Here is a 72,089-nt window from a genome sequence, read left to right as displayed (position 1 = left end):
AACCATATGACTTCAGACTCAAGGACCTTAAAGGTCTTTTCCAACCCAAACAATTCTATGAGTCTCTGATTCCAGTCCTGTATGGTTTTTTCATAGACATTATAGATGAAAAAGATAATTTTCTTTTTTTTTTTTTTTTTTTTCCCAGTGTGTTATGCTGTGGTAAGCAGCAGCAAGGTGGAATGCCACAATCCCTGCTCAGATGGCCTGGTACTCTGTGTAAAGGTATCTGATGAAGTTTGTTGAACTCATACCCCCTCTTACATGAGGTCATTGTGCAGATTGTCTCATGCTCCTGGTCAGCTTTGATGTGAGCTGCAATATTTCTGCGATCTCAGCCCAGGACAAGCTGGTGGCCCCGGACTCTGCAGTGGTTAAACATGAGTATAAACAAAGTGGAGATTTGCTTTGTGCCAGACAAAATCACTTTCAAGTGTGCCCACAATCTCACAGAAAATTGGTATCTTTGGTTTATTGCAGATATGTAATGGTACCAAGAGAAACAGGAATCCAGGCTAAATGATATGTAATGGTTACCAGCTCATGTACCTTGACTCCGTGATTCCAGTCTGTGAAAATTCAGATGATAACTCTGTAAATACTGGTGGAAAGCTTTGAATGTGTTGTCAGTTTCCTTTCTTACAGATTAAAGGGTTTCTGCACTACTTGTTTTAGCCTTTCACTTTCATTTGTTTTTTCTTGAGTAAGTCACTGAAGTCAGCTTTATGAGATATTAGATCATGTATGAAATGCATGCATATAACTCGATAGACACATTTATCTTTTTTTTTTTTCCCTTTGTCCTTGTGGCTATTTGTTTTGAAGGAAGCTGTGTATAAACTGTCAGCAGTTCTTAAATAACTGAAGCCTTCAACTGCTGTGCATTGGGGAGCAGATGGTTTGCCTGCAACTACTGAAGGATGGTATCCTCTGTTTCATATTTTCAAGCCAAGAGAAAGGGAAAATGCAAGCTTACAAAAAAGATGGTCTCATGAAAGGGATTGCTAGAACATTCCTTAGTACAGTCATCAGTAAATTATATCAAATTGGGCACATCAGAGGCAGCATGAGAAGGTTCTGGGTACAGAGGAAGGAGGAAGGATTTTTTTAAAGGCAGGGAGATGTATAAACTGCATTAGTCGTCAACTTGAATAATCAGCCATACTCCTGGGCCTAGATATAGGCTGAGCATAAAGGTGTAGCTATGGAGAAAGCCTTGGTTTGCTTCTGTGTGTCTCTGTGCGCTCTGGGGAGCAGAGTAACACATTCTAGAACTGCTTTGATGCTTAGCAATTGGTTTATTTTTAAGTATTTTGGTTAAGCTTCACAAACTCATGAAGCTTCCTTTTGAGGAATCTTGTCATAATGCAGATGTTGAAGAATAAACTTGAGAGGTGGGCTCAAGCTGAAACCTGCTGAGGCTGCTTCCCTGTGTATCCACCATAGGAAAAAAAATCTTTTTGGGAGCAATTCCTCCAAATGATAATGAAAAGCTATGAAGCTGTCAGTACAACCCCTAAAAATCAGGATAGTTTTGAAATGCTGGAGTGTTCACTGTAACAGGTAATGGGAACATTACATCTGGTCTTCTTCAGGATGAGTCACACACTTTTCCTCTTTTCTAATTCTGCAGAGACTTGGCACCTCTGTGTGATGAAATCCATATACTGGCTGTGGTAAAAGGGCTGAGCTAAACACAGAGCAGATGAAGAGATACAGGTCAGTATGTGCATCTACAACTGTTTGCCAAGATGACATGGATCCAGAGGAATGTTTGAATATCATCCAGAAATTATCATTCCTAAATATACATCCACTGAGATGACCCAGGAGAATACACACCTGGTTTTTACTTAACCAGTTACAGAAGAGGTACCAACTAGAGGGTCCTGAGATGCTGGAATATAGTCAGACAGGTCAATGCTGTTGCTAAGATATCATGATATTTGGGGTACAATGGGCTGTAGTTTAAATTTTTTTTAAAACTCCACCCAAAACCAGAAGGACTGTGCAGTAAAAAAGGGGACAGAAATTGTATAAAATTACTTCAGCTTTGCCAGTTTGATAAACAGGCCAGTGCTTGGGTTTTTTTCCCACTTGCTTGCTTTCAGTTTTATCTTACATAAGCAACAGACAATATTTTGAAGTGATTTTTTCTATTAATAACATTCCCTGCAGCTAACAGGTCCTTTATCTGGAATATGATGCTTATGGATAGAAACTCCCTCTCTGGTTACTGAGATTAAATGCAAGACTGTGCCCTCCAAAATGAGTGACTTTAAACTGAGGGGGAATAAAACTGGGTGTACTATGCAAAAGTATTTCTATGCAGAACCCTGGGAATATTCCACTTCCTAGGACCTGTTACGGAAAAAGAAAAATTGAGGTTTAGTCTAAATTTTGCCTTTCTTAGGGTTGTCATTATGTCTAACTGTTGCTCTTTTACTCTCCTAACTTGTTATTCCTCTGCTAGCTGTTTATTTCTAACAGATGCCTGTAGCCAGTTAACATATGGCCTCCATCATTGCTCAGCTAAACTGTACACACAACAGCTACTCCTTTCCATTTTTTTTATCCAGCCGAGCCCCCTTTTCAGCTACTTAACATTTTCTTGGGTTTCTCATGGCTTATAATTTGTCTACATTTCTGCAGTACTGACTGAAGTATCCTGGGAGTGGCAATTTGGCTTTTTAAAAAGAATTTTAAAAAATATAAACCAATATTTTTAAAATTTAAGTTATTTGTTTTTTTTAGCAGTGCAGTTTGTGGGGCCTTAATGTTCTGGAAGGCTCCATCAGAAAATGAGAGGCCATGCTCTATGGAGCTGCTGCTTCCATGAGGAACTTCAAATAGGAAAATAGCTCAACAAAACAAAACCAGCACAATACTCTGCAGATGGAATAGCAACCCACAAAATTGTCTCTGTATCTGGTGGAAATCAATCGGTCAATCTCTCTCTCTGCTTTGTTGTTTTTACCATCCCTGCCACAGTCCTTGCTAAATAATTTTTCTATTAATGAATTGATAGCTGCAGATATACATGGGTTTCACTGCACAGTTTGGATGTGCTTTGTTTTGTGCAGGGAGCCTCCAGTTTTTTAGGGATGACAGTAAGCTGACAGCTTCTTGTGAAAGGCCTTTGCTGAAGGGCAGTGCTGCTCCAGCGGTGCTGCGAGTGCCAGGGCAGACAGACGGATTCCAGACTGAGCCTGCACGCAGCCGTGCAAAGCAAGCCCTGCTCTCGTGCCTGGAGAGCTCCTTGGAAAGAACGAGGAGGATGTGGCACACTGAGGCCATGGGAAGAGCAGCCACCCTGTCCCAGTGACACTGGGGCACTGAGAGGAGTCCTCTGCTTGCAAGATGAGGGATGGCAGCTGCCCTCTTGAGACAGCAACGACAGCAGAACGAGCTGCTCTCCCAACCAGCTGATGTCCTCCCTGAGGCACTGAGGGCAGCCAGCTTGGTGGCCTTGGTGGTGTGCTGGGGTGGAGCAGGCAGTGGGACTGCAGTTCTTTGTGGGACCTTAGAAATATAGCAAGAGGCACGGCTGGGGGAGCCTCACTGAGGGTTGTGAGAGACATCAGTGTGAAGGCTGCAGCTGAGCTGAAACCACACAGCATCCACTTCAGTGTCTTCCTTTTGTGGCTCTGTTCACACGTGAAATGAGTGACATGCAGATTTGAGGAAAAACAGACCATAGATAAAAGGAACAATCAGTCTTACAGGGTCTTTAAAAGAAGGTGTGAATAAATTCCCCATCCAGAGGAAAATTACCTACGTAAGACACTTTCCAAGAACAAATGAGGGATTATTTCTTTCATCATTGACATCAGTTACTCATATGTGGATAAGCATCACAGTGAGCAGCAGCATTTCTGCAATCCACTGGAGAAAGTAAACTTGTGGGTGACACTTTCAAGCATTCAGTTATGCAGTTATTCCTAAATGAAGGAACTGTGATCCCTCAAATGTAGGAATTGTTCAGCCTCCATGTATAACAGACTTTCCCAAAGGTTTGAAGGTTGCTTTTGAGCAGGTCCTGTAACCCATATTTATTTCCTCTGATGGGAAGAGCGAGGCAGGCACCCAAGAGGCACTAGCATTAAGTTGGGAAATGCACAGGAGAATATGAGAAGCAAAGCCACAGTTTTCTCCAGCATTATTCTGCCTCCCTTCCTTGCATGTCTGGTAGAAGTAAACAAGATCAGATACATTTATATTGAAAGCAGTTCTGGCAAATTTGGAATCTCTCAACTGCAGATGGAGAGATGATGCTCCATGATGCTTCACATTTCTGGTCTACTGCATATTCAGGGCTCTCTCTGCCTTCAGTCTCAGTGCTGCTTTGGCTTTCAGATCATTAGCTTCATTTTGTTCAGCCTTCAGCAATGTGGCTCCCAGATGTGTTTCCTGGTATTTCGTTTATAACTGTGAGGAATCTACAGCATCCAGTCGCCCCTGTGCCTGCCTTTCTTTTTTCTCTTGGCATTGAAATTCTCTGAACAGGACATTCCTATTAACATCAACAGTCAAAAAATGAAATAAAACTAAAAAACCCTGTAAGGTTTTCATTCTCACCAGGAAGTTCTTTAAGGTAGAACTTCGACATACACACACTTTTGCAGAAATATTTGCTGGTAAAGTTATTGGGGTTTTTCTGCTCACCACTATGCTATAAGAGTTTTCAGCTGACATCTTACATCCACATGAAGTGTGCCTTTTCAGTCTCCAGCTTTGTGAGTATCAGTATCACTGTTGTAGCTGTGATAGTTTTGGAATGTAAATGGTTTATTTTATTACACCAGCTTATAAAGATGAGAGAAAAAATGAGCTGGGGAAAGGCTTGTATGCCTGAAAACTTGTCTGCTTTCTCCAGCTATATGGACTTGAAAGATATTATCTGCCTTGCAAATCTAGCCTTCCTTTGTAAGCATGTGGTTGGATAATTATTTTCAACTATTGCTTGAATAAATAGTTTCTAAAGAATTTGGGCACACAAAGTAGACCTTGCTAAATTGTCTAAAGATGGTTTCTTAAATGAAGTGATTTTCTTCTCAGACACACAGAATGCTCTTCTGCCAAAAGTATTTCTAGATAATTTTAAAGCACAAGGAATGGTTTGATTTGTTCTTATGAATTTTCAAGTGCATAGCAAAAAAGTGCAGGCACTTGTTTTTGTCCACGTCCTTTTAAAAAGGTGTTACTATACTTGGCTTCAAAGTGCCTGATAAATGTAGATCAGAAAGGCAATGAATCTGAAATATTAAATTATGCATCTCAGAGCACTGGGGAAAATTAAAAAGGGAGGCTGACTAAAAGGTCAGAAAAACACATAGCTGAAGCAGAACTGTGGGAGTTTGAGTTACTTTCCTTTATAAATTGATTTTTTTTTCCACAGGACCTTCCTCTACCTCCTGCTGCAATGAGAAAATAGCTTCAGCTTACTTTGCTTTTGCAGGTTTTGCATTTGCAATCTCACCAGCTGGATCCTGAAGGAAGATCATGAACTTTGCAGAAAGCAGCTAGTTTGATCTTGCCTGTGCATAGCTTTAATTGCAGTATCTAACAATTGGTTTGTACTTGAAAGAGTAGGGTGTACCATCTCTTCCAAAAATGTTGCTGATAATGATAACTGTGCATTTTTCATATCACAGGATTTGAATCCTGATTATCTCTCGGCATCTCCATCTTTTGGGACAGTGTGCTCCTCATTTTAAACCAGTGCTCTCTGCAGAAACACTGGATATTTAGCTGCTTTATTGCACTGACTGCAGAGTCCAGGACAAAATGAAGAAAGGCCCCTCCCAGTCTTTTCTATCCGAGCCACATTCTATATTCTTCTATATTCTATATTCTATATTCTATATACTTCAATCTAATCCCAGATTACCCATCATCTTTCTAATGTTACGGATTCCAGGCTTTACAAACTTACTTGACAGGAGAAGGTTCTGCCTCTTAGCTAAACCTGTCTCCATCCTGCAACATCCTTGCTGAGGTGATTAGTCCTCAACATTTCCTTCACTCTAGGATGTCAATGGACAAAAAGCTTTCTCCAAGCAACCCACCATGTCTCACACTCTCTCTCTTTTGACTGAAGTGGTTGTCAAGATACTGTCATGCATAAGACCAGGTTATATTTAATTTTTTCCTTTTCAAAAGGGAGGTTATTTTCTGTTCTACTTTTGGCTTTACCATGGTGTCTCTGATTTTCTTGACCTCTAAGTCATGAAATTACATCCTTGCTTGTATCAGACACAGTGCGGCCAACAGGAATAGGGAAGGGATTGTCACCCTGTACTCGGCACTAGTGAGGCTGCACTTCACATCCTGTGTTCAGTTTTGGGCCCTTCACTACACAAAAGACATTGAGGTGCTGGAGTGTGCCCAGAGAAGAGCAGCAGAGCTGGGGAAGGGTCTGGAGCACATGTGCTGTGAGGAGACGCTGAGGGCACTGGGGGTGTTCAGCCTGGAGAAGAGGCGGCTCAGGGGTGACCTCATTGCCCTCTACGACTGCCTGAAAGGAGGGTGTAGCCAAGTGAGGGTCAGTCTCTTCTCCCAGGTAGTAAGGGACAGAACCAGAGGAAGTGGTTTCAAATTGTTCCAGGGGAGATGTAGATTGAATATTGGGAAAAATTTCTTCATGCAAATGGTGGTCAGGGATAGAAATAGGCTGCCCAGGGAAATGATGGAGTCTGCATGTCTGGAAGTGTTCAAAAGGCATGTGGATATGGCACTTGGAGACAAGGTTTAATGGTGAACATAGCTGGGCTCCATGATCTCAGAGGTCTTTTCCAGCCTTAATGATTCTGTGATGCTATGGTTTGTCTGCTCCAGCCGTAAATAAGCAAATCACCTGTCAGTGCTGGCTTGTCCCTTCCCCACCTTTTTACAGATATTGCAACATATTTACTAAGCATTTCAAGACTCTAGCTGATGACTCCTGCTTAGAAAATTAATTACTTAATCCTATCCTTTGTTTTGTGTACTGTTTCTGATATAGCAATTTTCTGGCTTTCTCCTCATACATAACTTTTGTATGGCTCCCTGAAGAGACTTTTCAGATTTACTCTCCAAAACTTGCCAGGGCAGGACCCCAATCACCTACAGAAGGACAACTTTTTAGCCCCACCAATATGACCACTGACATGATGTGTTGTCTTCAAAAAGGCTGTCAATTCAGCCCTCAAACTCCTGCAGACTTGCCTAGTGGTCAGTGGAAAAATACATACAAAAACTTGCTTAAAAAAAAAGCTGACAAAAATTTAGTCTAAAATTAAGAAACAATGCTGCATGAGGTATTGTGTTACTCTAGGAAATACTGAACCCCAATTCTGAAGTATTTAATGGTTTCAAATCTGGGATATTCCACGGCAGAGCCTCACAAGTGAAGTTATTATTCTGTCATATGAGTGATGTTAACCAGACCGACTTAATCTTCTTTGAGGCAGCTCAACAGCCACGCTGGAACTAAGCATTTTCATTCTCATTTTGTTTATGTTTTGTGCCTGTGAAATGACTGAACTATGGTGAGAAAGGAAAAGAAAAGAGGGATTTGTGTTGGTTTTCTTTGACCAGCTTCTCGTTAAGCTTCCAAGTGTTGTTAATATCTAATGCACTCTCCAAGGCCTTCTGTGTATTATAATCTCTAATCATCAGTGCTACAGTTTTCACAGAAGTGCTAAAACCATTTTACCACCACTTCCCTGGCAAGACTGTTCAGAGACTCCTTCAAAGAATGAAACTTTTCATGAACTACAAATCCAAGACATTTGTGAGGCCTTTAAATTCTTGGCATTTAAATTACTGTGTTAAGTCCAAAAGTAATTTTCGGATCTGCAGTGTATAAAATCAGTCCTTTAGCTCCTCATAAATATCAGGACAGAAAGAGGACTGTGAAAATTCAATTGTCTATATCATAATTAGTAGAAGAAAGTACATTGATATTAGGGTTTATTAAACAGGTTTACAAAGGAGTAAAGGTCTCCATGTTTAAGTTTTTTTCTTCCAGAATTGCACGCTAAATTGAAAATTTGCCTTACTAACCAAAAATTTGAATGTTTGTGGATATTGTTTTTTTTTAATAAAGATATCCACTCTAAAATGAAAAAGACTTTAGTTCAGGACTAATGGAATACCACAGAGAACAAATTATTTTTTACCTATTTTCTATACAAAAATTTTGAAGTTCACAATTTGCAAAGGAGAAAATTGAAGGAAAGGAAGGTATAAACCTTTGCCAAAGTGAAATGGTGTATAATGAAAATCTCACAGATTTTTTTTCCTTTTTTTCTTCATGAGGAAGGCCACTACAATTAGACCTTATAGAAGAAATACAAATCTCTTGGGGTTTTTAAATGTTGTTTTACTTGATTTGTTTTATTTTATTTTAATCTTTTTAGAACTGGCCTAAATTATCAGGTTAGATCTTGATCTGGAGCTTTTGGTGTTTTTCAACAGACTCCCTTTCCCTGCCCTTCTTTTAAATATGAAAAATAGAGATGGAACTCATTACTGCTTTCACTTGACAGTAAGAGAAGTCTTGACTAGCATAACCACCAAATGAAAATGAGTGTACATGAGACCAGGGCTAAGGGCCACCTGTTTTTATTAGGCAGGGATATGGCATGGGAAGAATGCATGCAAGCAAATCCAGCACAAGGCTGTCACTCCAGCTGTGGGTGGTGCAAACATACCTTTACCTTAGTGAATTTAGAAAAATATCAACAAAACCTTTGCTTTTCAAATCCCATGAATATCTCTCAATCTGGGGCATTGTGTAAATGTCAAAGAAATCTCATTCTTGACATTTGATTGATGCCAAATAAGAAGTCTGTGCCCCTTCTTTACCAAGGTTTTTGTGAGAATCAGACAGATTGATCTCAATCATACTCATGCAGGCAGTGAAGTTAATGCTAAAATAACAGCAAGTCACCAGGGGAAGAGGGAAGTTGCTGAATGCTTATGAATTATTCTGGGGGTCTGGACTTGGCAGGTGTGAAGAGTTTGACAGTTAATGGCTTTGGGAATTCATTCTGAGGTGGTTTCTAAATCTTGTGCAGTATTCACATGCTGTGACAATAAATCATGACATATTTATTTAGCACCTGTTGCGTGCACACACAATATATTTCCCCCCCTAACACTGCAGGTAAGGAGTGCACTTGTGTGGTTATGCTTTGCATTTTACTGAGGAGAGGAGAAAAACTCAGGGAATTTGCTCTTGCTCAGGAGCTTATTGCAGTTCCCACATCCCAGTTTGGTGGTGTAGTCACACGTGCAGTGCACTCCTCTGTAGATATTTTCCATGCAGTGCACATACAGCAGGATTAGTCTGAGAGTTGTGAGGCTACATCCATCAAACCAGGTGCAGGCAAAAAAATACTCCTTTCTCAGTGAACTTGCCTTGCATTACTACAACGTTCAGACTCTCACACTGCCATATAGATGTCAGCAGACAGCTTGAAGGGCATCAATTTGGAGACCTGCACACCTGCTCGCTCAGCAACTGCCTCAGAGATCCAGTCAGTCCTGGAAGTTTGTCTTTGCTCTTCTTCCACAGATGAGAGGTGTGAGAGACCTGACAGTAAAGAATGAAGCAGCCTTTTTCCTTGGCAGTGAAATGTGAGCAGTTGTGTTAATTTATAGATACTCTAATCCCTTGCTGTTAATTTTGTTTTGGGAGAAAATTATGAAAGATCCTGTGTTTCCTAGAGGCCAAAAACCAGATTGCCAGTGAAGAAAGTTATCCAAAGCAGACAACGATAATAATAATAATTTAGGTACTCATATCAATTTTTATGTGTCTTGGGCTTGGCAGGCTTATGTCTGAGAAATTTTCTGAAATCAAAGAAGATTTCAGAAGAGCAATAGCAGTTTAAATTGTGAAGTAGTATCATGGCAGCCCTTACTCCTATCAAAAACACGGCAGGTCATTAATTATTCTTTCAAACTAGAGTTGAATACTTCAGAGAAGTGGTATTAACCTCCAAAGGGTGAATGATGACAGGTGTTTTCTCAGTTTCCATTCCTCATCTCCACTACAGCCCTCTCTCCTCTAAAACACCATATTAGAGAGGTCAGCTGTAAACATGTCACAAGCATATCATAACACCACATTACATCATTACATGCAACATTCCAGAGCATGAGCACCTCAATGAGCTTCCTCAGTGTACTGAGCTTCCTCAAGGATCTCATGAGACCCACTAGTGGCTTTACTTTGCTAATGTCTTTTGTTTCCACGGATTTTTTTTCCAGCAAACTGAAATAGTAGATCACTTTTGTGAAATACATGCCTGAATTATTTTGGGTTTTAACTAGCCCCAAATCTTTGTCTGGCTGCAGCATTTTTAGTTTTCTGCTGGGGCACATTTCCATGGGTAGAAACACCTGTTGGATCAGGGTGTTGAACCTGGAATGAGCATAACCCACCAACAGTGAGAGCTTAGCACATCTGCTTGCAGAGGCCTTTCTAACTACTGTGTGTGTCCACAAAACTGAAGTGTTTTGAGCTCCTGTGTTATGTTTTTGTATCTGTCTAAAGCAGAGGCCACACAATTACTCACAAGGAGGTGTGAGCATGCTCTGAGTTGACTGGAAGCCATCTAACAAACCAGCGTGGCACTGGCCCTAAACTAACATGCCCTGCTCTCAGCTGAGCTTTATTAGCTTGGGCTGGTGCCCTGCTAACCACAGCTGTGGGCTTCTTGTCAGCTTGGGACTGCAGGCAGAACAAGCTCAAGTCTCTCTACAGGTATTGCTTAGTGTTTTAGTGCCTATGAACAGTGCCAGTATTAGAAATTTTAATGTTTCTACTTTCTGTCCTCAAAATGAGCCACACGGTGAGTTGCCTGTCTTCCCATTTACAGCCCCTCCATCAGCAAGCCCAGAGTGTTTTTCAGTCTTTGTAATCTTTGTGTTGCTCTAACAAAGTCATCCTTTATGCCATTGAGTATTCTTTTCCTTTACAATTCTTTTGTAGCTGAAGAGAAAAGGGTTTTTCTAGCTCATTAATAAGAAAAGCAAACAAACCACAGAGCTATAGAAGATTAGGAAGGAGTAGATGAGGACAGACTTGGAAACTTATGGGGAAGAAACAGATGTTTCTTGGAAATGTCTTCAAGTTATTTAATCTGGGTTTCTGATCTGGAGGCTGGCTTTCTTTTAAGAGTATACTTTTGGGAATTTTCCCTGTGAAAACATATTGCTGGAAAATGGCTATTTCTTAAAACCAAGCTCTGCATGTAATGAAAGATAAAGCGCCTTGGGCACAATGGTCCTTCCCTGGCTTCTGGTTGAACCCATTCTGCATGAAGCTGAGTAGGAAACTTTAAGAGTGTTGAGCCCTGGCCTAATGTGAGTGGGTTATCACAGCTTTTGGACCACGTGCTCTTTGTTTATCATCTTCATGTTGTTTGGTTTTGTAATTACAGGGCCTGTGGGTGATAGATTTATGGCATTGGAGAGCATGGTGTTATCCTGCCTTCTGAAGAGTTAAGTGGGTTCCCTTCTCCCCTTTTTACTTTTAATTTTTTATTTTCACACTCAGATACCTGCTACAATTGAAATGGGTAAATTTCAAACTTAAAACTGATAAATTTGAGTTTGACAAACTGGGATGTTTTTCCCAGAAAAATCTGAGATGAGAGCTCAACAGTTCTTTCTGTTCAGAATTGCTCAAGTGTTTGACTAAGCTTCCTATCTCAGAACAAGGTGGAGATACTGAAAGAATAAGAAGTTATACTATTTTTTTTTTGATTTAGCTATAAGTAGATATAAGAAGAGCATATGAAAATGGAAATTGGTCAGCAAAAATATTTCCACAGCAGAAACTCTATTTTCATTTGGTTTTCTTTTTTGTTGTTGCTGTTGTTTTTTTGCAGATATTTGACTCATATGCTTTCCGGGTATGCAAATTTTTCATTTTGCATAAACTGCTATCAGTTTACAGAGACTTCTGCAATTGCAAAAAGCATTCTCCAAAATGCATTGACCTTATTGCTAAGGGGATGTTCAGAGAACTTTTCTAGCTCTCAAAAAAAGCAGACTAAAGCTTATATTTTCCATTTCTCTGTAAAGTCATGGAATCACATGGGTTTGCTTGGGGCAGAATCCAGTCCTGAATCTGGAGGTACAGTATGAGCTTTGTGGTACTTGGGCTTCATTGCACACCAGATCACTGGGAGAGGGCAACTGAGAATTTTGGATGCTGTCCAATACCTCCATGTTGGTGCCTTCCATGCTGTTTTGGAGGCAATATTCCTATGACATATTGGAGGGTAGTGGAAAAAACCTACTTCTTCCTAGCTGTAGAGTTGTAGCTATTTCCCACAATGAGACAAGTTTGCCTTTGAGCAAATGCACACTGTTTATTAGTGGGAGTGCCATTTTATTTGGCTTGCTGGTTTTGTGTTGGGTTGCCAGTGTCTCAGGCTACTGGAATAGGATGGCATTTGGAGGCTCATGTTTTCTGCTTGTAAAGATGGGGTAATGATTTTGCAATGAGTATCTCTGAAATTTCTAACACCTGTTTTTGGAATGCTTAATAGAAAATGATGATTGTGTTTTATTGTTCATCCTTCAGGGGAAGAGACATGGGGAATCTCATACCAGTGAGGGAAAAGCTTACCAAGAGATGAGAAAATGGTTCCATTATCTATGAAACAATGAAAATGTGTCTTGTAACAATGTAAGGTTTTCCAGGAAAATCAACAGTTACAAAATAATATATTTACTCTTTCCTGCTACGTCTGGACAGATATCTTGCATTTTGAGTAACTTTCATTAAAATGGATGGAAAAGTGATAATTTTTATATTTTTAATCTAGGGGCAGTTTTCAAAATCCTTTATTTTCTAGATGATTTTGCATTACTTAGCCATGGGAAATATTTCCATGGGGTGGATGGAGAGAAGGAAAGGAGGCAGCTCCTCAGTTTGTTTTCGTGATTTTTGTTGTTGTTGTTGTAGTGGGTCACATGAGCAGGCCTTCCATTTGTTTCAAATTGAAAGAATTTACCAAACCTTTGACATTAATTGAATTTACAACACCCTCTGCTCCACTGTAGTTGCCTCTGTAGCAATGGAAGATGATACAACAAATAATTTATTATTTCAAATGAGTCATGGAATCACAGGCTTGTGTTGGAAGGAACCTTAAAGATCATCTAGTTCCCACTCCCAGCTGAAAGAAGGAAGGAAGCAAATAAGCAGCTAGAATTGGCTTTATTTCTTCATTATTTATTATTTTCTACTGATCCGGAAAACCATGAAGGGGAACATGACCTGGGTATTAAACAGAGGACAGAATCAGCAACGCGTACCAGAGATGAACTGATAACCAAGTTCTTCACAGTCTGCTCAGATGTGATTCGTTCTACACCATTTTTCCTCCCTTTCCTAGTTTGAGCATGCTCCGCGGTTGAGACAGAGCTTGGAAGAAAAAGAGAATGAAATCCCAAGATTGGTTTAGTAATCCGTAAGCCGTAAGGGAAACATTCATTACAGCGTGGTGCCAGCAGCCCTGTCCCTCCTTGCAGTGCTGAGGCAGTGCAGGGCTGGGATCGTGGCCCTTGGCTTCGTCTTGTAATCCTTGCAATCCCATCATGTGTCTGTGCTCTCATCGTCTGAGTGAAGATAATTAGAAGTGACTGGGTGAGAAAAGTTCCATCTCTGTGGAAAAACTGCAGCACTCAAAATCTGGTTTTCTTTGCTCCCCACTGGAACAAAAGAAACACTTAAAACTGCTCCTAGGGGAAAACACTGAATTAGCCTAATCTGGGTTTGAAAACCCTTAATGAGTTTAAGCCAGGTCTTGAATCTGGGTTTTCTTCACTAAAGAAGGTCCTGATACTCTGTTGGTTTGGGTAGCAGAGGGTGGTCTTGTTCCATCTTAAAGAATAATGATTTCTGGATTTTGTCACTGTGAATACGCTCCTTTATACAGAAAGAATTTTTAAATGTTTTTTATCAAGAGATATTTGACCTCTCTCAAGTCATTGCTTGAGACAGTTTCAATTAATAAAGAACAAAATGCATGCCAAACTTGCTCAATAGTTTCTTTGTGCTGGAAGTAACTGTCAAATGTCTAATAATTGACCAAATCTATATGAAGCACTATGTAGCAAGGTCAGGGTAATGGATGTACATGAACTCAGGAGATGTTTTTTTCCATCTACCTTCCCCTTTGATCACAGGTGTGTTCTGTCATTCCACTCCAGTAACCAAACAGATTAGCTCCTAAAATGAAAAATGGCTTGAAATTTGATATGTGACACAGTATCCAGGCCAAAATGAAAGGAGGAGGGAGAGAAGGAGTTATAAATTATGCTGTCTTCATATTGTGACAGTGGCAGCATAATTTTCTACAAAGGGGATAATATTTCTGCATTATTCAGCTGGCCAATGAGGTGCACAATTCTTTCCAGAAGCATGAAAAATTCCTATAAAGAATGTGTCAAGTTATAGCTTGCCAAATAGAGCAGCAGAAATAAAAATATCTGCTATCTCAATATCTGCAATATTGTGGCATCTGGGGCACCTCTGTAGGCAAGGAATATGAATTTGCAAATATTGAATGTGGTAAATGGGTTGGCTAAATGACTTTGAGAAGATGTGTTGTCCTGAAATATCTGTTATAGTGTTGTAATCGATCATAGGTTTGTATTTTATCACATGCATGGAAATAAATATTATGGTATTCTTATCAAATGTGCAGGAGCAATGGGTATGGGTATGGAGAATACTGACTGCAATTCATAATGTGAATGCTGCTACTCTCCACTGGTTGGTTGGTTTTGTTGTTGTGGTTTTTTTCCTTTCCCTGATGCAGAGATGCCTATGGTGAGCCTAGTTCTTTTCAGAGAAGAAAGTCTCTGAAGTTTATGCTTGCTTCTGTTGCTCTTTTAATTGTGAATGTATGCAGTGGTTTATATTAAAGCAAGCAAGCATTGCTGGAAATCTAAAGGAAACTTCTTAAAGTTTTGTTTGTTTCAAGAGCTGAAATATCCTGGTTGAGATGATTGTCAAATTAATTTTGAAAACATTTCTAGGTGTCATTGGCAGTGCTTTTCTGAGTGGAATTTGTTAGATAGAGTGATTTTGAGATAATGGATAAATGAAAAAAGATCCAGCATATGAAAAGATGCCAAAACACTTTCCTAATTGGCTGTATTTTCTGGGTTTGTGCTGGGGGGCTAGATTATAACTTGCACTGTAAATCTCAAGGCAAACACAGGGATCAGTGTGATTTACTTAGCTGCAAACTGTCAAACTCTCCCACCTTTATATACAGTACAGGCTTTGCATATTCAGAGAAACCAGCGAGCTGCAATTCACTGTTTGCAGAAAGCAAAGGTAAATCAACATTTCAGCAAGACTAGTACATAAATCAGTGAACAGTATATTCCTTTGAGACTCTCAAAACTGCACAGGAAAGCCACTCTAAATCCAGATTAACGGGGATCCTGATTTATGGTTGAATCAAACAGCCAAGGTCTATTTTCAGCGATCTGAAATATTAGATTTATGCAACTTATCTAGGTGACAATCTTATGGCTTTCCACTGGCACTGTTTATTCATTTTTCTGCAGATATATAGGAGCTCAAAGTATGCATTGCCCTGTATATGCATATGTATGCTCTGTATTTGTAGAAGGTTACTGACATTTGATTGAAATATGCAATAGGCAGTAGCCTACCTGCTACTGTGGAGATGATGCGTGGGTGCTCTTTTCCCTCCATCCTTTGGCTGTGTTATGTATCTGCTATTTATGGTGGGCCATGCTTGAACACTGAACTTGGAACCCTTACAAGAAAGCAGGTGACCTGGGTCCTTCAACTGGGCTAATGAAGCAGCACCATTGTAGTCAGCAAACTTTGTTTTGCCTCACTGGTGTGGCTTTCAGCAGCAGGTGTATCATTATTGCCACATGGCCTGCCTGCCTGGCTGTCCTGACTGGTCCATAATCCTGTGCTCCCTGCTGATCAGTTATTGGAGAGGTGCATTGGAGCTATATCTGTGCTGAAAACAATGTAAACTGGGTGGAGGCAAATTAAAAATTAAAAATACTTTGTGAACACCCCTCAGAAATGAAAATACTCAGGTCGTGAATGGCTGGCTGGAGTCAAAGATGCGGATGTGGTTGTAGAGTTTCAGTTGGTGTAAAAATATTTTTACATCAATAATATGAATCTGAGTGAAATTTTAAAGAGGAGACAAGTAAGTTATTCTGCCCTTAGCTGGACAGCAGTAGTGAACTCCTTTACTTTTTAGGGATTGAAGCACTGAAAATATAACTTTGGAACGCCACATGCTAGATACTCCTAAGCATCATGTTAAAGTCATGATTTCTTCAGCACTCAGCTTCTCTGAGCTGCAGAAGCAGGGGTTGAGCATGGCTGTGTGATGTTCTGTCACCCTGGAGCTGAGCAGGCATCTGTCTCTGCCCTTGGCTGGGAGCTGTGTGCAGTGGAAGTGCTGTAGCGGGCCAAGGCATCTCCCCTGCAGATAATTGATGCAGCCCCGGCCTTACTATTGATGTTGTTCAGGACAGGATCAAGAGGTGATGCTTATCATGCATTGCCTGACAGGAACTGGCTGTATACAAACAAAAGCGTCTCTGTTAAAGAAAAAAAAATTAAAAATATGATAGCTTTGTGTACCACAAGCAAATATTTACTTTTGACTATCAATAACTATATACAAATACCGAGGACAAAGGACAGTGTAATGGTTTGTCCTTGATACTAGAAATTCAGCTGCTTGTATTGTGCATAAAATGAGCCAACAATCTAAGGAAATATTAGAAGCAGTGTATCTCCAATCTTCGATAGATACCTTTTGCCAAGATTGCAAAGGTAAGGTTAGCCATAAATTTCAGTGCAAGCAGATTGTAGCATATTATATATGAGAAAGTTATTAACTTTTAAATGAAAAGGCTTTTTTCCTTTCACAGAAGACTAATCAAAAGACTGAAACACTTTTGGGAGCAGAAAAAAAATGTGTTTTTCTACCTGCATCTATCTAGACTTGTAGCTAGTTGGTCTTTTAATTCATTCCAGAACATTTTTGTTACTATTTAGCAAAAATACATGTTTATGTTTGACCTGAAACTGTTGTGTGGCTCTGCTTTATTAGCTAGAAATTCTTATTTGGGACTTTGCCACCTTAATATCGGCTGAAGTAGACTTGGGCTGCGGATAGAAGTCCCCTGGCTAAACCCACAGTCTTCATCTCCCAGGGCTGTTTTAATTTTTTTGGTGGTAACCTCTGTACCTGGCATGTGGGTTCCTTTCTTGATCTTCAAAAACCTAAATATATCTCATCTCTCAGTTCTTTTTCAATTTTTCATTTCCCCAGGTTTTGATTTATTTTTAGCTGCCAAGATTTTGTTTTTCCTCAGGAAGGGAAGAGGAAAGCTTTCCGAGCCTGCTTTTTTAATAGATATAATCACTATTTTTTTCCTGAGAAGAAGGGTGCAAGATGGTAAATCCAATTTACTAAGGGATATCATCACAAAGCCTACAGTAAAGCCGGATTTCTTTCATCAGGGCTAAACCTTGCTCTATGGGTTGTTAGTAGGAGCTGCTGCTCCTGGATGAGGCACCTGGAAACAACAGGCTGAATTTTTTGTTGGTATTTTCAATTTCAGTGTTATCCAACTTAGAGCTGCCTATCTCTAGGTGATGTGTTCGCAAGGCAGTTTTAGTGTGTAAGGTTCTTTGCTATTACATCTAAGTTTTAAAGGGATGATTTCTGTCCTGCTGATGTGATGCTGGATGTAGGGTTTAATCCCTTTTCATTTTCTGATAAAATGTTTCCTTGCATTCATTTGGACTGTGCATTAAATTTTGGGCTGTGGGGCGGGCGTAAAGACCCAGAAGCATTTGACTCTTCCTCTTCTTTTCCTACCATCCTTTTGTTTCCTTGCCCTGTTAGAAATTGTCCCTCATTTCTGGCAGAAGGCAGGTGGGAAGAAAGCATTGGGAAAAGCCTGGAACTAGGCAGATGCAAAAAAATTTGGTGCCCCTTTACAGGAATGAGTGAGACTTGAGAGAGTATAAATAGCTTGTGTTTTGAAGATCTCTTTTACCAAAATCTGCTCAGTTGTCACCTGCACAATTTGTTAGAAATACCATTCCTCATGCTGAAATTAATCTTTGAAATTTCTTTCCCATGTACTTGTTTTACTTCTGCCATATTCTGTATTACTTCCCACCCTAGCCAATTTTTTTGTTTGTTTGTTTATTTTGTTTTATTTATTTGGATCACACAGAGGGATGGCCTATCTTTGTTGTGAAGCCAAAATGTAAATGTCTGTCTGTTAATTTGATTTTTTGGCTTGGAGTGCTGGACCAGGGTAGGAGAGCATGTAGCTTATACGCCACATTTATTTTGAACCATCTAAAGAGGTTTTAAAGTATAGGTCACAGATATAAACCAGACATATATGGAGAAATGTGACTACGGAGGGTAATAATTAAGCTCTTGATTTTCTTCTTGCTCTACAACTATATCTAGTACTTACCTAGATTCTAAAATTGCACTTTCCTGCTACCTTGTTCTAATATGTGTAAAATCTTACACCATTTATGAAAGATTCTTGTTTTTTGTAGAAATAAATTGGGCATTGAAGTGGCTGCAATGCAAGTGCCTTATCACTGCTATACATGAATGAGCACCAGGACTGTATGCATGTGTCAGAATCACTGCTCTGACACATTGTGGGAGAAATAAGCATGATTAGGCCAACTTGTGCTTTTCAACCTGTTGAGTTGGAAGGTATCTGACAGGATTAGAAAGCTTGTGGAAGAGCTTGGTATAGCTTTTGAAAATCCGGGCCAGCCTTGGATGCTGGCAAGTGTGGCTAGATTATTTAAGATGCTGGATGTTGAAATTCATCTGACAGAACAAGGAGGGAAACAGTCTATAAATGTGAAGCAGAATAAATGTGATTCTCCCTTAGTACTGCAACCTGGAAATTAATTTATGGTTGCGGTAAAATCTTTCATAGTCCCTGGCTGCTGAATGCCAAAATCTTCAAAGCACAGTCTAGTAGGATCATATGATTTTTTTTTTTAAAGGACCTTTATTATATGATATCCAGTTAAATATCTAGCAGGATTTCCAGTAAGATTAGGTATCAAATTTCCATTGGAATACACTAGAATAAGAGGGATCTGGATTAGTTTTGGAAGAATTTGTTCTTCAGTTATTTGATTCTGTGGTATTAGTAAGCGGAGAGTTTGGTAACCTCATGGTGCTGGACTCTGTGCAAATGCAAGAGAAAGGAATCTTCCTTTGCCACTGCAGTAGTCAGAAGAGGAAGGGAATGGGTGAAGGAGAGCACAGAATAGGAAGCAGACTTCCCAGCTGTTGTCTGATGCTCCAGAAGAGTCTGGCTCACTTTGTCACTATGACATTGGCTACTGGCAAGTCTAGAGTGTTTGCAGGCCTCTGCAACTCAGTCCAGCTGTGAGGAAATTACCCCTTTTGTGATTGTTTGCCATGGGTACTTAAAGAAAAGCTTTGGTTGTAAATTGGTTTTCCCTCTTCAGTGCTTATCAATTCAGTCAGGCTGATTAAAAAGCCATTTTCCTTGGTCTGCACCAGCTGAGCAGACACTGGTGAATCCCATCCACCATGCTTGTTTTCCTGCTCTCTGTGCCCATCACCATGGGAGAAACTGCCTGTTGTGGAGCTGTAATCACAGCAAACCTTGAGCACCCTCTCCAAACAGAGGAGCTGGATTTGGGGCATTGTCTGGGGCACGACATGCTCATGCCACACAACCGACCACAGCTGTTGGATGCTGGCTTCTGATTTCAAAGCCTCCAGCCCTCCTGGGGAAGGGCAGGCACTCTCGAGCTTTGGGAGAGACAAACTCTGCCATTCCCCAGGAGCTCCGGAGGTCAGGCTTTCATCCTGGAGCCTTGATGGATCAGGCTGCCTCCCCCACCTTTCTCTTCTGTCCCTCTTTTCCTGGGGACTGTAGAAGACCATAAAATGCTTTGATAATTAAGCAGGGAAAATTTCCACAACACATAAAAGATAAAAGGAAATACTAAGCCAAATTTAGCTGTCAAATACCTTCCAAATAACTTGTATTTGATGTGTGGTAAAGGTGTTTGGTCAGTACTCTTGAACAAACAAATCTCAGAGGCTGGTTTATAATGCTGTATGTTCAGGCTCGCTGTAGCCATTCTGAGAGTGTTCCTTGGTTCAGGTTTCCATCATAAACTGCAATGTGGGAACCAGCAGAGGTAAAATAAAGAGCTAACCTGAAACTTTGCCCAAGTCAAAGACTGGAGATGAATTGTTCTTTTGAAATTTGAAATAATTTTTGCTTTTTTATATAATCTTTCTCAGTCAAGACTGCAAGAAATTTTGGTAAAGGCTGGCACTTGCAGCAGACAGAGAAAGAAATTTGCAAGTCTGGAAAAATTTGAGGAATAGCCTGAATAGTGTTTGGAAGTGACAGATGGTGTTTGGTAGTAGCTATATTTGAGATGAGTTTGGTTAAAATTACAAGAAATTATTCACAAAAGTCAGTAGCATCTGCTGGGCATTTAAAAGCTTTGAATGCCGGACAAATTAATAGAAACTGAGCATGGACTTCTACAGATTTAAACAATTGTGTTTCACATACCTCTGCTGTGGGTGGAAATGGCTGTCCTGAGAGCTTGTTTTATAGCTGGCCTCTAGCTGAATTGCAAACTGCTCTGAATTTTTCAGGCCCATCACGTGTTATGGGTAAGGTAACATGTTTGGCCTGTTCAGCTTTATGCTAACCCATGCTTGGGTGGTAGTCACACACCTGCAGAGCAAGGAGGTACCACCAGCACCTGGATCAATGGACAAAGGGGCCCAGAAGAAGCCACAGAAGCCCTTGAGAGGCAGAAGCAGTCTCAGATATTTGGCCACCTCCTTTCATACTCTAAGTGGAGGAAAAAACACCAGCATGTTTAGAACTTCATTTTTTCAGCTCCAGCAGACAGTTGTTGCAGTCAGGAGGAAATTTGCTTTGCAATGAGAATACCACTGATGGGCTGGAATATTTGTGGGCACAGAAAACTTAAATTACTTTCTTTTTTTTTTTCCTTTTTTAAAGATCAAGGTTCCATATTTCTGTGAAGAAGTAATTACCTGCCTTGGGTTGAGGAGTGTGGAGCTATGGTAAGAGGATGAGAGAGTAACAATGATGAGGAACAGAGGTCTGAAATAGGGCAGCCACATTAGAAAGATTAAGGAAATAAGGGATAAGGGCCAGGAATTCTGGCTATTGAGATGGGGGAATTTTTCTACTCCTTACTCCTAATGAGAGACTTCCCACAGCAGCCCATGTGATAACTTGTTTCTGTGCTGTCTAGTTAGAGCAAGGCCAAATTAAGGTGCCAATGTTAAACTCTTCAGGTTTATGTTGTTTGAAATCTGTTATTGTTGGAGTCTTTTTATGGTGCTTCCAATAATAACTTGCTTCAGATTTCCTCACTGCGAAGCTGGCAGCAGGCGTTCTCAGTGGAGACCAAAGTTGTTTGCAAGGTAGAGGTTCACTCCCTTAGCTTTAGGCTGACTAATCTGCCTAAAATAATCATCTGTGTTATAACATCCTGGCCTGATAATTCAAAGGCAAAACACAATTCCCTCTGCCTTTAAAATTAATTTTGTTATTTTAGAAAGGTTTATAGCAGTGTCAGGATCAGAATGCACTTAAAGGAAAGCCTAATTAACTCAGTTTTTAGTTAGACTATAATGACTGGACAAGATTAATATGTGAGTCAGCCTTTATTTCCTGGAGCACCCATTTATTTCTGTGTTTTAAGAGGCAGGTACTGTATTTCTGTGAACCAGCAGCTGCCAGCTACAACTCTAGCTGTGCTTCAGTAAACTGCCAGACATTTTTAGCAGTGAATTTCAAGTGAGATGAAGTTCTGGGAAGACCTTGTACTAGGGAACTTTGAATGTGTGAGTGAGACTGATAATGTTTTAGTTTTAAAATGCAACATTAACAGAGATAAATATTGTGCTCCAGTTGTATGTTGAATGACTGCAATCCAGGGACTACAGTTGGAAGCCTGATGCTCCAAAAAATCATCAAAGCCAGGCAGCTGAGTTGGATGATGCTTCTTACATGTATGCTCAAGCACAGCCATTTAGCCAGGGAGACTCTTGTTTTAAAGACTAGTAAGTGCATTTGGGGGAAAAATACATTGCAGATGTCTTTTTTTTAATTAAAAAACCCAGGAGGTTTTTGCTGCAGTATGTTGAAGGACTGGAGGTTAAGACCTTTTACATCCTCTAATATAAGTTATTGCTTCATCTTAAAATGAACTTCATATGCTTCCAATGATCCTAGGTCATTTCCTTTAGACAGAAATCAGCATGGTGTCTAATATTCTAAGTGAGGATAATTAAAAGTAGGGCCAGGCATAACACAGTGAAAATTCCATCCTAGTTAATTTTAAGGAGCAAGATGGTAAAGAATTTAATTGAACTCAGCATATTTCAAAGATTTGGAAATGAGTGTTGGATAAAAGGAAATTGCAGTAAAATTGCATAAATTTTCTTTAAAGTTTTGTTAATAAAGCCCTTACAAGTATAGTAGCTTAAATATACCTGTGCCTCTGAACTTTTTTCTTTTGAGATCTCCAACTAATTGAGGTTTTATTGTCACTCTCTGATGTACCTTCCTCCTTGCATTGAAGATGGCAAGATTTCCATTGGTTAATATAATATTAAAATCAGGCACTCTTCTCTTATGCAGTTGGAAAATGTCAAAGTATTTTAATGCTAAGTTAAATAGAAATGTTGGTCCCAGACTCAGGCTTGGGACCTGATGAGTTCTTACAGAAGACAAAGCTTCAGCCCAGGAAGGATAATTGTGGTTTCTCCTGCTACTGGGGGGAAGTGAGATTGTCTAAAATAAGCCTTGCTGTTGATCTGTTCTTCTGGAGAAGGATGTCTCTATTAGGCTTAAAAGCCAAATTTTCATTCCCCCCCCCCCCAACCTCTGCCCCAAGTCCTGATCTCTGTCCTGGAGCAATGTAGAGAGCAGAAATGGAGCCTCCCAATAAATTAGCAGTAACTTAGCAAAGGCAGGTATAATAATCCGTAAATAGGTTATTCAATGTTATGAATTTTCATCAAGTATCAAAAAATGTGTTTACTTTACTCATTGGTTAGAACCATTATATATCCACTTCACTGTTATGTGGACAAAAAGTACACAGCTCAGATGTCACTTTACACTTTTCATCTGCTGAAAGCATAAACAGAGAGGGTCCTTCAACAGAATTTCAGTATCACTCAGCTTTGATTAAAATCTTAGCTTACATTTTTTTTTAAAACAGTCCTTTTTATCTGTGGAAAATCTCATGGAACTCAACAAATAATACACAACAGTACCATATTACAAGGTATGTTAAAATGTCACTATCTCTCTAATTACCAGGAAATCAGGCATCTTTCCTTAATTCAATAATAGAATAACAAAAGTGAAGGTATTTAACACAATATTTAAATTGGAGGAGTGGTTTGAAAAAAAGACTATGTTAATTAAACTTTCTCGCAATACGAGAGTATTTAAAAGATCATTAATATCTGTGCTGGTACAAAATAATCATTAATATCTGTGTTGGAACAAAATTTTATTTTAATAAGCTCTTGAATTAGAGGTTTACCGGAGTAAAAATGTTGAGTAGTTGGAAATTGGAGTGCACAGAATTGGCTGCTGCTGCGGCTCTGACCTTGGCTCGGCTCTGCTCCATGGTTTGAGAGAGATTCCGTGTTTATGACATTCTTGAGACATGGTAACATTACAAGCTGTGCTCTGCACATGCGAAACATTAGGATATCCTTCTTGTGCCTGGGAAAAAACATGTTTGATTTGTCAAGGAAACCAAAGTAAAGATGTGTCTGATAATGGAGATGAACTGACAAAGGGTATTCCAGTAAGGATAAACACTTACAGGTCTGAAGCTGGGCTGCTATTTCTCCAAGAACACTCTAAAACTGAGATTACTGCATTGCAGAAGCATAATGCTGCAACTGTGGACAAAGAAAACATCTCATTATCAGTTCAAATAAATTCTCTGGGTGAAGGAATAACTTAAGTTGTGTTATCTCCCAGGCTTTCCCATCTCATCTAGGAAAATGGACTGAAGTGTTGAGATATGTAGCCTGGGAGCTGCACATCTCAGACCACAGATTTGAAAGACTGACAGTTGTGCTGTCCATACAGTCAGAGCAGAGGGGCTGCTCTGTGGGCTGAATTTCCAGGTGCCACTTTGTCCCTGTTTGTCCTCTGTTATAAGACAGCATATTTTGAACAAAGAAGAGGAGCAAAAACTTTGGGGCTTGGTCCACTGACATGCAAGTACTTTGAAAATGCTACATGTTTTATAGAGTCCTGAGACACTTCAGAAAAAGACAGTAAAAAGTCATTGAACACTTAGACAGACTATGAAGACAAAAGAGATTCAAGATTTGGAAACATTCAGAGAACAAGTTTAAATTATGTTTGGAAGTGGGTTTTGGAAACCTAAGGGCTCCTATTAGGGAGCCATGACAGCTGGTTTTTGATGTTTTTTTAAATTTATTTTTTAAATTTTTGGGGTTTTTTTGTTACTTCTCGTAGTTTGCAACATCTCAGCTTTGGTGGTGAACAGCAGGAAATTATAGAGGAGATAATGGCAGTATAGTAACATACTCATAACAAACCCACAAACTACTAAAAGTGATACATTTCCTTTTATGAAATGTTCCTTGAGACTCACATCAGCAAGACAGATTCTGTGTGGGTTTCTTTGTTTTCTTTTGAATGCACAGAAATCATAAATGCTGCAAACAGGTTAGGCAGCATGAAACAGTTGGAATGTCTCTCACAAGCAGCTCTGGCCAGTCTACAATTATAGGAGCAAATGCCCAACTCATCAGCTTAATTAAAATATGAACAGATCTTTATTTCATGTCTTGTTATGTTGGTTGAACTGGTGAGACCTTGGAGTGCAGGTGCAATCCTTACCCAAGTCCTTGTTTTGCTTTAGCCAAAATCTCAACCTGCATCAGGATCACCCAGATTACTCATCCTTGTACCCTGATCCCCAGTGGAAGGAAATTTGACTGTATATGAGTCTGGGAACCCTACCTATTTTTTTAAAGATGTGTTGTGAAAATGTTGCTCCTTTTCATTTGTTTTTATGCGTGCTAAAGCACTTCCATGTTGGGACTTCACTGAGTTTTTCACATAGCTTGTTCATTGATGCCAATGCAGACCAGGAAACTATGATTAGCATCCTTCACCAGCTGTTTTCACCTGGTTTGATGTCCCTGCACGGTGGATTACTAGTGATGCTGAGGCATCTTTTCTCCTGATAGAAAATTTACACCAGAAGAGTAGTCAGCAGCAAATGATTAATCCATCTTATGTAGGCAGAACTTCCATGTTTGTAATAACTAGTGGGGGTTCACAACCCAAAAAACTGAGTGGTTGGCTGAAATGTTCTCTCCAACATTTTGAATTTACTCTTTCTGATTGCATAGAAGTGTTATTTTTTGTGTTTATTGTAATTCTTTGATTTCAAAAAGATCATTAATTTCTCTTCATGTTGTGTCATGCAACATCTACTGTAAAATTGTAGTTGCTATTTATTTTTGTTAACTGTTGCTGTATTCCTCTCAATTCTCTTGTAAGTCTTTATGGCTCTGTTTGATGGATATTTGTAAAAGTACAAAGTGCCACACTTTTCCTGCATGATTTTCCTTTTTGCATGATTCCTGCATGATTTTCCTTTTTGTTTATGTATCAGTAATCTCAGCCATTCTGATCTTTCTGTGACCAATTAGTTGGTCATGGACAGAGATCACACAAATAGCAAAAGAGATTTTAACCTTTCATAATATTTTGGAAAAAAATGGATGGAAATGGATGGAGATGTTCAGACCTGTAAGTGTTGGGAATGTACATGTGATTATGGTATGGTATAACTGGGATTCTCACTATGTCTGCGCTGAAAGTATTCCAAGTGACTGCAGGCTTCGAATATATCCAGTTTCATCCCCAAAGAATGAGTCTTGAATTCTGAGGTCTGAGCTGAAAACATAATGGAAAGCTTATGAGAAACTCAGTATGCAAACTAGAAATTCTTCATTGCTCATTTTTCTCTGCTGGAGGGTGGGGAAGAGGAGGAAGAAACAAAAGCCTGCAAAATGGTATTGCAAACACTTGAGAAGACAATTGAAATCCTGGTTTCAATAAAATCCTTCAAAAGAATCACTTGGGCTACAGGGAATCTCTTCCCATATTTTGTTAGGAAACTGGAAACATAATGTAGCCTTTAATTGGTCCTGGTAACGTTCCCCCAAAGAAGCCTGGATAATGCTACACAATTTGTGCAGATTTCAGGTATTTGGCTGCAGGAGTTATCTTTGAAAAGAGCTGAACAATGCTGAATTGGCAGTCTCACTTGGCAAAATCTCCTTCATTAACAAAACAACCCTGAAGGTAGCCTGGTGGAAGTTTTTGCAGATCAGTAAAACTAATGAGAGAAACTGTCTGCAGTTAACCTGAAGGTCACATGATAATTAAGTTGGCCTCAAATCCAGCCTCCTGTTTGAAGCCAGGTCAGCTCTGAGATTAGTTGAGGCTACTCTCAGGGATAAAGTCTAGAAAACTCCAAGGAGTTGAGATTGTTATAACCCTACATGCTATAGTGGAGTTTATTTTGCATGGTAGTATTTTTACTTGTTGAGCACACATATTGCCTGTGAGTGCACATAAGAGAATTGCAGAGTGTGATGCACAAACAGCTTGAAAAAGTCCAGATATCCAGTTTCTGAGGTGAAGGGAAGAGGGAGGGAGCAGACTGTAGCTTTTGGGTCTTGAGGGCCAAAAGCCAGTTGCAGTCTTGGAGCCATCCATCAGTGTGGGCCATTCTCTTGAGTGACGCCACTCCTTTAAATCAGTGTTACTTATTTTCCTCTGGTTAGGCCTGTGTTATGTGCAATGCAGGGCACTGGTGAGTGCAGAACACCTGAGCCACCAGCTGCTGCAGCCACAGGAGGGGTGCTGCAGGTCAGGGGCAGCATGAGAGGAGGGACCAGTCCCAGGGGCTGCAGCATCCCCTCACCACATTTCTGGTCTCCTTTCATTGTAGACTGAGCATATCTTTGTACCATTCCTTTGCTTGGAGCTCTTCGCTGTTTTGCCAAACACAAGGAATGTTAAAAGTGTTTAGTAAGGGATGTATAATGAGCTCTTTGAGTTCTTCTTGGTGATGTGTTTGATTTCTTCTATAATCAAAGCTGAATTCTTATGCTGGCAGTTGCTGCAAAGCCCAGATCCTATGATCCCATCACCTTGGTTTTTGCTTGAAAATAAAAGTATCTTTCTTGACAAACAAGATAACGTACGCCCAGGGTGACTTAATCTATCCCTGCTCTGTTCAGGACTAAAATTTAGTGCTTTCAGATCTAAATGCCAACATGAATGCTTTGTCTCTTTTGCTAAACCACGATTTTCTTCCAGTTTTTTCTTTAAAATATATTAAGCAAAGTTACTTCTAGCTGTCCCGTCTATTTATGCAGTTTGGGGTGTATGTGATTTACTATTTATGCAGTTTGGGGTGTATGTGATCAGTGGAGCTGAGCAAATGCAAAGGTAACAGCTGACTTTTTAGGCTAACATTTAAACTGGGCAATGAATAATCTGAAAAGTAAGATACATTTCTTAGATGTTCTGCTTCTGGTGTAATTTGAATTTCTGTGGTCTCTTATTGCCAGCCTGAACTGACTCATTTGAGATTTGCCTGACATTTTTCTGGCAGATATGCATCTGAATTTTTTTCAGGGTTTTGATTTTTCTCTTGGCATTTTGCTGCTAGTCAGAAGTGAATTTTTACAGAGGAGGAATTTTGCTCCATGAAAAGGTATGGTTCCACTTGGTTTACTAAGTGAGAGCAGTTACTACTCTTGGGTTTATACCTACAGCATCCATAGGGAATGTACTCCACCCTGTACGGTTTTGAGAATGACCTCAAAAGCAGTAAACTCCAGGTCTAAGTGCTGCTGCTTTACATGTGCTCTACAGGAAAGCTGAGGACAGCCCAGCTGGTGTGCTCAGCCATGTGTTGAACTGCCAAAGAGGCTATTAACAACATATTGGCTCTCTAGATGTCCTCCAGTACGTGGTCCTGTCACAGCTCCAGAAAAAAGCCTTCTGAGCAAGCATTTTGGTTTGCTCCCAAATTAGTTGCCTGCTTAGAAATTGTGCCTGTGGCCAGGTATAGCCCTTGCAGAGTACCCAAAACTGCCCCCACAAACAGGTGTCCAGATAGTTACTGAAAAAGTTTGAGGGAATTCTTTAATTCATGGAATAAGTGCCTCAACAATATTGTAGCTTTAGCCCAGTAACAGACACAGCTGTGGCTTTCATTCAGCACTTTCTGGCAGATGCTGGAGTACACAATAAATTGTTATTCAATAGAGCAGGATTTGGCATATGAATTAAGGTGAGCAGTTTTATAGCATTATCCAGAATAAATTTCCTACTGCATGACATACTCCCTTAGGAATGTTTCCAAAAAGGCGGCTGCAAATTTTCCCTTAGCAAAATTTATCTATGGTGGGGTCTGTTCATTTTCAGAGATTTTAATCTTCACAAGCAACTTCAAACCCCTATGAAAAATTCAGTTGTTTACATAGATAATACTCTGGAACAGACCAACTTGTGCTATCAGATTAATTTGCATTTAGATTGTGCCTTTCCAATGGCTCTGAAAGATACTGCAAATACAAATTAGGTTTCACACTAGGACTGTAGAAACCACTATTGCTGTCTTTTGGGGCTGGCAGAATTATAGATGCTCTGACCTGCTAGCCCTTAATTCCGAGTCAAGACGCCCTGCACCTCAACCAGCAGAAATTCTGCCCCTTCAACAAGTTATTGTTGTTGCTGATTAAAATGAATTGGGTTTGTTTTTTACAGTATGCTGCTCTGGTGGCATTTTGTTGAAAAGTTGATATCATTTGTGGTGTCAGTAAACACAAATCTGCTGTAACTGACTGTGAGCCTTTGCTGTGTTCATAATTTAGCCTGAAGAGATGATGGTTAAATGATAACTTATGGCTTGCATTTTCCACATTGGTATTCACTTCACCACTAAACCAGTGTCAAAGCACTGCCTGTAGTATTGCTTCAACCTTTTTTGTAGCAATTCTTTTAAAATTTAGTGTGTGCACAGCAATACATTGCAATGAGAAAGCACTAGAACTGTTGCCTAGTTTTGGAAACTCCATTTGTTAAGCTGTAAAAAGGAGATGCAGAATAAGTCATCTGATAATTAACAGAGAAGCTGCTTTTGGGGGGTGGGAGGTTGATTGTTTGTTTTTAAATCATACTCCTACCTTACCTGAAAGTGGAATTATGTAATAGTTGGAGAATTAACATTTACACAATTCATAAGAGCACCTGGAACTGTATATTTGGCCTAGGACAGTCTTGGTTTTTTCCCAGTGCCTGCTATTTGTGGCCTAAGCAGTGATATATTGTCAAGCAAATGTGAGAATTGGAAAGACAATGGATGAAAAATATGTTTGGAAGGGCATGGTTTCCTTTTGACTTGTTCTCAGTCTTTCTCGTCCCTCTGTTTCAGTACCTTCTTCTTGAGGCTCCTTTCTTGTTGTGTTTAAGTATCTTTAATGGAATTCTCTGCACATTGGTCTGATTGTTTTTGGGACCCCTTTGCTTTTTAGTCCCCATAATACTATCAAGTATACATATTAAGGAGACACACAATTTTGTCATGTCTGCTGTGTTAAAAAGGACTTCAGCAGCTTTTAGTAACTCTGTTGCTTGACTGTTGCTCTGTTGCTTTAACATTTCTCTGTTCACATTCTCCATCCTAATCAGAAATTGCAGATTTTTCATATCTGACACTTACTGTCTCTTTTCCAGGCTTAATTTTTTCCCTTGTGGAGAAATTATTCTGCACTTCCTTCTATTCTTATAGAATAGAAGGGGTTTTTTTGTACCTCTTCTATTTTAATATATCTCCTTTCAGTGACAAGATCTATCCTCATCAATCAAGCCACAGACCCATCACAAATTTATACCACTATAAAGATATTGATGGAGATGTCTTATATTTCTAATTTCTCTGTTATTTTCCTGTAAGTTTGGTAGCCTCTAATAAGTTAATATTCTTAAAAACATACCATTGTTAAATATTCCAAGTTTTTTTTTCTAGATCCTTTTTAAATGATTATTAGCTCATTATTCTGTTTGTGTAGTTACAGTTAATATTACTGTTATATTTTACTTATCATTTATGGTGTGTGCAACTATCTAACATCTTGTTGATCATTCATTCAGAAATCTTTTGGTAATTTTCTGCAGTGAATGTTAATTTATAGGATGCTGAGAAATGTTTTATTATGAATAACCTGTACTAACTCTTTGGCGTCTGCTATAGATGTGTTTTGGGTATGTTGAGAAGTAGAGATCACAGAGCAAATCCTTTTCCTTGAGAGTGGCTTTTTATTTCAGATTTCCTTTCTTTTTTTTTTTTTATTTTTTAAACGTTTCTAATTAGATTATCTCCAGATTTAGTATATTTCTCCTTTTCCATGGCAAACTTAGCTTCTTTACATTTCTCTCAGAATGTTGAAGACTTTTTGGGAATAAAAATATAATAAATTAAATGAATAATTTCATTCACATATTTATTCTTGTCTTCAAAGAACTGCAATGCATCTAGGAATGCATCTAGACAGCTCTCTACAAAAACCAATTTCTTCTCTGTTGTGAGGTATTTATGGATATATGTAGTATTAAAGTTCCAACCAATCTGCCTGACAGAGAAACCTAACTAATGGTCTGTAGTATCTTGTATTTCCTTGCTCCTGAGACCTGTTTATAAGTTTTGTCATCTGTGCAGCCTTCCTTTCCTTCTGGGCTGGGAGCCCTTTGAAGCCATTGTGGTGATAAATCACATACTTAGGATTTTGTATATTAGTTTCTCTAGGGCTGCTGGGTGAATGGCATCTGGTCGTAGAGATTTGCTACTGTTTTATTGACCTGCCCTAATCCCCTGCCACTGCCACTTCACTTAGAGATTTCAGACTTGCTTCGCACATAAAACCTGTCTGAGCTTTTCCCTTATAAACACCAACTCAGATAATTCAATTAGCTTTTCTGATACAGCCTTGAACTTTTCTTTTACACCTCTGTTATTTATTAGTCACACAAACTCTGGCTGTGTTTGCAAGACTTTTGTGATTAATTGGGATGCCTGTAGCAAGTTGTACTTCAAAAGGTTTTTGTGTTTCATTATGTTTTTGCATTTAATATATAAACTTTTGTACTATTTTTGTTTTTTTTCACTTGGACATGACATCCACTTCTGAGCAGTACCTTTCTACTTTTAAGAGCCTCCTCTAGTCTGTAATTTAACAACACTAGATTGTTATGGTCTTGTTCAAAATGGTTTTGAAGAGGTGGTTCATGTTTGTACTGAAACCCTAGTAAAAAAATTTTAGATAGTCTGCTGGCTGACTTCAGAGGAATTATTCTTTTAGCAACTTTCCTCATTTTCCTTTTACTCTCCCACTTCTATACAGTTTCTTAAGTGATAGTGGAGTAGGTTAGGATAGTTTTTCCCTCTTCCCTCCCTTATTCCTACAAGGAACTTGAGTTTGAATATGTTATGATGACTAGCAATCATGGAGATCCTTTACAAGAAATTTTGAGCTGACTCCTGAGGATTGTTTGGAACTAGGTAAAAAAGTATTCCTCGTTCTGAAAGGTCTTTGACTGGTTGTTCCATGAGGCAGTCATTTATGCCACATGAAAAATAAATCCATTAGCTTTTTGCCTCATAACTCACTGTGTCACTTGTCTGGTTTGCATGGGAATAACCAGTCTCCCATGGTTATTAGAATGTCCTGGGCAATTTTTTGTACAGGGGGATCTTGTAGCCGAGGCCTCCTTTTCATCTGCCTATTGACTGATTCCAGATTTACTACAGTTCATTCTTCCATCAGTACAACTTCATCGGTCACATCTGAGTGATTTGTCTTCTCACCTCACTGATTTTTCTTTCTTCTGTCAAAAATTGGAGGTGATTTGGAAGTGATTTAGTCCAGGTCTGGTTGTCTAATTTCATACATGAAATTTAAGAGTCTTTATTTACTTAGACTGCTCTTCATGGTTTCCTCCTTGGATGTCTTTGCCTTTATTCTGTATGTTCTTGTAGTGTGTTTTGGTAAAAGGATGGAATAGAGGTCCTGAACTATTGTGGGAATTGCATACCTTAGGGAGACCTAGTTAACCAGCTGAGGATCTCAGCTAGCATGAAAAGTGAAGGAAAGAGGCATTGGTTAGAAGAAAAGGGGAAAAGTTTAGCAGTTCTCCTCCCACGTTTTCTAGTCATCCAGTGAGGAAGAGGTGAATTCCCAGGACTCTGAGAGCAGAAGTCTGAGAAAGTTACAAGAAAAGAAGAGACTGGGAATGGTCTGTCTTGAAAAGAATTTCTTACTTAGTGGTTTGATGTGGTTTTAATCCCATACCCTAAAAGGATAAGGGGCTCGAGGGACTGGTTTGTCTACATGTTTAGGAAGTGAGAAAATCTGGTTGCCTCAGTGGGGGATTGCAGCCATCAGAGGCCACAGCAACCCGAGAAAACCACTAATAACAACCTATTCTTAAAAACACGTTCATTTGTTTGCTTTTTCTTCTAGGATCAAATGGGGCAATTGTTTCTGACTCAATAAAACATCTTAGAATTTTTTGTTTGATTGCGTGTTTCATCCTTGTGAAGTATTTATTCACTGAAACGAGATGATCCAACTGTCAGGTCCTGGTGGGCTACTGAGTTCCTTCTTGACAACTTGACCTTCTGGCTTCCTGACCTGACTGATGATAGGAAACCAAAGAGGTTTAGAGAAGCCAGAGCTCCTGTTTCCAGGGGTGAGACCCTTCAGTGTTTTAATGAGGAATTTGCTCCCATATACCGGCTTCTTCCTGGCCTGTTGTGGGTGATCTTAAGCTTCCCAAGGTACATTCCTTAACCTACCTCTGGCAGCTCCAGAAAACTTGAGCAGCTTCACAAAACTGGCATGGGGATTCCCCTTCACTGTGGAGCTTCAATGTTTCATTTTCCTGTTCCGTTGTCAAGCCAAGATTCCAGGAGTTTTTTTTAATGTCCCATTAAAGAGAAATTTTGGGGTCTGACACCCCTCATAAGCAGTACCACTTAGAATTCAAGAGTGAAACATGCTGGCTGGTGTATTTGAGGTTTGGGAGGCTCCTGGGATGTATGGAGAAATGTTGGAATGGAAGTCAGAGTAGTGTGGGGCTACAAAACCCATGTGTGTGTGGCTGCTGCTAATGATCCTTGTGACAGGACATTGATACAGCTGGAACTGGGAAAGGGTGAAGGCTAATAAAGTGCTAATGCTGCTTGTTTCCCACTTTTCATCTGCACTGATAAACTGGAGATAAAGATCTGCTGGCTGCAGGGGAATATGTTATACCTCGCTGAAAAGAAAAAGGGAAAGAGAGACTGAGAGTGAGTTTTTTTCTATTATTTTTAATCTACATGAGAAAGTAAAGCCATCTGCCTGGAGCAGCCTCCCTGCTGCCCCAGCACGTACACAAGCTGCAGAATCAGAGCTTTCACAATGAGAATGCTTTATTATGTGGTCCCACAGGGCTATTCCATGGTTGCAAAGCAAATTAATTGGGTTTGAAAAATTGTTATAAGCTGGATTTATAAAGGCATGGGGGTTTCATTAACTTGCCAGAGCAGCCTATAGTGCCCTTAGAAGTCAGTGCTAATATCTGTTCACCACTGTGGATGCAGGAATAATCTTTCTTCTATTGACTACCTCTGAGCTAAAGGTGCTGATACAGGAAAAACATGAATACAAAGGAAAAAAAGCTTCCTTGAGCATGAAAAAAAAATTCTGTTTTATGTGTGTATTCTCTTTTTCCTTTTCTTTGGTAGTGAGGTAAATGACATATGGGATTGCATGTGGAAAAACACCTGTCCTAAACAGGCACAATCAGTTTGGAGAAATGTTTTGGTCAGTGAATGCACAACAATTTGCCTGTTTGAAATAACCCCTAAATTTATGAGTGGAAAGTTAGGGAAAGAAACTGATATTTGTCCTTTTAGGCAGTTTACAGCATTTCTTTGACAACATTTTGTAGTTGCTCTTACTTCAGTTAAATCAGATGCTTTCTCCATCTGTTGTGGATGTGGGCCTTCCATACATGAAGAAAAAGGAATGAGGAACTATGTATGTGAGTGTATACACACATATACACACACATACATACGTACATACATACATACATATTTGATGTAAAAAACCCCAGAGATCTCTACCAACTTCTGTAGTTTTAGAATTGGGCAGAATTCTTGAGACCACACTTCAGCTGAGATTTCTAACTGAGCTTAATTGAACACATCTTGATTTTGTATTTTGTCTCCAAAATCTGTCACTGATAGAAAGTGTGAAAGGACTGAGAAAAAAGGTGTTTTCAAAAAGGACATTTAATGCAGGCAGGTCTTTTTTTTTTTTTTTTTTTTTTTTTTTTTTTTTTTTTTTTTGTACTTTGATTTTTCCTTTTTATCTTTCTCTAATTGTGCAGGTCCATAATTTCCAGTGATAATGATAAGGTCGTAGAAGGGGGTCACACTGTGGGTGGAATAACACCTCCTACTATTTTGGAATTTGAGTTATTTCTGTGAGAAATATTAATATATTAAAATCAAGAGGTCTGTGATGGTTTGCACTGTCTTGTATCTATTTTACCTTTGATATTAGTTGAGCTTTGAGAGGTGTAAGAGGAACTTGAAATTAATGTGTATTTTATTGGTGCAGTTTGTTCTCATGGGGATATTTTGGCTCAGGGTGAGTCAAATGCTTTTACTACTTTTAAAATAAAGCACATACATTTTGAGCAGTGTAGAGTTCATTTTGAAGAACTTAAAACTGATGGACAGACAAGAACAACTGCAGGTGTTAAAGATAGTTTTAATATTATAACCATAAGACCAATGATGTCCTATTTAAAAAAAAGCCATTTATCAAAATACACTTTTAAAGGAATGCTTGAATCTTTTTGGTGAAGATAGCCTCTGATCTCCCTTCATAAAGGACTATGGCTTCTGTTTCAAAAAGTAAGTTTTTCATTCTCATAACACGGGTTACTTCTGAATATAATCTGATATAATCTTTTCTCCCCAGTTCTCTTTGGGATAATTTGTCTTTTAATATAAGCTCTTCAGCTCCCAAAAATGTGAAGCGACATTATTTCTGTAGGCCATGGACAGCCAGGCCCCTAGAGTCAGTAGTTACAAGCACTGGTAGACCCTAAGGTTCACCCTTCTAAACTGGAGATCTTCTAGTGGTCAGCAATGTGTATATAAATATTTAATTTTTTAAAGCTTATTAGGACATTTAATATAGGTGAGCAGTAATCAGAAATTATTTTTATAATGTGTTCCACTTCTTCTGCTCCCCATTTTCCCCCCTTTAAAATGTTTTTGCTGCTATAAGTTAATAACGAAAAATGTAAATGAATAATTCTTAGACAGATATGTAAAATATGAAAACCAAAACATTTTTATTCTGCTATGAATTAAAAGTACACTTTCCTTCAGTGGTCTTTGTTATTTCACTCATGAAATCAACTATTGGTATGAATGACTGCTATTAAAAATCCGAGTTTAATTTTCTGGGTGCACTCCATTTTCCTGTTGTTTCACCCAAAGTGTGTGCTGCAAATCAGCTGAAGAAATATTGAACTGCCACTGAGGAGAAAAAATGGGATTCGTATTTGAATTTGTTATTGACAATGTTAAGTTACTTCAAGTGGTGAGTGATAGTGTGTGGGGTAACATGACTATTGATTTCTTTCCCTGGTAACACTCCCTTCCCACCTTCCATTTGTTTTCTGGTTGGGAAGAAGACTGAGGAGTGTCAGAGGGGAATTAAGAGTGGCAGTGCCAGTCCCAAAGCCCACCTTGTCCAAGGGTGTCTCTGGCAGTGATGATGAGCAGGGACATTAGGATGAGTAGGCATTGGGCAAATATCAGTAATATTACCTGTCCTCTCCCTTTTGAAGCCTTTCCACACCTCTCATAGCCTTTTGTGCCTTCACTGCTGCTTCTCTCTCTCCAAAAGGATTGTGTGCAATTTGAAGGCTCTGAACCAAGGGTTGATACCAGAGCATTGAAGAGATTTTGCTTTGTTCTCTCTTCCTTTTTTGATTGTTCCTGGCATTTTCACTTTGCTTTTACGGAACCATCTATCACAGCACTGAGGTCTTGCTCCAGAATGCTAAATGTTATTTCAGAAACTACTGCTCTCTATGCAGATCCAGGGCTGTCTTTCCCCACTATGCATCAGTTCACAGTTATACACAATGAGTTTCAGCTGCTGTGTTATTGCTCAGCCATTCCGTCTTGTCGGACTCTTTTGTAATTCTCTGCAGTCTGCTCACGTTCCTGTTCCTCTGCATAACTTAGTGTCATCAACAGTCTTTCTTTACCTCAGGCCTTCTTCCCTTTTCTAACATCTGTGTATATTAAACAGCTCATTTCTCAGCACCAGTGCCAGTAAAACTGAACTGGTGACCTCCCTCTGTTGTGAGAAGTGACCACTTATACTCGATGTCCCATCTTTTAGTTGATTTATTCTCACAAGGACTCTCCTTATCCTGCAGTCACTTTTCTTCCCCTGTCATCCCAACCTAAAAAACTGTGGAAATCTTGGGCTGTAGCTTCCTTTCTGTGCATGTACCTATATGTTACTTCCAGAGTGTCCGTCTGTCACCAGAGTCACAGATGCCCAGGCAAATCACCACTGCATGCTCTTTCCCCAGGCTTTCCTGCCCAGTTTCCGCTGAAATCCACCACCTTTCTTCTTGTAAGGCAGGGTTCCCCGTGGTCCCATCCAAGGTCATGCACTCTGTTGTTTATTTGCCTGATGATTGAATCTTCCACTGCTACAACCTGCTTCTTCCTATCTGGTCTTTGATCTTCCCCTTACTTTAACTTCCTTTGAATAAATCTGTCCTTGGACTTATGAATGTAGCTTCCAGGAATTTTCTGTTTGGTGAAGCTTTGTTTTGAGTAGGGAGAGGAAGGCCTCTTCTGTCACTTCCTCTGGAGACCCTTCCCAAGAGCCAGGTGTTGCTCCTGGGCACGCACCAAGCTCTCCCTGTGAGGGCTGGCAGCATGCAAACTGAGATATGCTGTTCTGCAGGCACACGTTGGTGAGAAGAGGGGTTAAGACCTGTGTAGAATATTTTTATGAAACCACAAGATAAAAGGATAAAATAATCTCCAGACTTGGGTATTTCATGCTTCCACATGGTTCTTTTGGACTCACTTTCATTGTCTAGAAGGAGAAGCTTCCCATATTTTGTACAGGAGATGCTTACAGGTTGTGGTATTCCATTTGTACCATGGCCTCTCAGATTTCACCTTGCCTTAGCAGCGCTTCCAGGCTATATATGCCAGTATGTGAGGACTGTGAAAAATCCTATCATTTCTGAAGGAACCTATTGGCTTGCAGGTATAAAAAGAATGAACTAGAGGATTGGATCTTTGCTCAGAATGAGTTGAGAACTCCTGCTAGAGAACTGGATCTTTGCTTTTCTTCTCTATTTGCACTAAATTTTTGAAGAGAACCTGATGGCAGGATCATTTGGTCTGGCAGAAATACATGGTGCAAACAGCTCTTGATGAGAATCAGAAAGCTTATATAGGCCTTTTTAGAGCAGTGAAAAACAATTGAATTATTAAAATAGTACCTAGAAAAGTTTAATTTTTTTTCTAGAGAAAACTCATCGCTTCTATGTTTGTGTGTCAGACTGCTACATATTACTGAGCAAACATATGAAAGCCTTGTCAATGACAGTGAATAACTGGTATCTCTACCTGGTCTGATAGGCAGCAGTGGTGATTTACAGCTTAGTTTAGGTCTCTGGTGACACCTTCCTATGAAATAAAAACTACAAGTCAAGTAAGAAAATTTAAGAAATGTGATGATATGATGATTAAATTATTTAGAAGATGAGTGTTCAATCTGCAGCAAAAAAGCCTTGAAATGTTAAATCTGTGAGTGCTCCTGGATGCCCTTTGGGGGAGCTGGGGAAGAAGGAGGGCGGTCAGGCAGTTTGAAACAAAGCACTCATGCATACTTTGTTGTCAGCAAAGATGCTGTGAGAGTTAAATATCTGAGATGGAGTTCAACCATTGTTGGTAACAGGAAGCAACTGTACTTCTTATGAAGGCTGAAATAAAATCTAAACCATACCCAGATGAGCTCTGAACCCTGAGAGGATGGCCTCCAAGAACTTTTCCCTAGTGTCCTGATGAGTGGCTGTGATTTTCAAAGCCCTTCATGGCTTGGGGAGTGACTATCATTAGCTGCCTGCTCTTTTTGGAGCACACTGTAAGCTTTTGGAGACCTAGGGTCCTGCTGTATGTCTAATTTAGGATTTTCTGTGGTTTTCTTTTTTTTTTTTTTTTTTTTTTTTTTTCTCCTTGTTCCTTTTTCTTTTATTTCTTTCTGTTATTTCTTTTGGGGTTGGCTTTGAAAGACAGCCTCTGTGTGCAGGAGGGTCTGGTTGAAGACCTGAACCTACTCAGCTGTGCTGTAGATTATACAGGTGGGAAGAAGCAGGGAAAGGCTTGAGACGTTTCCCTTCTAATAAAAGAGGAAAAACAAAGCAAAGCAAAACAAAGACCAAAGGGAAGAAGCTGCTGGCTGGGTGCCACCCTGAATGGCTTCGTTGTTCTCCAGCTCTCTGGACCTAATTAAGTGGCTCCCATTTCTACAGGCGATGGCGAAGTCTAATGGCAGCAAGCAGAAGATCACTAACACATGGAGCAGCCTGTGATGTGGCTTTCTAGAATGAGAGATTGCAGTTGCTGGAGGAGGACAGAAGGGATGAGGAGTGCAGGGAGCGGAGGCAAGGAGGTCCCTCTGCAGAGACAAAAGTGGCAGACACAGGGAAGAGTTTTGTTTCTTCTCAGGAATGCTGGGAAGAATCGGGGAGAGTTTAATTTCAAAGTCCAACAATGCAGCCATGGCATTTGTTTCCAATTCAACAGGAATGAGCGTATGGTTTGAACAATTCTTTCGAGGTTCCTGGCAGGGGGAATATAACTCATCTCAGCTGGCTGTTTTAGGAGATCAAATGACACAAAGATTTTCACTCAAAGCCTAGGGTATCCTTCTGGCAGCCAGAGACCAGGCACATCTTCACAGATTCACCATTAGCTCTAATGGGGACCAAGAGCTGCGTGCTGTGTAGAAAACTGCTTGCTTACAAAACAATCTTATTACTGCCAGATGTTGGCTCCCTGCCCACTTTTACATAATTCAGGCTTTTCTTTGCTCAAGATGTTACAATTTAAAGGTGCTTTAGAAGTTTTCTTTTAAAAGGCTTGATAATACCATTTTCCTTGGTTTTTTTCCCCTTGCTCAGATTGGCTCTTCTGCCAGCACATGCTACAATCTGGTGTATGTGGTACACATTAACGTGTAACCAGGAATAGCAAAACTCCCTCTTAGAGCTACCTCTGAGTTGATTCAAACAAGAATAAAAATATCCGTAAGGCTGTGCTGTCTGCATCCTGATGACTCACACATACCAAATACAGTGCATTATTCTGAATGACCAAGTACTGATAACAGAGTCTAAAGTCAGGAGAGTGATATACCCCTCTAAGCAAATTTCTCCATGTGGACACTGGGACTTTATATAGAAATAAATAACTGTCAAAGAAGTGTCATAATAAGCCTGTGACATAATCTCTATTGAATCTGCAGTGGGTTATTACCAAATTACCAATGAGCAAAAATTATTTTTACAAGATTATCCTAGTAGGTTGCCAGCAGAATTGAAAACAGGGAGCTTAAATTCTGCCTCTGAGCTTTTTGCTTTACTTGCTTCAAAGACAGAAGTTGCCTGGCTTGCCTAATTTCAGTCTGATCACCTAAAATATGTGGATCTAAGTGAAGCTGATTATCAAGGCTCCATTTATTGCCAGTGAAGAGAGGAAAACTTTGAAAGCCAATTCATTTCAGTTGACGGGAGGCAGGCCAAGTAGAGAAACCTTCTCCAGAGGTCGCTGTACAGTGTGATGCTTGACACAGTTTCTTGTGCTGATCTAATGACTTCAACTGTCCATTTACCAGGGGAACAGACCATGGTCCATAATTTCTTTTATTAAACAGTATTCTTGTATTTCCTATTCTATAGCCAGGAAATTCAACAGTGCTAGGAGAATTGGAGTGACTTGAAGGAAATCACACAAAAAACAACACTATACTTGTGAGATTCTCCTCTAGTTTATACCAACACCAGGATAATACAAGTTTGGAAAGGGTGACTGTAACCTCTTTATTTAACTCTATTTTTAGAGTTAAATAAAACACAAGTTTTATTTAACTCTAAAAACACAAATAGCAGGATAATCCTATCAGAAATGCACTCATGTGAGCTGATGAAACAATCTCCCATCAGTCTACCATTCATATTTACAGTTTTGAATGAACCATTCTCATCAGGAAATCACTTCCAGTGTGTTTTTACCATGCAAGTTCACAATTTTCTAGTGACATCTAAACCACTTAAAGTCCCTCCCTCAACCTAAAAATATCCCTTCTCATGCTTAGACTTGACACCCTTGTTATGGAGAGAATAAAGAAATTATGGCAATAGTTGTAGGGAAATATAATAAATAATAATTTATTGCCATTCAGGTTCTGAGAGCTATTTTATACTTTATCTCTTTAGTGTGTTTTGTTTTACTTTGATTTTACTCAATGCAGAGGACTTATTTCACAAAACACTTGCCTGAAATCATCATAATAATCAGAACGATATGAGTGATATGAGTGTCTTGAAAAAGTAGAATAAACCTTTCTCCCTTTTATTTGACTAGTAGTTGGATGGATAAAAAATCTTCTGCTGGAGTCTCACCTGTAACATAAGAGTTTAAGATGTTTCTCCTGCTTCTGAGTCTGAATTCCTTGCCCAATATTAATTACGTGCTGTGCTGAGACTTGTATGATCAGATGTTGCCCATTTTTTGCTTGCTGGGGTAAAGAGTCACTGTGTTGTGCTTCCTGGAGGAGCTAGCTGGTAACAAGGTTCAGTTGAAATTAGCAATTTTTATCTTAGATGCATCAGTATTTGGAAATCCATTTTGGTTTGACTTAAAATGAAAAGACATTGCTTTATGATTTCATGTAAAACAAAGTGGATCAGAAAATTAGGTTGTATAAATAATCAATAATTTGTTTTGAAATACAGGTGTTTCAATACAGATTAAACAGTGTGTTTTGAGATTATCTTTTGATATTTTTTCCCATTATAAAAGGAATATTTTTCTGAGATGCCATGACATAGTGTACAAATAACATAAAAAATCCTCCCAAACCAGAACCCCTTTAGAATCAGAAAATTTTCTGAAGTAAAATAGTCATGATATTTCTCTTTTGAAAGTGTTCTCACTGGCATAAATGCATTTTTCAAAGTGTCTAACAAAAGCAAACACTTGGAAAACCTTTGGGTGAGTGCAGTTGGCAAGAGTTTTTCAGGGACAGACACTGCTTAGAAAGAGAAGAAGAAACACAGATGTCAACCAACTACTTCTGCTACTGAAGAACTATTGAATTAAATATTTGTTGAGTTTTTTTTTCTTTCCATAAACCTTGCTGGTTTTCAACAGAGAGGTAAAGACATGTTGCAGCAGGCACAGGTTTGGCTGTTGCACTGAAAACATGAAAACAGCAGGATGAAGTCTGCCAGTCTCTTTTTTTCCTCTGGGCTCCCTGTTTCCCCAAATCCAGCTGCACAGATTGTTTGTGGGGTGTGCATGTGCCCACATGCACATGGAGGGAATGGCAGCTCCATCACGTTATCTGGAGTGTGCAGTTCCCGCCTTGTAGTGCTGAGAGAAGAATCTCAGCCAGGCTGGTAAATCCATTTGTACATATATAACTGAGGGAACGTAAACAGAATATCATTGGAATGTCATTGGCCTGGGCAATATCTAGCCTGGAGCTTTAAGCATGTCACTTTTAGCCCATGATATTAAAATTCAGTCCATGTATTGCTACAGGAGAGCACAGGTACAATGTTCTCACATAAATGATGGGCACTGGTTATTCTCTGATGGAGAAGCTCTGCAGAAAAAACCCCCGGCCATTATTTTATTAATATTTTGTTGGAGTTTTTTTCCCCATTCACTTTCAAGACTGTTTAATAGGTCATGACATTGCTTTCTGAGAGTAGTGCATCGAATAAAGAGAGAAGGGAATGTAATTCTGTATTTTAATATTGAGCATCCATTTGATCCTTTAGTTTTTCACACACTGCCAGTCATAAACTGGATGTAAATAGTGGTCAGCAAGTTCTAGTACTTGCAAGATTGTGCCAAAACTGTTGGGTTAATTTGGCGAAATGATCTTTAGAAAGGCACTGCTATCATACAGGAAAACAATCAGTTAAAACTGCATAAGCTTGCTTTATTTTATCCCTACAATAAAACACTACACAGAAACATAAACCTCTAATCAAAGAATCATTTTAGGTAGCAGTTCTGAAAAATGCTTTAAGACTTCCAAATCATTAGTTTTCCAAGATGATCTGTGCTTTCCTGGTACTGGAGCCTAGGGTGAGTGTCTTGTGAGTTGGGCAAAAGCTGAGTAAATTTTCAACATCCCATACTAACTACCTACTTGATCTCATCCCAAATCACAACTGAGCTGAAAAAAAATCACACAGTTTGTTGAGGAGAAAGACTTAACTGAGTTTCAAATGCTGAAATCTACTAATTGGAGGGGTTACCTGAAGAGGAGAAGACATGAATGACGCCACTGTAGCAATTTTTAGTGTACTTTTGCCCTATGATACAGGGCTAAAACTTTTCAAGCTCTGTCAGCAGCATCTTTTTACAAGAAATATGTGGAATTTTTTCCTTTGAGGTGCCTGAGTAGCCAACTGCTTGTGTGACATGCAAATAGTGAGATGGATGGGAAAGAGTGTGTGATTACACTGGGCTTGGCTGGGCCAACTCCTTTCAAATTAGGAAACTCTGGCTGGGCACTGGATCATTGGATAACACAGGTGCTCTGAGCACTGTTCATAGATATCTGTTTCTTTAAACAAAGGAGTAAAAGCCCTCAGCTGACAGGTAAAATGAGCAATGGTGAATCTTAGTTATGCTAATCCTCCCACGCCTTATCTTTTTCTATGGTTGTTCAAGATGGCAATGTCTTTTACAGTTTTCTCCTCAAAGAGATCTCCTGTGAACCTTGGAAGAAATGATGCGGGCCTTGGTGCAGGGTATAAAGAGGTATCATAGCTTCAGGGATTACAAATGGGAGACTGGTACTGGAATTGGTCTGCCCAAAAGCAAACATTTACCTTTTGTGCACCTACAGCAGACAGCAGTTATCCAGGCACCAGTCACCCATGGAAACAGCCATTTCTAGAGCACAGACCACGTTTTTCTGGATGGCCCTCTCAGTCTGAGATGACTCACAAGCCAGCTACCCACACGGGGACTGACAAATCCCACCCTTTCCACTGCTGACTCCAACACGTATTCCAAACACACACATAGAAGTCGTGCATGTTGACTCTCTCTTGGAAGCGTGCAAACTCTCCTTTTCAGAAATGCTTGCAGAGAGGAACTGGGAACAATGTAACTTTTTGGTTTGTCCTTCAGCCATTCGGTGTTGGATGTCCCTCTCACTCTTCCACACTCTAACACCCTGTGAAGAACACATATCAGTCAATGAAGACAGTTAAATGTGAGAGGGAGGAAAGGTTGTTTGACAGAGACCAGCATGCTTTCCCCACCAAAATATGCCTTAGCTGCTGGTGCTGGTCAGAGCTGATCCTCTTTTGCAAATCTGAGGCACCCTGGCATGGCTGTTTGCCCCATTCACATGATGATCCAGGATAATCAGGCCCTCTGAAGGATTTGTCTCCCCCATTGGAAAGCGTAAGTATATAACCAGAAACTATCAGCACCCATGTGGGGGGTCCCAAAGTAATAAGGAATCATGCTGGTTCAGATTGTGTTACCCTGAATCTGGCGACTGCAGTGGGAACATATTCAGTTTCTTGGGGTAAGATTGAATTATTTTTTTTTTATTGAAAGAGTGATGCAGTTGCTCATTCCTTCTGTTTTCATAGTAAGCAGTAAATTTTGAGTGAACACATATATGTGTGTGAGAGATGTTATTCTTGTTCAACAATTAAGAGGAGACAGCAGGCAGATATACAGACAGCCTCCTCAATTTGCTGTCTTCACTATCAGAACCAGGCTCTGATGCTGGCAATTGATGTAACAAACAGACTGGAGCTGAGACAGAAGAGAACTACAACAAAAAAATCACAGCTCCAAGCTCTTTGAACAACACCTAGACTAGAGACTTGTGCTCTCTTACTCTCTGTAGGCTTTGGATTTAAAGAGTTATTACACTGAACTGAAATGATACGAAAAAGAGAAGTTTTCAAATTTAAGATCTGCAGGAATTTTCTTAATCATATGGCAAGGTGTTCTCCCTCAGAGAAAAAGTAAGTAATAGGTTGCATCAAGGCCAATAATTTTAGTCTGACCTTTCCTTCCCTTTCCCAGGATAATTTCAGTTGTCTGTGACTTTTTGGGTGATGTGCCCAGACCTTATCCAGACAAGGAGTCAGGATTCAGCAAGTGTCTGCCCTAGGATCTGAGAGTGTGAAGTACTCTTGGATCCCACAGTCTAGACATAGCTCCAGGGAAGATTTCCTTTCCACTTGTTTTTGGGTTGGTTTGTTTGATTTTTTTTGTTTGCTCCCCTTCTCCTTTTTTTTTGTATGTTTTGAACTCTGATTTGAATTACTGCAAGTTATGTGAGCACTGCTGCTTGATTTAAGTGGCCAGTTTGGGACAATGTGGATCTCACAGTGATCAGTGAAGGAGAATACTCTTGGAACCCACCCTTGTTTCACACTAATTTTAGGCAAGTGTAATTTTGCCCTTAGATTCAGGTTAAACTGTGAGGTCTGGGGGTGTTTCTCTCATAGCTGTGTCATGTAGGAGTTTGCATGTATTCAGGGTTCCATTCTTTTTGAAACCAACACCTTCTCATTCAGCTTCAGCTGATTGCCCCAGTATTATAATAGGAGCTCCTGTGATTTGTTAATGTGCAAGTTGCTAAAACACTGGCACCTCTTTTTCCCAGTGCATGTTTAGTGTGGGCAGATAAAGCCAAGCCATGGCAAGCAGCAAATCTGAGGAGGATTCTTCATTACCATTTTATTACCTTACTACTATCTGAAGAATAATATAGAACATGCTGCTTTTACATGATGAAGAGAAAACAATGTAAGAAGCTGACAGCTGTAGTTTAGAAACAGCCCTTTAAAAACAAAACAAGAGCAACCCAACAACATGATTTTTGGTAGGTACTATACACAGCCCTCTGATCAGCTTTATGCATTGTGAGTTCTGCATCATACATGGTAAAAATATCTAGATGTGCTTTCCTCGTTTGTGTTCCCAGACAGCTGGAGGCTGGATAAGAGTATGGCTTTAAATACAATAGTAACTCCCAGCAGTGCCAACATTAATTTTTCTTCCTCATAGCACAGGGCTTTGAGTGCCTAAATGTTTAAAAACATTTATCTTTTGGATGGAATAAAAAGTGATCCCTTTTAAGTAGCACTGACTGTTATGTTCTCCAAGCAGAATAAACAGCCAAGATCTTCTGGCACGGGAGGCTGAAAGTAAATTTGATCTTTGGTGTAATAATATTAACAAGTAAAAGCTTATTCTGCTGTTATTTATAACAGATAGTGGCATCTTAATACACAGATGGCAAAGTGTGACTCAATAATTAAAACCTCCCATTGATACAGATGCATAGATAGAGCTGATGACAGAGCTCTTAGATCTAGGGTAGGGTTCCTCCTTAAAATCTCATCTTCCCCCTTTTACTTATTCTTCTTTTTAAATCTTTCACATGTTTACACTGTGTGAGCAAGGGCAAATTTCTCTGTTTTGTGTGCAGTGGCTGAGGAGAATCAGCCAGTATCATTACAGAATGCTTTCCAAAGCATCTCACAGTTACATCAAAGCATATTTAGCAGTCTAAAAAATCAATAGCTTTAAAAAACACATTGGAAAGCCTCCACCTCCCTCAAGGATTTTTATTCTATCAGAAAGGTAGTAAGATAATATTATAACCTCTTAGACTTTTACTAATACCAGGAAAACTGACATGGATATCAATGCTGCGTTCTTTGAGGAGAAAAAGATAACTTGAGCATAACTATTTTTCACTTAGATTTCAAATCCTAGATAAAATCAAAAGCTTTCAGAGCTGTAGGGTGTCTTTGCAACATAAGGTGTTTCTTATGATTAAGATTGGTCTATGCAAGGCAACTTTTCACAGTTTTCTCAGTTTGAAACATGTAAAGCATAAATCAGCATCGAGAAAATAATAACTAAGTATTATTAATTTTATGACAAAATTTTGGGCTTGGATAACAGGATTTTTCTTGTCTGCTACTGCAGAGAAGAGCCAGAACTGGGGGAAGCAACTGGAGGACTGCTTTGCACGAGGGTCTGCTTTCCCAGTCACTTGACCCATGCCCAGCTGGAGGATTGAAGGGATCATGGACCAAAACAGCAAAAGAAAGAGGGATCTTCACAATGGTCACCATTATGGAACAGTTTGTGCTTCCTCAGACCTCAGTCTGGGGTACTGCAGCAGCCCATGGCCAGGTGGATGTAAGGATTTCTTCCCTATGTCCTGTCCTAGATTCCCTCCTGTCCTTGGGCATGGATAGGAGCTGCTTTGCCCCAGCTCATTCCCAGCCAGGTTAGCTGGGGGACCAGTACATTTCTCTATCCAAAAAGAGAAACCATGGTTTGGCCAAAAGACCTTCCAAAAGTGTCCAAAGACACTTGCCTCTTCCAGCCTGGCTTTGTAGGGAGCAGCAATGTGGACTTGGGGTGGATACTGCGGGAAGTGCTCTGATGGTGAGGGCTCAGTGCTAATGTTACCTTGATCACTTCCCAAATCCATGGTTTTGCCACTGCTATGCAGGCTCCTTTGCAGGAAATTTGTCTTTGTGTTTATTGAGAGGCACTTGGGGTTTTTATGGTACGAGGGGAATTACTCCTCTGGCTTCTCAGCCTTTGGATCTACCAGTCTGTCTTGCACTTGGAAGCACGTGCTCTCTTGATGAGTGGGAAAAATATTCTTTGACCTAGCGAGACCTTCAATCCTTGTGCCCACAGCTTTTATGACATCTTCAGCAGCTGGTACAAGAGTCAGAGCTGCAGCATCATGGGGTGCAAGTGACAGGCTTTGTGAGTGGGCATTAGAAATGCTGTGTTTGTTATTTATAAGTTAATGGCACTGTTTTCATAAATAATGTATGGATGACTGGTTGCTTAGCAGAAACATGGCCCAGAAGCCAGACCTATAAATAAGACAAAGTTATAAAGAGTAGTTCTATTTCTGTGGATAAAGCAATGTGTTTTTCAGTGAACTCAGTTGCAAAGTACATCTGCATGGAGTATTTTTCCATATTTTGTTGGAGATTAAAACTCCCTGGTGGTCTGTTTTTTTCAGTATAGAACAAACACACGCATTGTGTGGTCCACACGTAAGCCCAAAATTACCTGAATATAAATCAAAATCTACTTTTTTTTTTTTTTTTTTTTTTTTGGCTTTTACATGCAAGTAGTATTCTCCTGTCAGTTACCTGAGTCAACATTTTTCAGTTTAATTTTGTATGTTAGAATTTTATATTGTGCAATGTAGTCTTCATTTCCAAGAAGCCTAGGTCAAAAGTCTGAGTAAAGCAAAGGAATAGACAAGAAAAAACTCGATGGAAACAAATTATTTCACTATTTCATTCCTTCTGCTTTCATTTATAATTTCTACAGGTAGGTCTAGTGGCAGATTTCTAAAAATCTGCTTTCAAAACTGCTCTGTTCATGCCCTATAATGCTTTTCAGAAGCGCTTCAGTATGAGAGAACCAACGAACATACAAATATCTTTTCTTTCTCCCTTTCAGGTAATGTCTTATAAGCAGCTTTCATACCAACATGTTTTTTAGAAAATATATAAGACATGAATCTGAACCACTTTAGACAACTCTAAGGTGCTCATAGACAAACACAACAATATGTCTTTGTGGTGTAAACTTTGATAACTGCCTCTCAATATAGCCAGTAAGGTGACGTGAAGCTAGTGATTGACTGTGGCCTTCTTGAATTTTGATATACTGGTATTTCTGTTAGTTGATAGATTTATTCAAATAGCATTATCAATAGATTGGGCATGAATGATAAAGGTGTGTTGTTGTGGTCAGGATTCAGAAACTTGCAGCCATTGCTTAGACAAGTCATACAAAATTTGTATAGGACTTTTCCTGGTTATTTTTAAGCTGCAGGTTTAAACCTAGATATTATTTATATCTAAAAAACACAACAAGTTTTTTTCTTGAGGAAAGAAAATGTGGGTAATTGTTAGCTCTAGGTGTCTATACACAGAGAAAAATTTGTGTATGAGAAAAAGATAAAAGAGATTTGTATATGAGAAAAGAGTTAAAAGGTCAACCATTAGGCTTTATTTATAATAAGAGATAAGAATTCACACATACATTGCAAGGAAATAAGACATACTTGGAGTCTGTGTGTAAGACATTCCTCTCTCTCTCTCTCTCTCTCTCTCTCTCTATTCCTCCCTGGCTCCATTGGCAAATTTCAAAACAATTCAGCAAGGTTGACTTTCAATTCCATATGTTTGTATGACTGCCTAAGGAGATCCTGCTGTGATCCTCTCTGAGGAAAGAGGCCTGTTGGACCACTTAAGAAAAAAGAAGCCATGGGAGAATGGGATACACAGGGCAGCATTTACACTTCAACCAACATGTGGGAGCCCTGGTCAGAGCAGAGAGGCTCAGTTTCTTCCCACTGTGACCAAAGTCCTCTAAAGTGTCCATACACAAGGAAAAGGAGAGCTTCAATTCCTTGTATCAAGGAAATCATCCCAAATATACATATTATCTTTGTTGACAATGGTTGTTCTATAAGGGGATATAATAACTGGTTTTTAAAAAACATTATAAGTCCTTTTGAGGTAAGAATATCTCATCAAAACCGAAACCATAAATCACCAAGGACCATATCTCCAGATGGCACCTATTGGTTTTGCAGTTAAGTTCTTCAGTTCTTTCTGCCTTTTCTCAGGGCCTCAAGTAGGTAAATTGGACTTGCCAATGGCACCTGAACTGCAACACCTATTTACATATTCCCTTTTTTTTTAGGAGTGCACCTTCATTTGTCTGAAGTCTTTGTTTGACTAAGTGGAAGTAGCTCATCAGACTTTAATTGCTCCTGAGCTGTGGCAGGGGATGGCTGAGGTGAGTTCACAGCAACAGCCTCCTCTGATGGGGAGGTGTTGGGGAGACAACAGGGAGAACAAGCAAATACCAGTTTAAACCTTGCCAGCCACTAACTGGTGACCAGAGGGGCTGAAAGACCCTAAAGGCTTTTGGAACCACATTGTAAGTAAAAGAATGACTTTGCAATGAGAATAGAGGATATTCCAGTACTTGCGCATTTCTGAAGAATTTCCTTCAGATGCAGAAGAAAAACAATTCTATCCCGAACTTCCCGAAGAAACCTCTGCTTCTTAGGCTCCTATGAACTTTCATCACAAGTAGTCACAGCAAACTCAGCATAAAAAGATTTAAATATTCCCCCTGTCATGGCTGTGACACCATATTCAAGGGGAAAAATACACCTGGCCATTTTTCCTAGACTACTAAGGCCTTGCTTCTTCTCTCTATAACTCTGAGTGTGTTTTAGAGTGAGCACCTGTTAATGGATATGGAGCATTAGCATAACTTTTAGTAGGGTATCAGAGCATCTCAGTGCTAGAAAATCTTCCTTGGAGACCCCTGTCTGGGACAACATATCTCTGGATTCTTCCAAGTGAATCCTCTGGGGGAAAAATGGAAAAGCCTTTTTGTTTTATTCTTTATGAAGAAAGCCCTTGGAAGATTGAATTTATCATTTTAAGACTAGTTCTGGCTTGTGAACACCTCTTACCATTTTTTTTCCCCTGGATTCATATGAGCTAAGCCTAAGCCCATTTGATTCTCAGGTTAGAATTTTTATTTTTATAGTTTTTATTGAGAACATTACAGTGGATGTGATGTAGCTGACTGAATTAATAATTTTCAGATTTATAGAATTCTGCTTCAAAAGACCAGGGAAGAAGCATGTGCAAACTGATAAAGTTGTTTAATTGTAAGCTAACTTGTTGCAACCGCCAGAAGAAAATTATGTTGCCAAGGTCTCATCCATGTTGGTTCAGCATGCATTTGACAGTGTGAAAGAACCAGGATTGTGAGCCTGAATCATTATTGTGACAAAAGGGTCATAACTTTCATAATTTGAATTGAATTATCAATTTCCTCATTGATATTCAGGGCATTTTAGTAGCTTGGCCATTTCTTCCCTGCTCACACCTCAATATAAAAGTGATGAAACCACAGGTTGAACTTAAAGCACTGCAAATAAAAGTCTGAGAGTAAAATTTGCAGGCAGGGAACAAAAGGATATGACAGAAAAGGGACTAAAAGAGAAGTCTCAGATGCTTTGATGTGATCCCTCCTTGTGCTCAAACACCTCTGTGGTTTTGCGAGGGATTGGTTGATTGGATTCTTTTTTGTTAAAGGTTCAGTAAATAATATCTCTCCGTGCAGTTTTATTCATGAGCAGCTCCTCATTTGGTATCTGATTTTCAAGTTATGCTGGGCTGATTTCCTAAACTCACAGGCTGCATTGTACCTCCTGGTAGGAGGAGAGTAACTCATACAGTTTTTAAGTGGGAATGCTCATTTCAGTAACTGAGATTACTCCTTGAAATATCCTTTTTAAAAAATATTGCTGCTCCAGACCTGTTCTTTGGACTATTTCCCGAAGAGTTAACAATGTATGTCCAGAAAGGTAAATGAAACACTTTTTTGGAAGGTGTTTTCAGAAAAGATTTACAATAGTCCCTCTCTGCTGCTTGCAGTGGTCTAACATTTCACCTTGACAGTGTTGTTTTGGGAAGAAAATAAAACCAAGGCTCTTTGTAAGGTGTAGGTTTCACTTGCAGATTAACCTGCTGCTTACCCATGGGCACAGGACTCAGTTCTGCTACTTCTCAGATTACTTAAGCCAAAACTCACAGCAAATGACCCAGGATTTTTTTCTCTGTGGTGTGACTACCCTGAACTGAGGATTACTCTGGACACAGCATTGTTGAGACTGTGAAATGTGCCCTGTACAACAAACCCAAAATATCAGCCCTCCATAAATATTTCAGGATAGAGAGTTACATGAGGGCATAATTTTTTTTGATATAAGAAATTAAAACCTATCCTTTACAACAAGGAAACAGCCACAAGCTCTGTGAACTACAGGAAGATTCTTGATGTGGGTTAAGGCTACTATTTTGGGCAGAAATCTCAAAATATTGAAGTTATGTCTGTCAAGAAGACAAAGGATGAAAAAGTGAAGGATCCTATATCTGAAGCATTGATATTTGTGCAATTGGATGGGTTATACTGAAGGGATTGAAGAGAAGCATTGGGCTTAGCTGCTTGCTTCTACTATTTTGCATGAAAAAAGTAAAGTAAAAAGATAATGGGAAACTCTGCTAACTGTGCATTTACAAAAAGTTTGCAGTTAGTATTGGGTCTCCCATTCCTTGATACTGCAAAATACTTTTTCCAAATTTCTTTATACCTTACCTTAAAATAAGAAGTGCTAGTCAATTCAATTATCTGACAAATAGCACGGATTCCTATTGTTATTAAAGTTACCCAGCTGGAATAACAATGCCCCAGTGCTTGCCAAATCAACACCATCACAGCTCAGAGAGATAAAATTGTAACTGAATCCTCTCACATGCACAATGAAACTGTCCTGAAATGCTCCCTGCTCACAGCAAGTTGGGTAAAAGTTACTTCAGTCTTAGTAGTCAATGTTGAATTTTCTGCTTCCATGGTTGTTTTTTTACTCCTTACTTCTTCCCCTTGGAGGTTTGTCTAATGCATTTCTCTCTTTGGGTACATCATACAAATTTACAAAATTCCTTAATAAGGAATTGCTTTCATGCTACCAAGAGATTTGACCTGACATTAGGGCAACCAGTCCTCAAATACCAGCCCATGGCATTTTGATTTATGCATCCCATAGGCTGTAATCAACCTGTTGCACATGGTAGCACTGGAGTGCTGCCCCTTTTTAGAAGAAATGACTTCACCCATGGAATGTCACTAGGTCTGTGGCAGCTCAGAGGTAGAAACAGGGAGGACAAAGCTTACTGGAAAGGTACTTACAGAAAAGGTCTCCACTTTTTCTTTCCATTGAAAATGCTTTTGAAAGCCCATAAAATTGTGTGGCACATGCCAAATGACCTGTGAAATAACCATCCACAGCTGTGGCTGTAAGAAGAATTACATACCACTGCTGGCACTCATATTGATCTGATAAAACCTTTTTAATGTGAAATCATCAGGCCTTTGAAAAGATGAACCCATGTGTCAGGAAAGAGCATGACACAAATATTGGAGGAACAAAGGACCCCTGCCACCACCAGCAGCAGCAGCTATTGAACATGAGGAATATAGGATAGATTTCTGGTCATGCATCTGAAATTGCAGATGATCTGCTTCAGAGATTAGTCTGGCACACCAACAGAAAGTCACATGCACAATACAGAAACTCTCTTGCTGGAAGAAAGTGTGTATTGCAAATCTGATCCAACTTATTCTGTGGAGGGGAATTTAAATTATCTTTTAAATTGTGAGTTAGTAGATCCTAATGTATGTTTAGGACTCATTTATACAGCTTTTTATAGCAGAAGCTCAAGATGTAAATTGAAGGCTTATGGCAAGGCTGAATTGTGGAGGCTGTTTACTTACTGAATTGCATTGTACCTCTTTTTGCTTGCTCATTGTGCCAGAACTGTGAGAGGGAGAAAGTATCCCTTGAGAGGAGGGATAACATTTTTGATGGTTTTTTCTCCTTTTTTCTTTCTCTGTGCTTTTCCATTGTCTTTTTGATCTCCTTTGTGCAGCTTTCCCAATCAGCAGTAACAGGTACCAGACTGCATGGCTGTTACTTTGATGAAATCAATGCCATCATCTGACACCAATCAGCTACATCGATGATAAAGGTGAATGTTTGACATCTTGTTGTCTGAGGTTCATGTTACTAGCTTGAGGGCATGAGCAGAAAAATGGAGGAATTTTAGTTGATCTGCTGGCCTTGATTTATTTTTTGTTTGCTTCAAGAGAGTTACCTTTGTGGACAGCTTTTTTTTTTAAACTCTTCTAAAGCATGGACTGTTAGATTCTGCATTGCATTAAACATGCCTAGTGTGTCACACACAAGCACAGCACATGGTTCTACTTATTAACCTTACTAATAAAGTGAAATAAAAACCTTGTGTACAACACCCAGGCAGATGGCCACCCTCAGACGAATCTCCTGCCAGGCTGTTGCCAAGAACCTCTCAACTGTTTGTCCTAGCAATGCATCACTGGGACTTTTTGATTTCCAGGCTTAAAACTAGAAATTGGTAGATAACGTTTTCCTGTATGTGTTATTTATCTAGGAGCTGCCTTTCTTCAGATGTCTTTTGATTCTGCCAGGGCATTTACCAGCTGGCAGAATCTCTACTTGCTTGCTCTTTGAAAGATGGTAATACATGGTTTATAAACTCCCCAAACTGAATAAAGCTCATAACGGTAGGCTCCTTGTGTAGTGAGACAGAAGAGAATGGTGGAGATGCACAGACATCAACCTTTCTTCCTGTTGCCTGCCTGTGACTTGCAGAATCCCAGCCATGAGCTGGGATTCAAACCAGAATTTGGAGGTCAATAGGCTAGAAGGATTAGCAGGTCCAGTTTTGCCTTTCGGATCATGGGATGATAACTTTTCAGGGGTTTGTCTAGGAAACAGAGCATCCTTCCTTTATTCGGATTTCAGGAAAGGAATAGCTGTGGAGCAGAGAGGACTCTCCTTTCTTATCTCTGTAACAGTGTAGAAAGTGATAAAGAAAGTAGCCCCATGCATCTGCCTGCCTCACAGTAAGTAAACAACAAGTCTCCTCTCTCACCTAGTGTCTCCCAAAAAGCATGGCTCTAGGGACTCTATCCCCTGTCATCCTTGCTCTAGAGAGCAGATCTTGGAGGCCAGCCCCGGGAGCACATTGCTCTTTCTGATGTTCTTGCTGCTTGAGAATGACTTCTCTGGGGACAAAATAAAGCAGTGTAGCAGGTGTTCTTTTGTTGCAGTATCCATGGTAAGCCCTGAAGTATTTTGAAGCAAACATACAGAAGGCCTTGGTGATTGCTACAGCGCAGTCACACAGAGGTTGTAATGCTTTCTCCATGCTTTGAGTTTGATGACAGTAGAGTTTTGGATAGCCACCAATAATTTCCGGTCCTTGCAGGCCATCTACCAAAGTAAGTTTACATATCAGCTCAGCTGGATTCAGTTGCCTGTGAAGCAGAAATCCTGTGTAGCCCTGATTACATCACTGGAGTGAAGTGATTGTAAGCAAAATCAGAGTAAAATTTTTTTAATCTGTTTTTCTTTTGACTGAGACATTAACTTAAAGGCAAGTTATCTTGCTGGAAAGAAATTGTTGGGTGCTCTCTACTCGTACTTGTTTCTTGTTCTTTTTACTCTCACCTCCTAAATTTGTATAATTTCTAAGTGTCTAGTCTGGGGAAGTGGTGAAATACAGGAATATAGGAATACAGTCTGTCCTAAACACATGTGAGTAAATAATGACCAGACAATTTTCACACTAAACTAGGTTGGTTTGCCCATTACACAGTCCACAGCTCATGGTTTCAGGTATCAACAAGAGCTGTTTCACCTCAGCTGCTGACCTTCCCAGTGTTGGCTATGATGGAGCTCTTTGGAAAACACGAAGCCCACCTCAGACTGAGCCATTCTCCATTGCAGAGAAATCTCCATTAGCAGCTTTGGCAGTGTCTGTATGCATGTGACATGCTGGGTAGCATCCCTGTTGCTATCAGTGGGATCCTTACCAGGGCTGGGCAGGGCAGGATAGAGTCCTTGGCAGTGGTGGTGGCTTAGAAAATCACAGGCTCTCTGAACAACCCATTTCAAACCAGGAGTCTGGCCTTTCCTCTGGGAGCTTTGAGCCATGCTCAGATCTCTACTGAGATGATAACCTTGCCTGATGCTGTGTGGATGTAAAAAAGCAATGAAGATTCCAGATCTGGTCTGGACGGGTTTTGAAACCACATTTACTTGATATAAATGGAATTTACTGCTGCCATCCTAATTTTTTCATGGTCATGAGTTAAACTCCTGGCAGTTTGTGTTCTCCCTCCCAAACCAATTCTATATTATTTCAAAAGGTCTGTAAAAAAACAGTAAGTGAAGGACACTTAACACAAATCACCCTATTTCTCATCAGATGTATATCAGCTCTGCATGGGCTCATTTTATTCTGAGAGCTTGTCATTTTATAATATTGCTAAATAAGATACAGACTGGGAGCCTGGCATGTGCTTCTCCCCCACTCCCGCACTGTGTTGAGGGCAGGGCAGGACTCAGCAGGATCAAGCAGGGGGAACACTCCCTTTGGAGAGGAGTCCTGGTCCAGGTACTGCTTGTACCTTCACCTACTGGCAGCTGAAAGCAAATCACAGTTTCCTTTTAACAGGAGAGTTCTTTGAGAAGCACTCAGAGTTGTATAGAAAATCCAACTGCTCCTTGCCATCAAGCAGCACATCCAATTTTATTGAAAATTTTCTGGATTATTGCCAAAAGGACTGACCAAATTGTCAGATTCCTGGTTCATGGGAAATTCTGACATTTGGTTTTGTTCTGATTTGGAACGAAGCCAGTTATTTTGAAATTACCCACAAAAGAGAAGTTTATAGGGAAAAAAATAGGAATAGGAAACAATGACGCATGGTATTTCCAAAATAAAATACTCTCCCCAGGATATGCTTCTTTCCAGCCTTGCTGCTGGTTCTGACGGAGCAGCATGATGAGACAAGGCTGGGGATGGGAGCCTACTTTGGGACTGCTGACTGCAGCCAGGTCTCCCAGCACTACCAGCCTGCCTGTTTGGAAGCAGCAAGCCCACAATGCCTGTGTCCCAAGCAGACCACCAGGTTCACTGGCAGGAAGCCAGGCAGTTTTCCAGTGGAAAACTATGTGTGGTTGGATGTTGGTTAATTGAAATGTTTTATGTTTTAACATGAAATTTGCTGGCTCTCACAAATCAGTGTTTTCCAGTGCAATGATGTGCTGTCAGAAATCTCATGATTAGCTGTAATTGCCACTTTGATGGCCAAAATCTTTGTTGACCAGAGTCCCATAACTTTCTGGCAATCACTAAATACCTTTTCACAAACACAAACAAAAAAGCATATTCCATTTTGTGCTCAACAACTGTGAAATTTGCAAGATTGTTTCTGGGCAAGGGTATTATTAAGAAAATTCCTGCCTTCAGGGCAGCAATGCTGGGGACACACATGTCCCTGTTTCAACCTTATCACCGCTGCATCAGCTTAAAACCACTTGAGAAGCATCGTGTTCCTACTTCTGAGGAGAAGACAATGGCCTCATTGCCCAATGAGGCATGTTGTCCAAGTCTAATTAGAAACAGGAACTCCCTCACTAGAGCACTATTTATTCTTATTCTTACAGCACAAGATTTCAAAAGTCTTTTTCATTGTTTTTATTATTATAATAGAGAAGGCTGTTTATTGATTTTTCTACTACATGAGTGTTTGTATACACTGACTTCCCGCGTCTAATGGAACAGAGCCTCCTAAAACAATAATAAAAAATAATAATAACCTCACTCGAGAGTGAAATAATTGTGGCCAAAACCATAGTTCAGTGAAAATTTTCCCCTCTTCTGAATGTGCTGCCAGAGATTTTCTGTGGTCTCACAGGCCCCATGGTCTCCACGGCAGGGAGAGGATTTCTCTCCCCAGAGACCCGAGTGACGGGGCCCTGCTGGGACTACTCCTGGGTGGATTCTCCCCTCTGAGAGCCAAATTTATCCCTTCTCTAAGATCAGCTCCATTTTTGAGTCACTGTGGGTAGGTGTGGCAGGGATAGCCTGGTGCCACTTGTGGCAGGGTCCCCATGCATGGACTCCTGTAGCTCTGGGGATCTGCAGAAGGAACATCAAATGGGAAGGAATACAGAGAGAATCATATGAGTGCAAAACCAGATTTTGTTTAAAGGAACATACATTTTTTCCTTCTGATTTTTATCAGGAGTCCAGAAATGTGAACTCCCAGACATTTCGATGCAACTGATACTTTTAGTTTCACCCAGAGTTTGCTCCTCCAGTTTCCTTGCTTTCTTCCTTGATTTCCAGTTTAAAAACTGACTTCACCCTCAAATCTGAAACAACCTATTCCCAGATCTGTTCTTATTAACTGAAACCTGTGTCTCAGTAAAACATATCAATCTTTTATCAATACTTCAAATGTCAATTTTCTGTTGCAGAAAATTTGGCATCTGCCAGGAATCCTATCTAAATCCATTCTAAAGAGCTGCAAATTCTCAGGGCTGAAGACCACTTGCTAGATACAGGTCAGCTCTGGAAACAGCTTACAAAGCACATCATTTTCCATGAAGCTCATCAAGACAAGAACAAAAGCAGCAAAATTCTTCTTAGAGTTCCCAGCAGCAGCCTCAGCATTTTTGGCAAGGATATGTACAGACCACAGTAGCACAATGTAGCTGTGTGAGGGCAGATTTGTTACTGGAATTAGTCAAATTACAGCAATGAAAGTGGTCAAGTCAGTCTGCTTTGTAGTCATTCTGCTTTCAGTACCCCAAAAGTCTCTCCCACATCTATAAAATAGTTCAGAGTTGAGGAAGATGCTGCTCTCTGTAACCCACTTTTGTGTGTGCAGGGAGCAAAGTGGCCATGCAGCTCCATCACTCAAATGTCTCCTCTGAATAACCTGTTTGCCCTATAGGGAGGCATTTGGTTTGTGCTTCTCTGTGATAGAGGAGATTCTTTGCTTAATTTCTGTTTCTGCAAGGATTAGGCCCAAACTAAACCTTACCAAAGCCGACTCTTGCTATTTTGTCTTAAAGTATCTTTCCAGGAGCAACTTCATTATCTAGACATGGGTATGTACAGCTCATGGGACTATAAAAAACCTCTCAGTGTAAAGGCAAAGAGCTTTCCCCTTCTGGGCACAGATGGAGTCAAGAGACTGAATGAACCATCCACACCTTGCTGCATTGTCTTCCATGATCTCTCAGCCTTTACATCAGAAACACCAGAAGAAAACATGGGAATACCATTTTTCTCACATTGTTTCTTCTAGGGAGTGTGGGGAAGCACAGAGAGGTATTTGTTGGTTGACCCATTGCAGAGGTATTCCCATGGGTGGTAACCAGTGCCTTGCCTGTTTGAAGGAGCAGTGTTACTGATTGGTTGCATTCTAGTCTGAAAACATTTTTTCTCATATTTGTTTTTGGTGTTTAGTTAAGATGAAGTGCTGCTGGTGAGAGGCTTTACAGACTACAGTGAAGTTTCATTTTTATTTAGTTCTTTGCTTGCATTGTGAGCGACCCCTCAGCTGGGCAATGGGTGTTGGCACAGACATGGGGAGCAACTTTCTTTCACTTGACTGAGAGAGATGTAGGTGAGGCCATGTGGGGAGGGACAATTGATGAAGAGGAAATGTGCAACATAGGGTGGTTCTTTTGTTACACTGCTAGCTGCCATGCAGCACAGGAACCTTTCTCACACTTTGGGATATGATACTTGACAGGAGTTTGTTGGTCAGCCTCTTCTCCTTCCTGGGGCAGGAGCACTGCCCTTTGTTCCTGCACCATGCCACGACTCCTCCCTGAGAGACAAAGCTGGGCTTCCCTGCTGCGTTGCACTTGTTCCAACCTTGTCTTGGGCTCTAAGAGCTGATAAGGACACTGATGTTTAACGGGCTGGTGGGCCCTCAGCAGCAGCTCTGATAGGGAGGTAAACCCTTCTTGTAAACACCATAAATCCAGGTTTAGGATTTGCAAGTCAAATCCCTGCCTGGCTAATGTGTGAAAAGATGTTTTTCTAGTCCAAAATGGTGATTATCACATCCACAAAGGCTCTGCTAAACTCCCACTGAGTGGGAACCAGGTACCTAAGGACCCCTGCAGATCTGGCCTTTACTGTGATGACTCAGTGACAAAAAAAAATAAATTCTTGTGGAATAAGGTGCAAAGCAATGGTTGTCAACCTGTGTTTAACATCAAATGTTACTGCAAAACCTGATGAACCAGAAATAAACTTTAAGAAAGGTTGGTTTGGTTTCATTTAGGATTACTTGAGACTGTTTACGATTATAGTAGCTGTCTCAATTTTTGTAGGTAAAGCTCTTCATAGTTTTAACGCTGGCTGGAATGTAGATACATATGCTGAAAAGTATATAAGCATGCTGGGGTTGGTATATTGGTGCAGTGGCTCACAGTCCTCCCAATATCCAGAGACTAAAAAGAGGGTATATGCTACATCAGCTGTGTGCAGTCAGTGGCATTGCCCATCACTGTTTCATAAATCCAAGGCAAGATGTGCAGAAGAGAACACAAAAATTCACATGTATTTAAATGAATTTTAGGTTGGTGTGGTGGTTTGACTGTGGCTAAATGCTGAGTGCCCACCAAAGCTGCTCTAGCACTGCCCACCTAAGCTGGGCAGAGAGGGGAATATAGCTAAAAGCTCGTGGGTTGAGAGAGCAACAGGGAGAAACCTCTCAGCAAAGAATGTCATAGGCAAAGCAGGTTCAAATCCGGGAAATTAATTTAATTTATTACTTAAATAATATTATTTAATTATAAATAATTTAAATTAATAATCTAAATTTAATTTATATTTTATTTAGGAATTTAGAATTTGTTTTATTTATGAATTTATTAAAATTATTAATTTAAAATAATTTAATAAATTTTAAATAATAATTTATTATTTAAATCAATTTAATTTATTAAGTATGAGATCAGGGTAGGATAATGAGAAGTAAAAATAAACCTTAAAACACCTTTACAACACCTCCCTCTTCTTCTCAGGCTCAACTTCACCCCCAATTGTCTATCCCTCCTCCCCAGGTGGCTCAGAGAGGATTGGGAATGGGAGCTGCAGTCAACTCATCACACATTGTCTCTGCCACTCTTTCCTCCTTAGGGGAAAGTCTGTCTTCCGTATCTTCTCTTAAATGGACTCTAACAGAAATGGGATTTATGTGGCTACACCTAAAATCAGTTCTCAGTCGTCAAAACAAGTATTATTGCTTGTGTGCCATGTGTCAAGGGAGATGAAGGTCATGTGTTGGCTTTAAACTAAAGACTTCTCAGATGGGGTCAATAAATGGTGTGGGATGTCAGATTTGTTTAGTTTTCTCCAATAAAACAATCCTTTCTTCCTTTTAATCTAGAAAAGCCATCCATAATGAGTTGGGGGACTGTGCTATACATCCTGGGAAACAAAACAGCCTTTTTAGGAGGAACTCACTGACAAGGGCTGAAAGTCTTGGGCTCACTCTATGGAAACAGTCAGGCTGATTCACTGCTCAGAAGTTAATTGGTATAAATGATAGAGGATCCAGCCTCTTTCCTTCACCATATATTTCCAAATATCTCCTGGAGCCAAATCGAGACACTGCACAATGAGTGTTTAAACACACTTGTCCCTCTCCCCCCTTGCTAGCAGCAGTGTCTGGAATACAGGTTGTAAATCAGGTCCTACAGTGATTGATCCATGTGCTAGCAAGTGAAGCATAAAAATAGCAGCACGGTTGAAAGGACATTAAAAAAAGGGAAACAGACCATTATTATTTCTGGGCTCAAGGGAAAGAGCAGTTGAATCTGTCATGCAGGCCAAGTCTGAGTAGCCCTAGTCTGTCTGAAAAACACAGACAACTGCTTTGCTCCCTCCTCTGCAGCTGTGTGCACCCTGTAAACAAGGAGCCAGCCCCATTTTTCTAGCCTGTGAACCTGGGTCCCTGAGGTTTGAGTCCTTTCAGGAACTTCTCTTAAACCTCTTTGTGTGCTCTAAACCAACTCCTGTATTTCTCTGGCTGTGAAATAACATGCTGGCACGGCAAATTGCATCTTTGCTCTCTCTGATGCCGTCATAAAAGTTACTGACATGCCCACCATATATTTGAAGCATATTTTCCCCCTTATCTTTGGCTGGGGAGAACATTTCTAGGGCTTTCCATAGTACTGCTAGACATAGAAAATCCATAGCTTAACTATTCGGACAGCTTAATTGGGAGTCAGGAGGTTCCATCCTTTTAATGTTTAAACAACAAGAACTGCTGCTGAAGCAGGAAAGATAGGATAGCAAGATTTTCATCAAAATAAACAGCTGAAAATAAAGATAGGAAGGAAAAACTTGCTGCTTATATTTATGCATTTATCCACCACTATTTTGTTAACAAGAAGCTGTGTAGAACTGAAGCAACAAGAGAGGTTTGTCAGTCTCAAAGTGGCTTTTAGACATTGACTGCGCACTTAAGTGATCTTCTGATGTGGATAAGCAAAAGTAATAATGGAATAATTTGGTAATCCTTACTGTATGTACTGAGTGTAGCTGTTTCTTTCCAAGAAGGCAGTTTACCATTTCCATACTTCTGCTGCACATGCCTGGAAAACCCTGGTAAAATTCCGTGCCTCTGTAACATGCACAGGTGCATACACATATAGGGTCTATTCTATGTGTATGTAAAGTACTGAGGGATTTGTTATTTCAGGGTTTTGGCATTACTCAGGTGGCTCAGGTGCTACTGAGCTCACCTTTAAATGGATGAAAAATGCTTTTGTTTCTGAGTATGAATGAATCCCCCCTAATTACAGACATTGGCATCATCTTACCTGCCTCTTCCTTTATGCTGCTTCAGAAATTGAAAAGGATCCTGATGATTATTCAAGGAATCGAGTAACAATCCCCAGTCCTGTGATTTGATGATTTCTTAAGATTCCTACTTTCCCCAATGCCTGTGGTACCTCTTATCGCTTTTCTAACTGCAGTAAGATTGACTTAACCTTCTGTCCCTCACATCACAGGCATTTTTGTGCTGTGTGTTTTATGTTGTACCAATACTTTCTTTCCAGACTTTCTGGTCACTTTTTATTCTTGGAAACGTATATTTGCATTCAACAAGGCCTAATAATGGTTTGTGCTGTGCCCTCATTTTCTTGGCAAAATCCTGCCTTGAATGGCTTGAAAATTTCTGCTGAAAGTATGAAGCTTATGCCCAGCTGTATCTCTGTGAATATCATGGTCATGCAACTTTCAATGTACTATTCTGGAGTTATATTCTCATGACTATGCTCTTCTCTGAGAAGAGCATGTGGTTTGGATACAGGATGACATTTTGGGTGTGTTCTCTTTGACCAGAGTGTCTTGTGGTAGAAGTTCTCTATCAGGCAGGGAAGAAACAATTTCTTGGCTTGGTCTGTTTTGCCCTGCATGTGCTTTAATTAGGACTGTCTCCCTATTAATTAAAATAATCCTCAGCAAGGCAAAAATTAAGGCAATTATCAAACACATAAAGATGTTAGTACACAAGTCTTTGTGCCTACATATCAGCATGTACATGCCTACACCCAAGCAATGTCTTGAGTACCATACTACTCAATGCACAGCAAAAATCTACTGTATTCTCATAGGGCATTTTTGTTTGCTGAAACATGGGGCTTTTCTGACATTTTTAACTTCAAACAAATCTTAATGTGGTGTGAATGCTTAGTTTGATTTAGGAGCAGCTTGCTTCAGTTTATTTTAAACCCATTGAGCCTTGGGGCTGAGATACTTGGTGACATTACAGCCATTCAATAAATTGTCTTTCAGCAGCTGAGTCTGCAGTGAGACTGAGTCAAGCTGAAGGAGGATTCGTCCTGCCCTTGCTCTGGAGCATGCCAGATTACACCAGCCTGTCTCTTGAAGGGGCTGTGTCTAAAGGCACAGCAGCATGCCTTTGCTCTGCTCCAGGTTAGGAGATAACTATTCCCTGCATTCCTATAGCCTGCTCCTTTGTTGTCCATCCCCTCATCTTGCAGTCTGTGTAACCTGTTCTCTCATTGCTCCTAAATGGCTCTGTAAAATTATGTGATCTGGAGATGGCTTCAACCTCAACACACACTTTTAATCACCTCAGATGTTCAGCAGCTTGAGTCTGCATGTTCTACTAACCCTTTGCTGTAAACCTCTTGGACACTTATATTCAGTCATTCACGGATTATCCAGCTCAGACCTCAATTTCAATAGATGCAGCTTCATTAGGATGTTAAACTCATATAGTTAAGTTTACTTTCTTATCATGTCCATGAAACAAATATCTCAGTCTCAGGATTTACCTTATGTAGGGATTATTTTGACGGCTGAAGCAATAACCTGAATAGAAATGTTAGCTAAAATAGACCTAAAAAGTTAGCTCTGAAATATTAGCTAAAACCTCTGGTTCTGATTTTTTCCTCATTAATTCAATAGTTTTCCTTTCCATTCTGATGCAAGTCCATCAGTAACATGGAGTTTTTGTCAAAGGCAAATAGTTGATATGAGTTAAAGACTTAAAAAAACCCTAAGACATGAGATACCTTTAAGACATCATGAGAACTGATAACCAGATTTATGAGTAACAAAAAAAAATGAGGGGTCTGCACACGCTGAGGTAAAAAATTACAAGCCTGACAATATTTATGTGAATGCTTCAGATTGGTCAACTAGCCAAAGACAGCTCAACCACAGTAGAAAGCAGAGACAGGAGGAATAATTGAAGAAATGAAAACAGGTCAGTGTCTTTTTCATGTTAATAAAGGGCATCTGCCTTACAGACCATTGAGAAACATGGGAGGTACATGCAAGTATGAGAGGTTTCTTCTTCTCCCTGTGCACATTAGCTGAGATCATGTAGAAAGGAAAATCTTAACTCATTTCCATTACCCCTTATTCTAGGAATGCTTCCCCAAATCTGCCTGTGTATTCATGGCCTGAGAATTCACTGATTTCTTTGCTGGGGGTAACACCTGCATCTGAGGTGCTCAACAGCTCTGCTCCCCATGCTGTTGCTTAGCCCATTGCAGCGAGGAAGAGGAGGAGAAAAGGGATGTGAGAGCACTAGAATTCACTTTTCTCATAAGTCAACCCTAAAAGGTCGAACTGAAATTAAAGACCTGCTGTGTAAGGGTCTGATTTCCCAAAACAAATTGCATTACTTAGTTGCCTATCTAAGGTAATGCAAATAGCCCTCTTTGACTTGCCAAACAGAAATCAGAATTTACTGACAGTCTTCTAAGGAAGTTCCTGCTGAAGCATGGAGAGAATTGTCTAATGGTATTTGGTCACCTAGCAGCTGGAGATTGGAGGGTGGAAGGTAGGAAACCAGCACACAGCCATTGAAGAGGACGTTGTTTGCACAGTTTTGTTTTGATACAAGGTATTTTGTATGAGAAAGGCTCCTTTCCCTTGTATTGCTAGCCAAGGTTCTCAAGGGAATTTGAAAGCTTTGGAGACTTAGGCTGGTTGGAGCAGTCCCTGTTTACTGCTAGGCAGGTAGTGGATCAGGAGTCTGCTGCAGGATTTCCCCATCAGCAAGGCAGGGGGAGGTCAGGGGACAAGGTCCCATGGGAACTCAGATGTTCCTGATCTGTCAGGAGCTTGTAGCTGGGTTACCAGGCTGTCAACTAAGCTGCTAAAAGACATCATTATTCCCAGGAGCTGATATACTCTTTCTACAAACTATCTATAGGTTATTACCTCCTGTTTAAATGGAAGATTTAATTGATGCAAACCCTGCAAAGTGGAAATTGCTGCCCTCTCTCTCTTTCCTTGCACCCTGTTGCAGGGCTTGTCCGAAGGCAGCTGTACTGGCTGCTTTACCCCATGTAGATGGCTCTGAAGCAGTGCCAGTTTTCCCAGAAGCTCCAAAAGCAGACACAAAAGTAGTTCCTATATGATGTGATTTGTGGGACAAACCACAGGCACTTTTGTATGTAGTTTTGTTTGCTTGCCATCCAGGCCTGCACTGGCCTCTTCCCCTGGCATACAGACCATCAGAGCACAGCAAAATGCACACCCTCATCAAGCTGTAAAGATTTAATTACCCCAAGCCCCAGTTTGTGAGAGAGCAACTCACATTGGCAGTTGAATTAAACAACTATATCTGTGGCTTTCCTTGAGCTCAAACAGTGAAAAGACTCAAACTCTCTCAACATCATGATTTCCACCACTTCTCTGTGGTGAATCACTGAGATTGCAGATTTGAGGCAAATCTACTTTCTGAGCTGCTGGGACAGCAAGAGTTAAGCAACTGAGCTGGAAATCCCATGAGATCAGGCTTTTCTAGTGGCAAGATTTCCCATGCTTCCTGCTTTTTGATGTGCTGGAAATACTTTATGCTCGGCCTTTCTTGTGGTATCTTGGCACAACTTCTGTAAATACTTGAAGGGACATCATCAACATAACAATCATGCTTCTGTCTAAAATGTTTTTATTATTCCAAGTCACAACTAAGAGAGAAAGAGATTAAGGTCTCTTTCATTCAGGCACTTAGGCATAGACCAGCTTTTCTAAGTGTCAGTCAGATCATGCTCTAGAAGATTTAGGATGTAAATTCAGGACTGTATTGGCTTTGCTGACAGTGCTGGTAGAGAGGAAGTTTTGACAACTTGCTCCCACCTTCACCTCACCACCATTTGCTACCCTGTTGATTGGTTGTATGGCTGTAATCTGTAAGTGGTTCTCCCGTAAACCTTTTTTTTTTTTCAGTGTGTGTGTAAGAGAGAGTTGTTATAATAAGAACAATTTCATCACCCTCTCTTTACAATGATGGCTCACTGTAAAGCTTTATCACTTTACAGTGATGGCTCACTGGCTTTACAGTTGCTGGCTCCAACAACTACTTTTTGGGCTGAACTGAGAGAATGGCAGCCTGGGGAAGGATGAAACACTCAAAGGGGGGGAGATCAGGAACCTGCAGACAGAACTGCTTGGTGCTGCTGACTGACACTGACCATCTTTGGGCTTTGTACTGCAAACCCAAATTCCACTGCATATATGCACATCACAGCTTCTCCCAAGTCACAAGCCTAAAGGCTGAAATGAAGTTTCTGCTCTCTGCTGTAAATGATCTTGTTGTGTTGCACAGCCCACCTGGTATGAGCTGTGTGGTCTTTGTTGGAGAATTTTGCTCAGACATGGCTTGAAGGAAAAAGGGCCATGAAAATATACAGCTGATGGAAAAGTAAAAGGCAGCTGTAAGCAGCTAATTCTCAAGCCTGTTTCCCAGGCACGTTTCTGTAAACAGCAGAGTTCTCAGGCAGTCTTCTCATAACAGGTAAACATTCTGTCCTTGGCTGTTTTGGGAACAGACATGGAGGTTTTGAGAACCCTTCATATCAGGGTGAGAACACAAATCTTGGTTTCAATAAACAAATCACAGGTATTGAAAACAAAGGGAGGGGTTAGTGTTTGATCTGTAGCCTATGGTGAGCTTGGGTTTTGCAATATGTATGAACTTAATTAACACAGTTATAAAAACGTGCCTTTTGGATCAATAAATTGGAGTTCGATGCTGATCAAAGGATGGTCCTCTCCCTTCGCTTTCTACAGGTCTTCAGGCAGTAATATTTCTTATTACCTTCATTGTATTTTCAGTAACCACTGAAATTATGCCAACTACAGGGCACCAAACACCTAGAGAAGCCCTTAAAATTTTCCAGTGAGAATATGCACTTAGCAACTGGGTGTTCAGAGCTGAACTGACACTTAGCCAAATTCCAAGGCTGTTTGGAGCCAGTGTATTAGTTGGGCATTATCTTCAGTTTAAAATGAGTCTTGGAGTATGTCTTTTGTGATGGTTATAAGCAGGCAAGGAGGTCTGTACCAGCAAACACCTGCTGCTGATAAAAACACTGACTTTGGGATGACATTTCTAGAGTCACTGTCACACTTATGGATTATGCTGATGGGGAAAACTTGCACACAGGCTGCTTTTGATTTATGAAATATATCCCCAGAATGTGTAAAATGTGCAAGCAACTGTCCTCAAATTTCACATGCCATGTCCTCTTTTCACTTGTCCCTCCCATCCCTTTGGTTTCCTCAGCTCACTGTGTATGCCCTCTCTTGCAGGTTAAATACAGACCCTCCATGTGCCACAGGCTGCTGGGAATGACAGGACACATTCTTCCAGGGCTCCAGAAGGTACACTACAGGAGTGGATAAGGACCCATTAGAAGCCAGGAAGTCTCTAATGTATTGTCCTTTCAAGCAAACAGCTTTAGCTTTTTAGTTCTCCACTTACATTAATCATGCCTGTCATGAGCCACTTGGAGAGCTGCAGCCTCCTCAGGGTGGCCTGCAAAGCTTCCTGCTCACTCAGAGCTCTGCTTCTTCAAGTTTCCCTTCCCAATGTTTGTATGAAGCCTACAGGAGATGAACCAAACACGATATTTACTTCTTTCACTCAGTAACCAGAGCCTCCCCCATAAGGTGAACCACCAGTGAGGTGGAGGAAATAAGCATCATCTTACTGATGCCAACTCTAGTTCTTCTTCCCACATTGTTACTGAAGTCTTCTTAAACCCTGGTTTTTCATGTCTCCTAGTATTTGTAAAGAGTTTTAGGAGACTTAGAATATTTTATAATATATATATTTTTAAGCTGTTAGCAAATTCACAAGCACTGTGATCAATATTAACAAAAATCAGTCAAGAGGAATGAGCTTCTCTCTGCACAAATGTAATCTCCCTTCTCAATTTCTGTCAGTTTTGGATTTTAAATGTACTTGGTTTGAATTTTTTTCTTTATTTGAAAAAAACATGAAGAAGCATAATTTTTCAAAACATGACATCTTGTTAACAACAGATAGGACCAGAGAAACTCTCTCCTACTTGAATACAGGGTAATTGGAGTCTACATAGAGAAATTGTGTCAGTTTAATACCTCTGTGTTGTAAATTTGAAATACTCTAGTTTGGAGAGATATTTGAATCTTAATCCATAGTGAGTGCAGTTTAGCCTCAAATCTTGTACCTTTTTTTTTTTTTTTTGCATTGGCTTGGAGGAAAGGAATCTGGAAACTGGAGTTGTACTCACAATTTTATGACTAGGATCTCTTTCTGCCTTAAATCTCATTTTATCTTCTTATGTGTAAAACCCCCGAGCAAGCAGCTGTGTTTCTTAGTTTACTGAGCTGTAAAATATGTTGGTGATATTCACCTGCTCCTGGTGTCCTGAGATGCCTGGAAGGGCAGAACTCTTCCAAAGGAAAGCTAATGAAGGATTAAGGCAAGAAGGGCATAGGACTAGCATTGAATTTTAAACAATAAATTGTAAGCAAAATAAAGGAAAATAAAGAATTCTGAATGACCAAGGAAGTTTTTATGTGTAGGAATGTCTTGCAGGAATCTGCTCTCTGACGAATGCTAATTAATAGTCCTACTGCAGATCAGGTATATCCTAGAGCCTTGGAAGTGCTTTTATTTGATTAAGTTTTATGTCTAGCAGTAGAGAAATTAGGTCATTTTTATATTATGTGAGATTTATACTAGGGAACAATGATTCTGAAAAAAGTTCTGGTTGTGATGTAGTGGCTGAAAGGAACTGCTATGATGCTGACATAGATATCGGAGTTAGACTGTTAGTAGCATTCATAATACCACTGCAAAACTAGGAATTTGTAACTTAATATTACCTTTTTTTTATTTTTAAAGCATATTGGCAAATTTATAAAAAGAGCTTTTTGAGCCCTCGATTTAAGTTATAAAATGAATGATTTAAGGAGTCCAGATTTTATAGTGTATTGATGAGAATAAGTTTACAATTTAGGGAATGGTGTGGTTGTACCCTGCATTGCATATGGAGAATGCAGCCAGTAACAGTGGGCTTTTTGACTTGTGAGGCAATGGTGGAGCATTCAGAAGCTAAAGGATGATGCAGAGGAATACAAAGTGTAAAAATTAGGTAGCTGTTTTACCAGGTTTACATTTCTAAATGGCAAAATTTTCTTGTTGAGACATGATTTGTCATTCAACCCAAATATTTTATCTCCTGTAAATATATCATGGATTATTCCATGATATTATGGGGAAGGGGTGTGGGGGCTTATTGTTGATAAGGACATGCTTCAATTAAATCAATACAATAATTATTTTTGGCCTTAGTTGTAAAAGTGTGAGTATTCCTTAAAAAATCATTACTTTTTTTCCATCTCTCATCAGAAACACTTGAAGTTGCCAAAATAATTTAAGGTTTTATTTCAAGGTATTAATGGTTGAATGTAGACCAAAAGGTCTCCCTCTCTTTAATTTTTTATGTAGCTCTTCATAGAAATAAGGTTTTTTGCAGGATGTATCTATCCAAAGGACTCTCTGTTATATGATGCTGTAGTTTTAATCCCACAGCATATGGAAAACATTCCCCTGTACGGAAGAGTTATCGTTTTATAAAGTCGAGATTTTGCTTACCCCAGTGACTGAGACTCAAAGCAATATCCCTTTTGTGCTTCCAGAGAGTGATGTAATGAAGCAGACTTCCATGTGCACACACCAAAGCCTGGCTAGATGCACGTGTGCTTGGGATTAGTAGCTGCCAGTCCTGACCTCTGCCTTCCCTGATGGATCAGGATCCACTGCTCCCTACCGCAGAGGGCCAGCAGAAGACCTCCATGCAATGCAAGCTGCATTTCGGCGCAGTTCTGAGAACTTTTGTGGGATGTGGGTGGGCAGAAGGTTTCGCTTAGTGGAAACATTTAAATTTGAGTTTGGAAACACTTTTACTGGCCAACAAGTTGTTTTCTTTTAAGCTTTCACAGACCGAGGAACATCGTCACATAATTCCATTAGTGAATCCAGCAAGTTTTTGTTAAATTGCAACACCTCTTTCAGGAAGTTATTAAACAATGATTTAGAGACCAAAGATATGACAAATTTACCACTTCCCTTAATGTCTTTTTCCAATGCATAATTGACTCCATTTATTTCCACTTTGAATTTTAGATCTATCTTTTAGCCATTGAAAGTTAATGCACTTTGCTGCCAGCTCACAGTCCTAAGACTGATCACAAATTTTAACGTGTCAGAGATAAAATAACTCAAAAAGTATCAATAATAATCTCTGTGTCTCTTTAAATGCTAGTAAAATTAATTGGCAATCTTCATGCCTTTCACCCACAGTGAGTATTTGAGCGAAGATAGAAATGCCATTTCTTTGAAGGTGGTGGCTCCCTTTAAAATGGGTTTGCTTCCACATTGCACACTGTGATTATCCATCAACAGCAATGCCAGAGGCTCTTGCAGCTTAGCAGGGGCAGCTGGGGACACGACTTTCATCTTGTTGAAACAAATACTAATATCAAAGTTCTTACAACCCTCTGAAACATGGCAGAGACTTTGAGGTGAATATTTAGCGACTGGGCTGTGTGTGGGCAGTGCAAACACAAGCTGCAGCAAACAAGAGCCTTCCAGCCTTTTCTTCCAGTTGTCCTACAGAGGACTGAAAGTTGCGAGCAATTTGCTCATTATTAGACCGGAGCCACTGGAGCAGGGCCTCTTCGTGTTGACTCGTGAAACCCTTTCATGCTTATCAGCCTACAGCTGGATTTCCTCTGCTTTATCACACTGCCACTTTTCCTGTATGGCTCTCAGTTTTGTTTGGAGTTCTCTGGTCTTGCTATTATATGCAGCTCTCTTTGATGCAACGATAGATCTTGCAACTGTGCTCTGTGAAACGTGCACCTCTCCTGAGGTGTTGTATAATTGTGGGATCACTCTTATCTCATCAATCTTAATGTTTTCTAATTTTTTTGCCCTGGGGTCTTGTTTGAAGCAGGGCTTAAGATATCCCTGAAGATTTCCAAATTATTTTATTGCAATTCTTTAGAGTTTTTCATGTTGAGCTTTTAATAAAGCAAAACATTGAGGATGAATGTCTACTCAGTGCACAGTTTCCCTTAAAGTAGCCTGTTTTGAAGTGAAAGAAGCATTTTATTCATCAGTGGAATAACTTTTAATTGTACTTGTTATGATCAGCAGAGGACTCTGGACTGTTTCACATTAATAAAACTCTTCCTCTTACATCAGGATTTTTGCTGGGCTATTCCATGTAGCCATTGTCTCCTGAAGTGGCAAATTTGAAATGTGTACTCCCTTGTGACTGAAATGTTGTGAAAATTGTCCAACATAACAGCTATTACTGCTTTGTAATCTTATGAATAATTTCAGTTTGATTGACTCCAGTCTCTACCTTTGCCTCACTTCTGACAGCAGTATTTCTTATTTTGCTCCCTGAACTTTAAATGTCTTCCACATGTACTTTATAGTTAACTGATTTTTCATTACCTGCAAATTAAGAGAGTGGCTCCCATCCATGCAAATTGAGATAAACAATTTCTTTAAGTGGAGCCAATTTTATAACATTTTTTCAATGTTGTTTTGAATTCCTGTTTTAATTGATATATTTTTAATCTGTTTTCTCTTCATTTTCTCTTGCTTCCTGAGATACATCGCTGCTTTTACATTGCTGTTCTGCCTCTTGCTATAGCAGAAGGCAACTGGGCAGCAGTAATTGAATGAACTGGTGCCTAAACAAGCTCATGAAAAGATATTGTATCTAGGAATGGAGAAATGGAGCCTGGAACTGACAAAGTTGTAGGTTTGGGACCTCTGCATAGTGAGTGAAAGAGTGTACTTCCACAAGCAAGGCTGCCATTTCTAAAAGGTGTGGCCCAGTTTGAGGTAAATTCCACCTCTTTAAGAGTCCTCTTTCTTGGATTAAACCTGTAAATGAATAAAATATACATCTCCAGATAGTCCCCACAGATATGAAAGGGTAGGAAAAATTTAGCATGACTGGAGGGTATACAGTACACTGGTGGGGGTGTGGGTTGCACACAACCTGGTGTTATATCTATGGAAATTTGGTGTTTACAGAGTTTCTTCTGCTAAATGTTCTTGAGAAAGC

The 72,089-nt window shown here is 39.9% G+C and overlaps 1 long non-coding RNA gene across 2 annotated transcripts; it reads left to right on the top strand.

Annotated features, from left to right (window-relative positions):
- Positions 1-16,733: 16,733 nt before the first annotated feature.
- Positions 16,734-71,465, top strand: LOC134423226 (uncharacterized). 2 transcript variants are annotated; one of them, XR_010029031.1, is made up of 4 exons: positions 16,790-16,858; positions 49,370-49,465; positions 67,261-67,332; positions 69,640-71,465. It is a non-coding gene; the product is annotated as an uncharacterized LOC134423226 (long non-coding RNA). The 2 variants fall into 2 exon arrangements; XR_010029030.1 differs by lacking the exon at positions 49,370-49,465 and having other exon boundaries at positions 16,734-16,858; positions 69,640-71,464.
- The last annotated feature ends 624 nt before the right edge of the window (positions 71,466-72,089 follow it).

This window comes from Melospiza melodia, chromosome 1, assembly GCF_035770615.1.
Source record: "Melospiza melodia melodia isolate bMelMel2 chromosome 1, bMelMel2.pri, whole genome shotgun sequence".
Classification (NCBI taxonomy): Eukaryota; Metazoa; Chordata; class Aves; order Passeriformes; family Passerellidae; genus Melospiza; species Melospiza melodia.
This window is presented reverse-complemented; position numbering and strand designations above follow the sequence as displayed.